The 60,948-nt window shown below is 39.1% G+C and overlaps 2 protein-coding genes and 1 pseudogene across 2 annotated transcripts; 1 reads left to right on the forward strand and 2 right to left on the reverse strand.

Moving 5' to 3' along the window:
- Positions 1–2,248, reverse strand: part of LOC123841328 (olfactory receptor 9A1-like) — a 2,640-nt pseudogene extending 392 nt beyond the window's left edge.
- A 12,946-nt stretch (positions 2,249–15,194) lies between these two features.
- TAS2R4 (taste 2 receptor member 4) lies at positions 15,195–60,746 on the reverse strand. Its single transcript, XM_064574869.1, has 4 exons — positions 60,367–60,746; positions 17,413–17,657; positions 16,480–16,616; positions 15,195–16,088 (listed from the first exon to the last, which is right to left on the reverse strand). Exons 1-4 carry the CDS (start codon positions 60,594–60,596, stop codon positions 15,939–15,941), a joined length of 762 nt encoding a protein of 253 aa, XP_064430939.1. The 5' UTR covers positions 60,597–60,746; the 3' UTR covers positions 15,195–15,938.
- PRSS37 (serine protease 37) lies at positions 44,694–53,327 on the forward strand. Its single transcript, XM_045865192.1, has 7 exons — positions 44,694–44,794; positions 48,024–48,114; positions 48,591–48,642; positions 50,329–50,470; positions 51,675–51,928; positions 52,487–52,623; positions 53,187–53,327. The coding sequence occupies exons 1-7, from the start codon at positions 44,694–44,696 to the stop codon at positions 53,325–53,327; spliced, it is 918 nt and encodes a 305-aa protein (XP_045721148.1).
- Positions 60,747–60,948: the final 202 nt, after the last annotated feature.

Genomic DNA, 60,948 nt, shown 5'->3' on the forward strand with positions numbered 1-60,948 from the left:
ATAGAGAAGGCTTTTCTCTCCCCAGAGTCTGAGGGGATCTTGAGGATGGTGGAGATGATGTAGATGTAGGAGATGATTGTAGGGATCAAAGCACCAATGATAATGAAAACAGCCATTAAAAAAAGAATAAACTGTGTGAAACGGCTGTCATCAGAGGATAATTTAAACAATTGCCCTTGGTCACATAAAAAATGGTCTAACACATTTGATTTGCAGAAGGTAAGCTGAAATGTGGCATAAACTGGCCAGATTTGAAATAGAAAACCAAACACCCATGACACAATGACCACCCAGATGCAGGTGTGGCTGTTCATAATGATGTTGTACCTCAAGGGGTAACAGACAGCCATGTAACGGTCCACAGCCAATGCTCCCATTAATATAAATTCTGATGTGCCCAAAGAAAGGTACAAATATAATTGTGCACTACATGCTGTCAGAGATACTGCCTTCATTCCAGGAAGCAGCAACGCCCAGAGCATCAAGGGGACAGCAACTGCTGTGATCAGGATCTCTGGACAGAGAGGTGGCCAAGGAAGAAATACATGGGGGACTGCAGACGTTTATCAACACAGACAATCACGATGATGAGCATGTTCCCCAGGGCTGTCACTGAGTAGAAGAGGAAGAAGGTAGCAAATAAGATATAGCATAATTCTGGGGAGCCAGGGAAGCCTAAGAGATAGAATTCAGTGGCACTAGAGTGATTCCCCAACATTTAGTTCTGAGCAGTTTTTCCTTGTGAAATCTAGAGAGTAAAAAAAAGATCAAACTGCTTCTGATCCCAGATAAAAACAGTTTCAGGTAGAGAAAATATTCCTCTCCTGTTCACAGACTCCACAACATGACTAGGAAGGGTTCAGGTTCTACTGTCCCCTCTACATGATCAGTGCTAATCTTTTTAAAGAATAATCATGATATAATGTATGGTGATTAACATAACATAATAAAATTTTTAAAAAAGAATAATCATGCTATATGAAGAAAATTAAATATAGCCAAGATGAGCCCAGCTACTAATGGAATACCATAGGCAAGACAACCAGCCCCCTGCCCAGTGTGTACCACCTGCATCTCTCAATCCACAGGTCTTCCTGCCTTCCACTGTGCTGTGAATAGCCACCCTGTTGCCTCCCTGACCAGTGTGTTCCTTTTTACCACTAACTCCCTTCCATCTTGAATGTCCTAAACTACATGGTCCACCAAATATATTCTGTCCTGTGAGTCCTGCTCCAGTATCACATCCTGTAGAAAAGTCTTCCTGCCTAATCCTACCCAGAGCTGGTATGTGTTTACTTTGCTTCTTCATGACATAGGGTCCATTTGCATTACATCCATTTGAAAGCTTTTCTTTTCCCTCTGTCATCATTGGTGTCACTGCTAGGTATGGGTATGGACAACTCTTTGAGGATTTTCTGTAAGATCTTGAGAGCAAGGACTAAGTATTTCAGGTCAGCTAACTGCCTGAGTGAATTACCACTTTCTTCTTCCCTATTCTTGGGAAGGGAAGCCTGCCCTGCTTTTCTCCCTAGTAAATGTGTCTTCTCATAAGTAGCAGACTTACCAGAACCTGGGCTTAATCAATCAGGGGCCTCGTTCTCCCAACCCTAATACCAAAAATCCACCAGACTGACACAGGAGGGACTAGAAGAGGGCACAGGTGGAACTGCCATCCTCAACCTCCACTTGTCCCACATCATCTCATGTTGGGACTGGCAGACAAGAGGCTAAAGGTCCAATTTCAACATCCCCCTTTTGTGAGAGCTCAAAACCCTCGATCAAGCAGAGAGTCAAAGCCACCAAATGTGAACTCTGGACTCAGCCCAAGCCCTACATATAAGTGGCTGTGGTCTCAATCTAACGGAAAGTAAGGAGAGTCTCCCCAGAGCCAACAAATAGGTTTTCCCTCCAAAATCATATGAAAAAGATTCAGCTGTCACTAAGATAAAATAGACCAAAGGATCTGAGCCCCTTAGGATTTCTGGGATCCATCCCTGTCTTCCTTCAGGTCTTTGCTCAAATGTTCAAGCTCAGGGACACTTTCCTCATGATCCTTTCTAAAAGAACACATTCCATTCTTTACTCTCTATCAGCTCACCAGGATCTATTTATCTTCTTTGCACTCCTCATCTAAAATTGTGTTTTTAAAGGGCGCCTGGGTGGCTCAGTCATTAAGCGTCTGCCTTTGGCTCAGGTCATGATCCCAGGGTCCTGGGACTGAGCCGCGCATCGGGCTCCCTGCTCGGCAGAGAGCCTGCTTCTCCCTCTCCCACTCCCCCTGCTTGTGTTCCCTTTCTAGCTGTCTCTCTCTCTCTGTCAAATAAATAAATAAAATCTTTAAAAAAAATAATAAAATAGGGTGCCTGGGTGGCTCAGTTGGTTAAGCAACTGCCTTCGGCTCAGGTCATGATCCTGGAGTCCCGGGATCGAGTCCCACATCAGGCTCCCTGCTCAGCGAGGAGCCTGCTTCTCCCTCTGATCCTCCCCCCTCTCATGTACTCTCTCTCATTCTCGCTCTCTCAAATAAATAAATCTTTAAAAAATAAAATAAAATAAAATAAAATAAAATAAAATAAAATAAAATAAAATTGTGTTTTTGCTTTTTGTTTATTTTCTGTCTCTTATTTTACAGCATAAGTAACCATGAAAGCAGAAACTTTGTCATGTCTACTGTTTCTGACACTCAGTTAATATTTTTAAATGAATAAATCAATTAGTCAATCAATTAAAGGATAACTCTATGAACAAAGCTTATCTAGTTCTGGCCATGGCCGATTTTTGAAGCAAATTCTGTTTCTTCTCCCTTTGGTCTTCACTGAAATGCTGCCCTGTCAATATGCAACCCTCTCTCCAGAGATGCCTTAGGAAATGACAATTGGGTAACAAGGATCAAGGACAAACTTACTAGGAGAGATATATTCTCTTGCTCTCCTATCCTCATTCTCTCACTCTTGCATCCTGATGCTCTCGCTCTCCTATCCTATCCTCATTCTCTTGCTCTCACTCTCATATTCTCATTCTCTCCCTCTCATATTCTCATTCTCTCTCTCAGTAGTCTCCTTCCATAATTTTTTAGACAGAACCAGATGCAAAGAAAGGATAGAGGAGGGTCCTGACAAGAGCAAGGGTCTGTGCCTATACCCAGCATTGAGTCAGGGAAGAGCTGAATCTGATCTCTGCTGTGCAGAGTGGATTTGAAGATGAGCCCATCCACTCTGCTGCCCCCCTCATCACTCTTCAGACTGTAGGTGTCCTTGTTCTAGAGAGCAGCCAGTCCCAGAACTTCCCATGCTGATCCCCTCTTGATTCTCTCCTTCATAGAGGGGAACCCTGGCAGACACTCACCTCCAGAGAAAGAGACTAAACTGGAATGTCCTATGGCTCTCCAGAAATCAGCCCAGGCTAATTCCTGCCTGACTAGTGCCAAGCACGCTCTGTGGCCCAGAGCAGGCTACTGCTATCCTCACTCTCAGTGCAAGAGAAAACTGTCTTCATATGAGTACTTAGGGAAAAGTCCAGTAATAATAGTGTTGTGGAAGTCCAACTGTCTCTCTCTCTGACTTTCTCTCTCCTTCTTTCCTTCTCTTCATTGTCCCCCAAGGAGAGTTTTACACTGAGGAACTAAATCTGTCCAAGTTCAGAGAAACCCTAGGGATGCAGTCAAGGGAAAGCCAGAAAAACTTTCAGCCCTTCTCCCCTGAGGCTAATCAAATTTTAGAACCCTTGAAAGTTTTCTTAATAGCCAAACTTGAAATCTCCCTTGTCAGGAGTTTCTCAGCACCTCGGCAGCCTTCCTCTCCAAGTCCTGGTTACCACAAAACAGTTCAAACCAGCCCCTGCTCTCTCCCTGTGCATCTCCCTGATTTGGCCCTACAGAGCCTAGATACCCCCAAGTGGAAGACATGACAAACAATTCCAAGATATACATCAAAAACCAACACACCAGAGATGAACAATGATGTGAGCACAATGGTGGACAGGCAGCTCCAAGCTCTTGTCCCTCCAGAGAAACAACAGAAAATATGCAGAAACTGTCAAAACTAACTTTTTCAGAATTCTGGAAAACATTCAAAGATTTATAGCAACTATGGAAACACTGTTTCAAGAAAAAGACAATTTAAAAATGTTAGGAAAGCTTTGTGGTACTTTTACTTACTCTTGCACACACTCTTTTCCACTTGGCAGAAATCTTGAAAATGGCAATCTGCATTCTCATTGTGGAACCTCAGTCCCTGGGGAAGCAGAGCAGATCTGGAGCAAAAGATTATTATTGAGACATACAATAGACCATCTAAAGTCTGAGGGAAAGTTGGGGAAAGTGTCTTTGGGAAATTAAGGGATTTAAAAGCACCTGCATATACTGAGGGATTTAGAAAACCACACACATGTACAGGGCAAGACAGGTGCTCAGAAAAGACCTGAGAAAACCTTAACCTTTTTCTTTATGTCAGATAAACTCAGGGAGATCCACGCCAAGGCACATTATAACCAGTAAAAAGACAAAAACAAAGGGACCATCCTGAAAGCAGCAAGAGAAGCACCTTGTCATATACAAGGAATCCTCAGAAGATTAACAACCAGTTTTTCGTCAAAAATTATATAGGACAGAGGGCAGTGGGGTAGCACTCTTTAAAGTGCTGAAAGAAAAATAAATGTCACCCAAACAGGGTTGCCTGAGTACAGCATGGCAGGCCCCTCCCCCAGAAGACAGGCTGGGAGAACAAGAGGCCGACAAACCTAAGGTCCCTATAAAATAGGTGCATCTTGCTTGGGTTCTGATCAATAATTTGGACTCTGTACATTCCCTCAACCACCCCTCAACAGAATGACTAGGAGGAGGAACCCCCAAAATAGGAAAGACTCGGAGACTGACTTCTGCCACAGATTTACAAATGGATATAGATATAACCAAGATGTAAGAACTGGAATTCAGCGTAGCAGTTGTGAAGACAATAGCTAGAATGGAGAAATCGATTAATGGCAACATAGAGTCTCTAAGGGCAGAAATGAAAGCTGAACTGGCAGAACTTAAAAATATTATCAATGAGATCCAATCATCTAGATAATCTAACAGCTAGGGTAAGCGAGGCAGAAGAATGAATTAGTGATCTAGAAGACCAACTGATAGAAAAGAAGGAAAAAGAGGCGGCCAAGGAGAAAAAACTCAAAATCCATGAAAACAGAAACAGAGAAATAAGTGACACCAGGAAACAATCCAATGTCAGAATTATTGGGATCCCTGAGGGTGTGGAGAGAGAGAGAAGACTAGAAGATATATTTGAGCAAATTGTAGCTGAGAACTTCCCTAATCTGGGGAAAGAAACAAACATTCATGTCCTAGAGGCAGAGAGGACCCCTCCCAAGATCAAGGAAAACAGGCCAATGCCCCAGCATGTAATAGTAAAACTCGCAAATCTTAGAACCAAGGAAACCATCTTAAGGGCAGTTAAGGGGAAGAGATTCCTTACATACAGAGGGAGGAATATCAGAACAACATCAGACCTATCCATAGAGACCTGGCAAACCAGAAAGGCCTGGCAAGACATATTCAGGGTACTAAACGAGAAGAATGAGAAGAAGAAGCAGCCAAGAATACTTTATCCAGCAAGGCTGTCATTTAGAATGGATGGAGAGATGCAGAGCTTCCAAGACTGGCAGAAACTGAAAGAATATGTGACCACTAAGCCACCCTGCAGGAAATATTAAGGGGGTTCTATAAAAGGAGAAAAATCCCAAGAGTGATATACAACAGAAATTTACAGAGACAATCTATAGAAACAAGGACTTCACAGGGAACATGATGACAAAAAATTCCTATCTTTCAATAATCACTCTCAACATTAATGGCCTAAATGCTCCAATAAAACAGCACAGGGTTGCAGATTGGATAAAAAGACAGGACCCATCCATATGCTGTCTACAAGAGATTCATCTTGAACCTAAAGATACATCCAGACTGAAAGTGAAGGGATGGAGATCCATCTTCCATGCCAACGGACCTTAAAAGAAAGCTGGGGTAGCAATTCTTATATCAGACAAATTAGATTTTAAGCTAAAGACTGTAGTTAGAGACACAAAAGGACACTATATCATTCTTAAAGGGTCTATTCAACAAGAAGATCTAACAATTGTAAATATCTATGTCCCCAACATGGGAGCAGTCATCTACATAAGCCACTGTTAACCAAAATAAAGAGTCATATTGATAACAATACATTAATTGTGGGAGACCTCAATACTCCATTCTCAGCAATAGACAGATCATCTAAGCAAAACATCAACAAAGAAACAAGAGCTTTGAATGACACACTGGACCAGATGGACCTCATAGATATATATAGAACATTCCACACTAAAACAACAGAATACTCATTCTTCTCAAGCACACATGGAACTTTCTCAAGAACTGACCACATACTGGTTCACAACTCAGGTCTCAACTGATACCAAAAGACTGAGATTATTCCCTGCATATTCTCAGACCATAATGCTTTAAAACTGGAACTCAATCACAAGAAAAAATTTGGAAGAAATTCAAACACTTGGAAGTTAAAGACCATTCTGCTCATGTTTGGGTCAACCAGGAAATCAAAGAAGAACTTAAACATTTCATGGAAACCAATGAGAATGAAAACACATCAGTCCAAAACCTATGGGATACTGCAAAGGCAGTCCTAAGGGGGAAATACATAGCCATCCATGCCTCACTCAAAAAAAAAAATAGAAAAATCCCGAATTCACCAACTAACTTTACACCTTAAAGAACTAGAGAAAAACAACAAACGATGCCTAAGCCACACATTAGATGAGGAAATAATTAAGATTAGAGCAGAGATCAATGAATTAGAAACCAGAAACACAGTAGATCAGATCAACAAAACTAGAAGCTGGTTCTTTGAAAGAATTAATAGGACCGATAAACCACTGGCCAGACTTATCCAAAAGAAAAGAGAAAGGACCCAAATTAATAAAATTATGAATGAAAGGGGAGAGATCATGACTAACACCAAGGAAATAGAAACAATTATTAGAAATTATTATCAACAACTTTATGCCAATAAATTAAGCAACCTGGAAGAAATGGATGCCTTCCTGGAAACCTATAAACTGCCAAGACTGAAACAGGAAGAAATTGACAACCTGAATAGACCAATAACCAGTAACGAGATTGAAGCAGTGATCACCCAAAAAACAAGAGTCCAGGGCCTGATGGACTCCCTGGGGAATTCTACCAAACATTCAAAGAAGAAATAATACCTATTCTACTGAAGCTGTTTCAAAAAATAGAAACAGAAGGAAAGCTTCCAGACTCATTCTATGAGGCCAGCATTACCTTAATCCCGAAACCAGGCAAAGACTATCAAAAAGGAGAATTTCAGACCAATATCCCTGATGAATATGGACTCCAAAATTCTCAACAAAATCCTAGCTAATTGGATCCAACAATACATGAAAAGGATCATCCACCATGACCAAGTGGGATTTATCCCCAGGATGCAAAGGTGGTTCAACATTTGCAAATCAATCAATGCGAGAGAACACATTAATAAGAGGAGAGAGAAGAACCATATGGTCCTCTGAATTGATGCAGAAAAAGCATTTGACAAAATACAACACCCTTTCCTGATTAAAACTCTTCAGAGTTAGGGACGGAGGGAACATTCCTCAAGTTCATAAAATCCATCTATGAAAAACCCACAGTGAACATCATCCTCAGTGGGGAATAGCTGAAAGCCTTTCCCTTAAGATCAGGAACACATCAAGGATGCCCACTCTCGCCACTATTGTTCAACATAATACTATAAGTCCTAGCAACAGTAATCAGACAACAAAAAGAAATAAAAGGTATTCAAACTGGCAAAGAAGTCAAACTCTCTCCGTAGATGACATGATACTTTATGTGGAAAATCCAAAAGACTCCACCCCCAAATTACTAGACTCATACAGCAATTCAGTAATGTGGCAGGATACAAAATCAATGCATAGAAATCAGTTGCTTTCTTATACACTAATAATGCAACTGTAGAAAGAGAAATTAGAGAAACGATTCAATTTACAATAGCACCAAAAACCATAAGATACCTCGGAATAAACCTAACCAAAGAGGCAAAGGATCTATACTCTAGGAACTACAGAACACTCATGAAAGAAATTGAAGAAGACACAAAAAGATGGAAAAATATTCCATGCTCATGGATCAGAAGAATAAACATTGTTAAAATGTCTATGTTATCCAGAGCAATCTATACCTTCAACGCCATCCCAATCAAAACATTTTTCAAAGTGCTAGAGCAAACAATCCTAAAATTTGTATGGAATCAGAAAAGACCCCGAATCACCAAGGAAATGTTGAAAAGAAAGACAAAGCTGGGGGCATCACGTTGCCCGATTTCAAGCTATATTACAAAGCAGTGATCACCAAGACAGCATGGTACTGGCACAAAAACAGACATATAGACCAATGGAACAGAACAGAGAGCCCAGATATGGACCCTCAACTCTATGGTCAAATAATCTTCGACAAAGCTGGAAAAAATATGCAATGGAAAAAAGACAGTCTCTTCAATAAATGGTGCTGGGAAAATTGGACAGCCACATGCAGAAGAATGAAACTCGACCATTCTCTAACACCATACACAAAGATAAACTCAAAATGGACGAAAGACCTCAATGTGAGACAGGAATCCATCAAAATCCTAGAGGAGAACATAGGCAGTAACCTCTTTGACATCACCCACAGCAACTTCTTTCAAGATACATCTCCAAAGGCTAGTGAAACAAAAGCAAAAATGAACTTTTGGGACTTCATCAAGATAAACAGCTTCTGCACAGCAAAGGAAACAGTCAACAAAACAAACAGGCAACCCACAGAATGGGAGAAGATATTTGCAAATGACACTACAGACAAAGCGCTGATTTCTGAGATCTATAAAGAACTTCTCAAACAGAACACCCAAAAAACAAATAATCAAGTCAAAAAATAGGCAGAGAACATGAACAGACACTTCTCCAAAGAAGACATACAAATGGCTAACAGACACATGAAAAAATGTTCATCATCATTAGCCATCAAGGAAATTCAAATCAAAACCACACTGAGATACCACCTTACACCAGTTAGAATGGCAAAAATTGACAGGGCAAGAAACAACAAATGTTGGAGAGGTTGTGGAGAAAGGGGAACCCTCTTACACTGTTGGTGGGAATGAAAGTTGGTACAGCCACTTTGGAAAACAGTGTGGAGATGCCTCAAAAAATTAAAAATAGAGCTACCCTATGACCCAACAATTGCACTCCTGGGTATTTACCCCAAAGACACAGACGTAGTGAAAAGAAGGGCCATATGCACCCCAGTGTTCATTGCAGCAATGTTTGCAGTAGCCAAACTGTGGAAAGAGCCGAGATGCCCTTCAACAGATGAATGGATAAAGAAGATGTGGTCCATATATACAATGGAATATTACTCAGCCATCAGAAAGGATGAATACCCAACTTTTACATCAACATGGATGGACTGGAGGAGATTATGCTAAGTGAAATAAGTCAAGCAGAGAAAGTCAATTATCATATGGTTTTACTTATTTGTGGAACATAAGGAATAGCATGGAGGACACTAGGAGAAGGAAGGGAAAAATTAAGGGGGGGAATCGGAGGGAGCGATGAACCATGAGCAACTATGGATTCTGAGAAACAAACTGAGGGTTTTAGAGGGGAGGAGGTGGGAGGATGGGTTAGCCTGGTGATGGGTATTAAAGAGGGCACATACTGCATGGAGCACTGGGTGTTATATGAAAACAATGAATTGTGGATCACTACATCAAAAACTAATAATGTATCGTATGGTGACTAATAAAACATAATAAAATAACATAATAAAAATTTTTTTTAAAGTTTTGCCAATTGAGAATCCAAATGTTCTTTGATACATGTATACATGTGTTGTGACCTTCAAAAAGAGGTGATGTGCGAAATCAAACTGGTGGTTGCCGGAGGGGAGGTGGGCAGGGGAGGGGTGAAACAGATAAAGGTAAAGGGGATTTAGAGGTACAAACTTACAATTATAAAATAAAAAGTCATGGAGATAAAAAGTACAGCATAGGAAATGCAGTGAATAATACTGTAATAATATCGTACAGTAATAGTTGGTGACTACACTTATCATGATGAGCACTCAGTAATATATAGAATTGTTGAATCAATATGTTGTATACCTGAAACTAATGTAACACTGTATGTTAATTATACCTCAATAAAATTAAGTTACATCAAAAGTTTTGTAAATAAAATACAGTTAAGATAGAAACTGATTTCCAAGGCAAAATTATTATAATTTGGGGTAGCAAAAAAAGAGGTGATGTGTTTCTCAGGGATCTAATATCGAGTAATGGTTTCAATTTATTGCATACCTATCATGTGTCAGATGCTTTACATTGGTTATCTCATTCAACCACTACAACCATCCTATTCCTAAAGTAGTATCTAACATTTATGGAGATCTTACTATGTACTATGCCATCTTTTAAGAACTAGATACATAACATGTAATATATAATCCACAACTCATCTATGTGGTAGTAGTAGCATTATCTCTATTTTAATATTTTAATATATAAGGAAAGTGAGATAGAGTTTATATAACATAACCAAGATTCTCATAAGTTGTAAGTAATAAAGCCAGGATGCAAATGTCAGCAGCCTAACTCCATAGTCTGAGCCCTTAGTCACTAATTATTATTATCCCCCTTCCTGGAATGACAAAACTGAGGTTTAGAGGGTTTAAATAATTTACCCCAGCACACAGTTAATTATTTTTTTCTTTTTTTTTGTTTTGTTTTTTATGTTCACTAAGTCAACATATAGTACATCATAAGCTTTTGATGTACTGTTCAGTGATCAAACCACAATGAGGTACCACCTCACACCAGTTAGAATGGCAAAAATTAACAAGGCAGGAAACAAGTGTTGGTGAGGATGTGGAGAAAACGGAAACCCTCTTACACTGTTGATGGGAATGCAAACTGGTGCAACCACTCTGAAAAACAGTATGGAGGTTCCTCAAGACATTAAAAATAGAGCTACACTATGACCCAGCAATTGTACTACTAGGTATTTACCCTAAAGATATAGATGTAGTAAAAATAAGGGGCATATGCACCCCAATGTTTATAGCAGCAATGTCCACAATAGCCAAACTGTGGAAGGAGCCGAGGTGCCCTTCAACAGATGAATGAATAAAGAAGAGGTGGTACATATATACAATGGAATATTACTCAGCCATCAGAGAGGATGAATACCCACCATTTGCATTGACATGGATAGAACTGGAGGGGATTATGCTAAGTGAAATAAGTCTAGCAGAGAAAGACAATTATCATATGGTTTCACTCATATGTGGAACATAAGGGATGGAGTGGAGGACCACAGGGGAAGGGAGGGAAAACTGAATGGGAAGAAATCAGAGAGGGAGACAAACCATGAGAGACTCTGGGCTCTGAGAAACAAACTGAGGGTTACAGAAGGGAGGGGGGGTAACTGGGTGATGGGAATTAAGGAGGGCACATGTTGGGATGAGCACTGGGTGTTATATGCAACTAATGAATCGTTGAACACTACAACAAAAACTTATGATGTACTATATGCTCGCTAACTGAACATAATAAAAAAAAACTTAAAATAATTCGATCTCTAAAGAAAGAAAGCCATGAAGTATAAATTACTTAATACATAAATAGATAAATTATAAGTCCCTTTGACATCTTCCCAACCACTCACGTCCACAAGCACTGAGTGCGTGTTGTAGGAAGAAGATATGGGGTAGAGATGGCAAAAAGAACTCAAGACTCCAAGGCTTTTGTAGTGCTAGTATTACCAGGACAGTGATAGTCCATGGACCAGTAACAAACTCATCCCTGAACTTCGGTTGCCTTATTAGAATAAAGATGGTCCTTTTGAGGCAGAGGCAAGGATTAAAGACCTGCCATGATTTGAAAGTTACGAAATCAGGGCAGAAAGGGTGAGGAGTAAGTGGAAGTGAGGCAAGGAGAGACATGAAGCAAAGCTGCAGGGAGAGAGGAGAGACAAACCCATACCTCAGAGCAACCCATGGAAGGGCGAGAACAGTTTTGTCTGGCTCCCCCTTCTTATTTCTTATTCGTCAAGGTTCATACCCCAGGTTATAACTACTCAGATTTCATGATGATACCATCTTCCCCTTAACAGTCACTCAGAAAACCCAAACTAAGGCCTGAAAGTGTGCCTTTGTATACAAGCTTTAAAGTAGTGTGGTAACTTGGCATGGATAGGTTCAGCTTATGGGCATGAGAGCTATCCATGCTGAGAGCTTCAACTCAGCCTCCAGCCAGTTTACAGAGCCCCAAAAAGGTGGTAGCAGTATGATCAAGGAGACAGGCAAAGCCTTTGAAAACAAAGAGGCAGTTGAGAAGATCTGAGGAGATGCAGAATGTTTGTGTCTAATAAAAATTACTCCACATGTATTCCATGAAAATTAATAAGAATGAATATATAAAACACTTAGCACACATTGGTCTAGATTGATGACAGAGACAGAAGGAACTTTGGAAACTGTATCTTGAGATATTTTTCATTATAGCAATGGAAAGCCCAATTCAAGTTGTCTTAAACACTGAGAGGAATTTCATAGTGGATTATATAACTAAAAAATATCCAGAGAGAAGACTTAAATTCTGGAATGGTTTTATCAGGACTTCAGCTACATTTCTGGGCAATTCTCTTGTTTTGACCTCCTCTGTGGATGCACTTCATCCTCAGGCAGCTTCCCTGCTGGTTGCCGAGTGACAGCAGCAACTCTGCTCTGTCTCATTCACCTGCCACAATGCCCAAAACAAGGTCTCAACAATAGCTCATTACAATGTTATCTCAGCACTGAATGTAGAGGGAATGATGTTTAATAAGCCAAAGTGCATCATGCATCCATCCCCAAACAAACTCAGGGAGTTCACTGATAAGTTTGTCAATGCAGGCCACACCCTAGAGCATGACTGTAACCTAACAGAGGAGGGGTGGAGTGGACGCTGGGAGGGCAGTCAGTGTCCACCACCAAGATCACCAGGTCTAACTCTTGTTTATAGATAAAGCAAATCTAAAAACCAAAGCTCATTGATTTTCCAAATTTACAGTTTGTTAATTCTAGGCTAAGAACTGAATCACAGTCTACTGAAACTGAGTATTAATCCCCTACATATTTCCAAAGAAGGACATGGACTGAGGAAGAAAAGTTGTGATGTCAGAAGCATGTAAATGGTAGGCAAGTATGTGTAATAAATATGGTGAGCTTACAAGAGTTAATGCAGGGAACCAATAGAAATGAAGACCTATAATCACACTGAGGGGTAAATAAAAGCCAAATATGTAACATATACACATGAGTTTAGAAGGGATCTTTGAAGTACTATATAAATAAAATTATGTACCCAAGAGGTGATCCCCATCCTCCTGATCTGAAGGTCAGACATGACTGAATCATAAGGTTGGAGACAGGATAGGGAACCAGAGTGCAGAGAAAAGCCATCCTTGGACCAAACAGGGCAAGCATTCCTGTGTTCTCCAATTATGGTACTGAAATCTGTAGCTTGGTATCAGGGATCCATTTAAATGAAAAGTATTTAAAGTACAGAGAAGGTCATGCAACATTAGCCCTAGCCCATGTAAAGAGAAAAAGGAACCAGAAAGAAAATGAGCAGTTGTTGGTCAGCATGTCAGGAGAGGAAGGTGGATGTGATACCTGAAATTCTTAGTAGACTAACTTAAAATGGAGAATAGTGAAAGGAAAAGAAAAAGAAAGAAAGAAAGAGAGAGAGGAAGGAAGGAAGAAGGAAGGAAGGAAGAAAGAAAGGAGGAAGGAAAAAAGAAAAAGAAAGAAACAAAAGAAAAAAGTCAAAAGTCTTTGGAATCAGTCATATACAGGATTGGAGTTTAGGTGAAATTGATAGGATAATTAGAAAAGTATTCACACACTCCAAAAATTAGTGTGATAAACAGTCCTGGCTCAGTTAGATACACAGATGGTGATGAGATGATGATTAGATGATAGATAGATAGATAGATAGATAGATAGATAGATAGATAGATAGATAGATAGATAGATAGATGATAGATGATAGATAGATAGATAGATAATAGATGAAGATAGATAATAGATGGTAGATATATAGATAGATAGATAGATAGATAGATAGATAGATAGATGATAGATGATAGACAGATGATGATGATGATAGATGATAGAAAGATAGATGATAGATAGATGATGATAGATGATAGATAGATAAACAGATAGATAGATGATAGTAGATAAGACAGACAGCTGGATAGATAGACTTACCTTTTCCATTTCAAATTGAGGAATGAGATGAGAAAGATAGAAGGTAACTCATACATAAAAAACCCAAGTCCAGAAGATATTAAGAAGTAAAAAGACCCCAAAATTGAAGAATTTATGACCCAATCAATAAGAAAAGGCTTGTAATTAAAACACCTGACTCAGGCTGGAACAATGACAGTGGAATGGAGAAAGTAAGATCTGTAAGCATGAGGCCAGAAAAGAGAGAACAGGACTCAGGGTAGGTTGTTAGGAAGATCACCCCAGTAAAAAGTTTGCTTGCAACTAGTTCAGTTGGCTGATGACAATACACAACTTGGCATATGGCAAGGATGAAAAGGATTGTTAGCAACCAGGAGTAGCAGGAATTAACTAGGCAACAAAAGGGTGAAAGAGGTGGAAACTGTCAAAATTAGTAACCACTGCTAATTCCTACATTGTTTCTCTGCATACAATGCACTTCCCACATTATCTCTGATCCCCATGAGAGTCTTAAAAAGTAAAATGTTTTGGTTTTGTGAATCTGTAAAAATAGGTGATTTAATCAACTGGATAGCAATTTGAATTTTAAGAAATCCCAATAATTCACAGGAAGGGACAAAACAAAAATGTATTTCACATTTCAGAGACAAATTTCTTGAATGTTCAATATTTTATATGAAAATGGATAGGCTTTAGTTTAAAATCGGTTTAATCTCTCATGGATTAATGAAAAATAGTATGTGGAAAACACATTTTTGGAATAACAAGCGTCTTCTGAGTGTGTTTGTGGATGAAAGTGTGTGCTCATGAGTGCATGCACCATATAGAAGGTGTATTCAGAGGCATGTATAAAAGCTCCAAGGCAAAATCCTCATGAACTCCACCAGTTTGTGCCCCTTTAAGCAAGTATGTGTGATTTTAAATAAAAAGCAGTAAACCAGAAGGAAAATGTATTGGGAAAAATCCCATCCTATCATTTATGAATATGCATTACAGCTTTTGTTCAAAATACAGAAATCATTATTTATTCCAAATATTACAATGACCTTTGGGCGGTCTCAGTAAACCTAAGCAAATCTGAATTCTATAGATCTTTTAAGTAACTAACGGGAACTAACTACAACCACCCATGCACACACACACACACACACAATTTACACAGAAGATACTTGGTCATTAGAAAAATTACTAATCATCTGACCAACTTTTGGCAAATTACTGCTCAGCTATATGGTTACACTTTGCCCAAATAGACTCCTGGTAGTTATTATCCCTCATTTCCACTTGTTTTCTGCATTAAGATAAAGCAGAGAGTATTTTAACAGAAATACCTGAGTTGGTAGAATCCAAAAAGATTCCTGGGTGAATTCCACTTCCTGACCAGCACTCATGTTTTCAATGTTATAAAAAGTCATGAGTTAGGAATAAGCAAAGAAGCAGTTAAAGAGACTAGAGTCATGCCAACACCCAGGAGTCAACGATCTCTTTTGGAACTCCAATCAAGCCTAGATCCTAGGAAAGACTGGAACTGAGATACATAATGTGGTTGCTGTGGATCAGCTCGGAGGTAAAGGTGTCAATGGAGCTCTATATCAGCTTATTTTGTAGACATAATGTTCTTGATCCATGGAATGTAGCTGTGTAGGTCAGTGAAGACAACAGTGTATCCTGTTAGAATACATCCAGTTTCCCAAGACAAAATTCCTCGTAATTCACCGCCACATATGGCTGGTGCAGCTGTGACCACCTGCCAGATAGAGTAGAGGGATCAGAAATTCCTTCCCACCTGAGATTTCCTCAACACCTGAACAAAAATGAAAGCTACTACATTTGCCATGCAAAGGGGTCCAAGATATAAGAATACAGTATGAAAGCTTCTTTCCATTGCACTAATGACCCCTACACCTCCCAGTCATCCCTACACAGATATTTCCAAGCAGTAGCTGGAAGATAGCTTTCCATCCCAAAATCTATTTCTTTCATCTCTATCACAGGGTGGAGAAGAAAGAGTCATCACTCTTCAGCCACCTTACTCTCTGAACTCATAGCCTGACTGAAAAATCCAGTCCCTCGAAGAACGATGAGAGACCCAAAGAGTAGAGACTGAGCTTAGAGGCAAATGAGGTAAGAAGACTTACCTTGCAGGGCTCTTGGCTTCCTAGCATGGGTCCTATACAGAACATGTCTTCAAGGAGTTTTTCACCCAGTAATTTTTTGCAGTTTATATTAGAGCTCAATTGAATCTTGACTCTTTGCAGCTTATGGTTTGAATTTCCTAAGCACAAGAAATAAGGAGACTTTGATTCCTGTTTGCCTTTCCATAAGGCACCCTGCCTCCTCCTCCTTCAGGGCTTCCTCTCAGTAAGAATGAACGACCATGGATCAAACACATCCTCCTGCTCAATTTATCATCTCTGACAGATGATCAGGATCAAGGGGTGGTTGCTGAAAAGACACTCCACATATCAAACAAGATCTGAATCCAAGCTCTGCCATTGCCAAGTTCATGATCTTGAATAACTAATTTCCCTGAGTCTTAGTTTCCTGTCTTATAAGATATAAATTCCAAGGAAACTTATCTACATGATATGTGATGATGACTATATAATATGTATAGGATGCTTCATGCCTGGTACATAAGTAGTGATCGACAAATGGTAGTTACTATCGTTCTTGTAATTGATAACAATATCACTCCTATTAAGTAAAGGGAAAATATGATTCTTATCAATTTGCAAATTAAGATTCAAGAAGTGAAAGAATTTGTTCATAAACCTATAATGAATGTTAGAATCAATACTCAAACATAGACCTCAGATTCTACCCCCTGTGGTGTGTGCCAATGTGATACATTCACGCAACACCTTGATTTAGGATTTGATTCCCAAAGCCCTAATTAAGATCACTTCTACTCTAGAAAGCCAATACTGTTGTTCCATTTCTAGCTTTACACATGTGCTTAGAAATCTGGCACTAGCCCTATAAGTTCCAATTCCTTCCCCTAATTCCTTAGAGATCCTAAAGATGTGAATATATCCAAGAACTAACTCTTCTTTTTGATAGTCACTCACCAATAAAGTCTTTGTTGTCTAACCAAGTGTGAATCAAGCAATCTTTAACTGCATTCTTGAGAGTAGGCAACTGAAAAATTTTGGTGGAGAAGGTAAAAGGTAGAGGCAGCTTTATCAGCATGAGGTCATCTTTAGGAGAGGTAACAGTGAAGTTTGGGTGAATAATGATCCTCTCATAAGGTACAATCTCCCCAGTAAAGCCTCGAAGATTTGTGGAACTGCCATAAAAGATGATCTGAAGATCTCTGAAAAATGAAAAAGAGAAAAAAGATTAATACTCCCAGATCCCAAGGCTAAACACACACACACACACACAATTTCCTTCTATGGTAACCCATTTAGCCTTTTCCTCTCATTTTTATGCACTTAATCCTTTATGTGTAGCTGCCACATGTGGTCATGTGAATGGTGCCTTCAGGAATTAAGCAATGCAATGGCTTAGACTCTACTCTTAGAATAATTCTAGAGAGAAGCTCCAATTCAAGACCTAGAAACAGTAGAAAGAAGGGTGTAAATGGATAGTCAAGGCTTTTATGAGACTAGTAGGTTTTGTTAGGGAGGCTCCTTTGGGAGTTGAGGGGAATAGGAAATGTGAAATTGTACAGAGGAAGTGAGTAACAGCTTTGAGAGTTTAAATATTCTAAAGCTAAGGAGAATCATCTGAATATACTATGCTCTACTCATGTCTATCAAAACTGCTGGATTAACAGGGCTTTCTGGTGGTCCTTTGGGAAAACAATAGTCAAAAATCCTAGATGTTCCATTGAGATCCAGTTGAGATCCACTCACTAACATGGCTCAAGACTCTAAATTCAGAACAGGGCACTCCAGTGAGGCCCCTGAGTCTCCCACTCAGGTATTTCTCCAACCACAAGAGTGAGATAAGTACCACATTGGTACTGAGCACCGATTGTTTTGTTGAGCTCCCAAATGCTAAGATTATATTGTCTCCTAACAACGGTACCATATGCCTCTCAGTCTGTCTTTGTCACCTTGTAGAGAGTTATAAAGTCTAAAGAGATAAAACAGGGTGGCCGCCTTGGGTGGGTCAGTCAGTTAAGCATCTGACTCTTGATTTTGGCTGAGGTCATGATCTCAGGGTTGTGGGATCAAGCCCCGTGTGGGACTCAGTGCAGTCTGCTTGTCCTTTCCCCTTCCCCACCCCCACTCGCACTCATGCTCTCCTTCTCCAAAATAAATAAATACTTAAAAAATTAAAATAAAGGGGCGCCTGGGTGGCTCAGATGGTTAAGCGTCTGCCTTCGGCTCAGGTCATGATCCCGGGGTCCTGGGATCGAGCCCCGCATCGGGCTCCCTGCTCGGCGGGAAGCCTGCTTCTCCCTCTGCCTCTCTCTCTCTCTCTCTGACTCTCATGAATAAATAAATAAAACATTTTTTAAAAATTAAAATAAAAATAAAGAGATAGGACAGGAATGCAGATTGTGCATTGTACAAGCCAATGGGCTGCCATTCACATAGACTATAATGTGAATGGTGCCTTCAGGAATTATCTGGGGTGGTGAAGGGGAAGGGACAAGCAGACTCTGCACTGAGTCCCACACGGGGCTTGATCCCACAACCCTAAGATCATGACCTCAGCCAAAATCAAGAGTCATTTGCTTAACTGACTGACCCACCCAAGGCGGCCACCCTGTCTGATAATTCCTGATAAATTCATCCTTGAGCCAAGCCCAAGGACTGACAAGTTTAAAAGTTCTCATTAGAGCAACATCCTTTAGACAAATTTTGCTTTGGGTCACTTTTACAAGACATTAGACTTTATAAGGACTTTCCTTAGTTTTGCTGTGTTCCTGAGAACTGTCATACTTTGTTACATCTGCTTGCAGTGAAGGATTTTGCTGGGCCCCCAGGTGGGAATGACTGGTCTTTGGCCAAGTTGTTTTTACTGACTGTTGCACTTCTCATTAGATCATCTCAGTCTATTTGGTTCTCTATACCAAACACATGCTCCCTTTGTGTTTAAATTCATATGATATCTCTCCAATTGGCATAATTCCTCCAGAACAATATGAAATTTCAGTGGCCACAGGGAGGAACTTTTGACAAGAGCAAAATTGTTCATTTGACAGATACATTAGAACAGAAAGGGAAGAAACCTTCATGTTAAGATTCTTTCTCTCTTGTCTTTCTAAATTAGAGATCACTTAATGACCCCTATCACTCCATTTCCATACCTTGGGAATTAATGAGAACTGGTGTTTTAATTATACAACTTGATGGAATTGTTAGGCCCCAACTTATTGTTTAAATCAGTTGTAGTAACTCTCTTGTGCATCTGTGTTTGTCAAATTGGCTTTTTCTGTTGCTAAGATTATTCTCCTTTCTTGCTAAAGGGAAGTCATTGGTGCTTACAGTGTTAATTTAATATCTAAAACTGTGCCCTCTAATATTTTCTTTTATCCTTCCTCTATTTCTCTTTTTTCCTTCCCTTAAGAAATTTTGTGATTCAACTTATCATAAAATATGTTTATAAGTAAATACAGAGGTTTATATTGAAAAAAGAGTTCATGATAAATAGATGATTCAGGCAAATTAGAGTGAGTGAACTTCAGCTTAAGGCAACTCTACAGCATGCAAAACTAAACTGTGGTGGAAAAACAAGAGAATAGTGGTTCCCTCTGAGGGATATGGATGGACTATAACTAAGAAGGCCTACGAGAACCTAACCTTACACCTAAAAGAGCTAGAAAAGGAACAGCAAATAAAGCCTAAAGCCAGCAGAAGAAGGGAAATAATAAAGACTAGAGCAGGAAATAAACAACATAGAAACAAGACAGTAGAACAGATCAACAAAACTAGGAGCTGGTTTCAAAGAATTAATAAAATTGATAAACCCCTACCAAACTTATCAAAAAGAAAAGAGAAAGGACCCACATAAATAAAATCATGAATGAGAGGAGAGATCACAACCAACACCACAGAAATACAAGCAATTCTAAGAGAATACTATGAAAAAGTATATGCCAACAAACTGGGCAATCTGGAAGAAATGGGTAAGTTCCTAGAAACATACAAACTACCAAAACTGAAACAGGAAGAAATAGAAAATTTGAACAGACTTATAACCAGCAAAGAAATTGAATCAGTAACCAAAACAGATGGCTTCCCAGGGGAATTCTACCAGACATTTAAAGAAGAGTTAATACCAGGGCGCCTGGGTGGCTCTGTCAGTTAAGCAACTGACTCTTGATTTTGGCTCAGGTTATGATCACAGGGTCTTGAGACTGAGCCCTACATCAGGCTCTGTGTTCAATGCAGAGTCTGCTTGAGAGTCTCTCTCTCCTTCTGCCCCCCCCCTCCACTCACATGCTCTTTCTTTCTAAAATAAATAAAAATAGGGCACCTGGGTGGCTCAGTTGGTTAAGCGACTGCCTTCAGCTCAGGTCATGATCCTGGAGTCCCTGGATCGAGTCCCGCATCGGGCTCCCTACTCGGCAGGGAGTCTGCTTCTCCCTCTGACCCTCTTCCCTCTCGTGCTCTCTGTCTCTCATTCTCTCTCTCAAATAAATAAATAAAAATCTTTAAAATAAAATAAAATAAATAAAAATAAAGATAATAAAGAAGAATATCTATTTTCTAAACTGTTCTAAAAAATAGAAATGGAAGGAAAACTTCCAAACTCATTCTACAAAGCCAGCATTACCTTGATTCCAAAACAAGACAAAGACCCCACTAAAAAGGAGAATTACAGGCCAATATCCCTGATGAACATGGATGCAAAAATTCTCAACAAGATACTAGCAAATCCAATCCAACAGTACATTAAAAGAATTACTCACCACAATCAAGTAGGATTTATTCCTGGGCTGCAAGGGTGGTTTAAGATTCCCAAATCAATCAATGTGATACACAATATTAATAAAAGAATGGATAAGAACATTTTGATCCTCTCAAGAGATGCAGAAAAAGCATTTGACAAAATACAGATCCATTCTTGATAAAAACCCTCAAGAAAGTAGGTATAGAAGGAACATTCTTCAACATCATAAAGGCCATATGTGAAAGAACCACAGCTAATACCATGCTCAATGGGGAAAAAACTGAGAGCTTTTCCTCTACAGTCAGAAACAAGACAGGAATGTCCACTCTCATCACTGTTATTTAACATAGTACTGGAAGTCCCAACCACAGCAATCAGACAATAAAAAGAAATAAAAGGCATCCAAATTGGCAAGGAAGAAGTCAAACTTTCACTATTTGCAGATGACATGATGCTCTATATAGAAAACCTGAAAGACTCCACCAGAAAATTACTAGAACTGATACACGAATTCAGCAAAGTCACAGGCTATAAAATCACCATACAGAAATCTGTTGCATTTCTATACACCAATAATGAAGCAGCAGAAAGAGAAATCAAGGAATCAATCCCATTTACAATTGCACCAAAAACCATAGGATACCTAAGAATAAATTTAACCAAAGAGGTAAAAGATCTGTATCTGAAAACTTGAGAATGCTTATGAAAGAAATTGAAGAGGAAACAAAAAAATGGAAAGACATTCCATGCTCAAGGATTGGAAGAACAAATATTGGTAAAATATCTATATTACCCAAAGCAATCTACACATCTAATGTAATCCCTATCAAAATATCACCAGCATTTTTCACAGAGCTAAAACAAACAATCCTAAAATTTATATAGAACCACAAAAGACCCTGAATAGCCAAAGCAGTCCTGAAAAAGGAAAGAAAAGCTGGAGGTATCACAATTCTGGACTTCAGGCTGTATTACAAAGCTGTAGTCATCAAGACAGTATAGTAATGGCACAAAAACAGACACATAAATCAATGGAACAGAATAGAGAGCCCAGAAATGGACCCACAACTATAAGGTCAACTAACCTTTGACAAAACAGGAAATATCCAATGGAAAAAAGACAGTCTCTTCAATAAATGGTATTAGGAAAACTGGACAGCCACATGCAGAAGAATGAAACTGGACCCCTTTCTTACACCATGCACAAGAATAAATTCAAAACAGATGAAAGACCTAAATGTGAGTCAGGAAACCACCAAAATCCTAGAGGAGAACACAGGCAACAATATCTTTGAGCTCGGCCACAGCAACTTCTTGCTAGACACACCACCAGAGGCAAAGAAAACAAAAGCAAAAATGAACTATTGCGACTTCATCAAGATAAAAAGCATCAGCACAGCAAAGGAAACAATCAATAAAACTAAAAGGCAACCTACAGAATGGGAGAAGATATTTGCAAATGACATATCTGATAAAGGGCTAGTATCCAAAATCTATGAAGAACTTATCAAACTCAACACCCAAAAAATAAAGTTAAGAATTGGGCAGAAGACATGAACAGACATTTTTCCAAAGAAGACATCCAGATGGCCAACAGATGCATGAAAAGATGCTCAACATCAGTCAGCATCAGAGAAATGCAAGTCAAGACCGTGATGAGATATCATCTCACACCTGTCAGAATGGCTAAAATTAACAACACAGGAAACAACAGATGTTGGTAAGGAGGCAGAGAAAGGGGAACCCTCATACACTGTTGGGAATGCAAACTGGTGCAGCCACTCTGAAAACAGTATGGATGTTCCTCAAAAAATTAAAAATAGAACTAACCTATGATCCAGCAATTGTACTACTAGGGATTTGCCCAAAAGAAACAAATATACCAATTCAAAGGGCTACATATACCCCAATGTTTATAGCAGCATTATCTGTAATAGCCAAACTATGGAAGCAGCCCAAGTATCCATTGACTGATGAATGGATAAAGCAGAGGTGGTGTATATATATGCAATGGAATATTACTCAGCCAACAAAAACAATGAAATCTTGCCATTTGCAATAACATACATGGAGCTAGACAGCATTATGCTAAGTGAAACAAGTCAGTCAGAGAAAGACAAATACCATATGATTTCACTCATGTGGAATTTAAGAAACAAAACAGATGAATATAGGGAAGGGGGAAAAAAGAGAGAGGGAAGCAAACCAGAAGAGACTCTTAACTATAGAGAACAAAGTGAGGGCTGATGGAGGGAGGTGGGCAGGGGATGGGCTAAATAAATGGGTGATGCGTATAAAGGAGGGCACTTGTGATGAGCACTGACTGCTATATTTAAGTGATGAATCACTAAATTCTACACCTGAAACCAATTTTACCATATATGTTAACTAACTAAAAATTAAATAAAAACTTGAAATAAAAAAGGGCATTCAAATATTGTTTAACTTTAGACTCTGTTACATTAAATCTCCATATTAAAATTTATAAAGCAATGGCTAAAAGAATAGAAATTGTGTATATTTGGGCACCTGGGTGGCTCAGTTGGTTAAGCGACTGCCTTTGGCTTAGGTCATGATCCTGGAGTCCCGGGATCGAGTCCCGCATCGGGCTCCCTGCTCGGCAGGGAGTCTGCTTCTCCCTCTGACCCTCCCCCCTCTCATGTGCTCTCTCTCTCTCATTCACTCTCTCAAATAAATAAATAAAATCTTTAAAAAAAAAAGAAATTGTGTATATTCCACAAAAATGAAAGAATTAAAAGGTATCTAAAATATTAATCAAATAATAGAGCAAAAGCATTTTTAGACAAATATAAAAGAGTAGAAATTCAAAATAGGTAGAAACAAGTCTGAGTATAGCAATAATCAATATAAACACAATGGCCTAAACTCTCCAGTTAAAAGACAGAAATTGTAAATTGCATTTTTTAAATCCTACTATATGTAAATTAATAGACATATTTAAATGAAAAAGATACAGAAAGGTAGAAAAGATGTAAAATGATATACCAGGACAATGCCAACCAACCAAAAAAAAAAAAAAAACACAGGATTGGCATATTAATATCTGAAAAATAGGCTTTAAGACAAAAAATAGTACCTATATGAGAGAAAGTAATGACAATCACAATTTTGATTTATCGGGAATGCACAAAGCACCTACATTTATAAATGTACATGAACTTATATATACTTAATAAAATGGCCTAAAAATATTTTTAAAAAACAAAAAGTAATAAAATATATAGGACTATTTTGATCAATCCAAATACAGAAGAATATTTCAATGCAAATTTCTAAATTATTGATATTAAGCAAAAAAAAAGAATAGTAAGGATACCAAAGACTTGAACTACACAATTCAAGTTTGATATATAGAGAAACTTCTATCCTAAAATTAGAGAGTGTACATTCTTTCAAACACACAAGGAGTTATAAAAATTGACTTTATACTGGTCCAAAAAGCAAGTCTCAATTCTTTTAGAAGAATCAATAACACTCTCTGCCCACAAAACAATTAAACTAGAACTCAAAGATTTTCTTTTAATTTGGAAAGTTAGCCCCCAAAACTTACCGCTCCAAATTCTAAACTTAGGAATGAAAGATTTAATCATATGGAAATTCTTAAAAATTATTTAGAATTAAAATAATAATGAAAATGGCCCTTTTCAGGGGCATCTGGGTGGCTCAGTCATTAAGCGTCTGCCTTCAGCTCAGGTTGTGATCCAAGGGTCCTGGGATCGAGCCCCACACTGGGCTCCCCGCTCAGCTGGAAGCTCCCACTCCCCCTACTTGTGTTCCTGCTCTCGCTCTCTCTCTCTGTGTGTCAAATAAATAAAAAAACTTTTAAAAACAAAACAAAAAAAAAGTGGCCCTTTTCAAAGATGGTTAATAGAAAATCCACAGGAACATATACATAAATTACTAGAAATAGTAAGAGAATATAACAAAACAACATGCCATTAGATATATTTATGAATACAACTGCATTTCCATCATTGCTAATAGACTGAAAATATAATTTTCTGAAAGTACATCAATTAAAAATATAATAGAAAAATATAAAGCGCTTTAAGAATAAATTTAATAAGATATGTACAAGACATGTATGCATATAATATAAAACTTGAAATCCATCAAAGGGAGAACGAAATAAGTAGAGAGATATGCCAGATCCATGGCTAGGAATAATCATTATCAGAAAAATATTAATTCTTCCCAATGGATACAAGAGTCAAAGCAATTCCAAATAAATCCCAACAGAGTTTTTTATAGAACTTGACAAGTTGATTTTAAAATTTATTTTAAAAAATACCTAAGTGTTCCTGATAGAGAAAAACATGGCTGGCCTACCCTATCAGACATCACAAATTATAATAAAGTCATAATTATTTTTTTAAATTTTATTTTATTATGCTATGCTAATCACCATACATTACATCATTAGTTTTTGATATAGTGTTCCATGATTCATTGTTTGCATATAACACCCAGTGTTCCATTCAGTACATGCCCTCTTTAATACCCATCACCATCCCCCTCCCCCCTCCCCCCTCCCCTCTAGAACCCTCAGTTTGTTTCTCAGAGTCCATAGTCTCCCATGGTTCATCTCCCCCTCCGATTTCTCCCCCTTCACTTTTCCCTTCCTACTATCTTCTTTTTTTAAAAACATATAATGTATTGTTTCAGAGGTACAAGTCTGTGATTCATCAGTCTTACAAAATTCACAGCGCTCACCGTAGCACATCCCTTCCCCGATGTCTATCACCCAGCCACCCCATCCCTCCCACCCTCCACCACTCCAGCAACCCTGTTTGTTTCCTGAGATTAAGAATTCCTCGTATCAGTGAGATCATATGATACATGTCTTTCTCTGGTTGACTTATTTCACTTAGCATAATACCCTCTAGTTCCATCCACGTCGTTGCAAATGGCAAGATTTTGGGGTTTTTGATGGCTGCATAATATTCCTGTGTGTGTGTGTGTGTATACACACATACCACATCTTCTTTATCCATTCATCTGTTAATGGACATCTTGGCTTTTTCCATAGTTTGGCTATTGTGGACATTGCTGCTATAAACATTGGGGTGCGCATACCACTTCAGATCACTAACTTGTATCTTTGGGGCAAATACCCAGTAGTACAATTTTGGGCCATATGGTAGCTCTATTTTCAACTTTTTGAGGAACCTCCATACTGTTTTCCAGAGTGGCTGCACCAGCTTGCATTCCCACCAACAGTGTAGGAGGGTTCCCCTTTCTCCGCATCCCCGCCAACATCTGTCGTTTCCTGACTTGTTAATTTTAGGCAGTCTGACTGGTCTGAGGTGATATCTGAGGTTTTGACTTGGATTTCCCTGATGCCAAGTGATGTTGAGCACTTTTTCATGTGCCCGTTGACAATTTGGATGTCTTCTTTACAGAAATGTCTGTTCATGTCTTCTGCCCATTTCTTGATTGGATTCTTTGTTCTTTGGGTGTTGAGTTTGATGAGTTCTTTATAGATTTGGGGTACTGGCCCTTTATCTGATATGTCATTTGCAAATATCTTCTCCCATTCTGTCGGTTGTCTTTTGGTTTTGTTGACTGTTTCCTTTGCTTTGCAAAAGCTTTTTATCTTGATGAAGTCTCAATAGTTCATTTTTGCCTTTGTTTCCCTTGCCTTTGACGATGTTTCTAGGAAGAAGTTGCTGCAGCCAAGGTCAAAGAGGTTGCTGCCTGCGTTCACCTTTAGGATTTTGAGGGACTCCTGTCTCACATTGAGGTCTTTCAACCATTTTGAGTCTATTTACCAGAAATAAAGATTGATAATTTAAGTGTTAAGTTGAATTATACTCAAGTTAAGAGCTTTTATCAAAATACACTGTAAAGAGAAGATCAAGCCACAAACTGGAAAAAGATATTTTCAACATATGTAATTGACAAAAGAGTAATAACTAGAACATTTATAGAAATCCTACAAAGCAATTTTTTAAAAATTCACAAAATGTTCAAAAACATGAAAGAGAATTTCCCAGAAGAAACATTATTAGCAGAAGGAGGAGGGTGGAGAAGGAGAAAAAATTATTCCAATCATCACTACTAATAAAGATAACAAAATTAAGAGCATAGCAAGAAATTTGACACATCAGCAAAATAGTAAAAATGTTTGACAATACCCAATGTGGGAAAATGCTTATAAATTGCTGGAAGATGTGCAAAAGTGAACATTTGCATCCTCTATTATCCAGCAATTCCACTCCTAATTATATACTCTAGAGTTATATACCAAGAGATATGGTTGCAGGTACACATCAATATGTATATAAACCAACACATGTATTTAGGGAGTCTTGGAGCCTTGGAACAGAGTGGACAGATCCCCATCACTTACGGTAAGAAGCAGTGTGCTGCAGTCAAGACCCACTGAGGGGCAATCAAAGTCCCCACACAGGACTGATAACTGGAATTCAGGTAAAATAAGTAGAAAAGATTATTTAACCCTTCCATGTCTTCACTAACATATGAAACAACACCTGGAACAAAGAGAGAAGAGAATCAAGGGATATAACCTAGCTGACTAAAGAGAACTCAGGTTGCTTATGGAGATTTCAGGATGCCAATATCAGATAACATCAATATTTACCACTCATTAATCACTTAGCCCCTAACTCCATGGTACTAGAGAACCATACTGTACAAACACTGTACTAAACACTTGATGTGCTTTTTAAAATTTTTTATTCTTAAAAGAAAAAAAAACTATGGTGTGGAAAAATTTTATATTTTACAGATTAAGAATTTATTGGAGAGGGGCGCCTAGGTGGCTCAGTTATTAAACGTCTGCCTTCGGCTCAGGTCATGGTCCCAGGGCCCTGGGATCAAGCCCCGCATTGGGCTCCCTGCTCCGTGGGAAGGCTGCTTCTCCCTCTCCCACTCCCTCTGCTTGTGTTCCCTCTCTCCCTATATCTCTCTCTGTCAAATAAGTAAAAAAAAAAAAAAAAATCTTTTTTTAAAAAAAAGAATTTATTGGAGAGACTGTCTTTTCCACATTGTATATTCTAGTCTCCCTTGTCATAGATGAATTGACCATATAATTGTGGGTTTATTTGTGGGTTCTCTATTCTGTTCCATCGATCTGTGTGTTTGTTTTTGTGCCAGTACCGTACTGTTTTGATGACTACAGCTTTGTAGTGTATCTTGAAACCCAGAATTGTGATGCCTCCAGCTTTGTTTTTCTTTCTCGAGATAGACAATACAATGGAATATTATGCAGCCATAATAAAGGATTTGATAGTGCCATTTGCAACAATATGGATGGACCTAGAGGATATTATACTAAGTGAAATAAGTCAGACTGAGAAAGACAAATACCATATGATTTCAATCATATGTAAAATCTAAAAAAAAAAAATGAATAAACAAACAAAAAGCAAAAACAGACCAAAAATAGAACAACCTGATGGTTACCAGAAGGCAAGGGGATTAGGGAATGGAAAAAATGGATGAAGGGGAGTGGGAGATATAGGCTTCCAGTCATGGAAGTCAGTAATATTCTAATAGCACTGTATGGTGACAGATGGTAGCTACACTTATAGCAAACATAGTATAATACATAAACTTAGCGAATCTCTACATTGTACACCTGATATTAATGTAACACTGTGTGTCAACTGTACTCAAATTTTTTTTTAAATTTTAAATAATTTAACATTAGGACACTTGAGGCCATACAACTAGTGAATGATGATTGGTTCAAGGATTCAGGGTCCTGGGATTGAGCCCCACATTGGGCTCCCTGCTCAGCGGGAAGCCTGCTTCTCCCTCTCCCACTCCCCCTGCTTGTGTTCCTGCTCTCACTATCTCTCTCTCTCTCTGTCAAATAAATAAATAAAATATTTTTTTAAAAAAAGGATTCAGACTTCAGTCCATCTGATTCCAAATCCCATTTTTGCACTTCTCTTCTACAGGACTCCCTGCTTCTCCTCACCCTTTTTGCTGCTTTCCAGAGTGGCTTAGCTCATTTCTAATCTTCCAAAGACCTAAGGATTCTTGGCTCTATCCACAGTCAAGCAATGCAGTCTTTCCTACCACTCCCTGACTTTTCCTACTAGTCAAATGCAGGTATGTTCTGAAACTAGTCATCACGACTCCAGCAGAAAAAAAGTTAATTACTTAAAATTGAAACTTTAATTCTGGCCTAAGAATATAGGGAAAGATACTTTGTACAGATACTTAAATATAGTACACTACTTATCCTCTGGAAAAAGGTGTCTCAATTTGAATTCTGGCTGTATCCTTATTAGCAGTATGAACTTGAACAAATTATATAAATCTCTATATCTTAATTTCCTTACTTGTACACTGAGATCATAACAACTTCTTTCCTAGGGTTGTTGTGAGAATTACATGTGTTAATATATGTAAATTGCTTGGAAGAATGTTTGGTCTGTAATGGGTGTTCAGTAAATGCTATTTCTTACTAATGCAGTTTGAAGTACATTTTTATTTTGAGAAAGTGCAAAACAATGCTCAGAAAGAGACACAGAAAAGCCTTTTCATGACCCCCAAAAGGATCAACATCAGTTATTAACTAATATCTCCTTTCTTTACATTATTGCTATTTCTTTACCTGTGACATCTCTATTTTAATCCTCCACCTCCTAAATAAAACTTTTGAGATACCCTGTTCTGAACTGATCCCATTTCTCTAACTCCATCTTCAGAATTATCCAGCACAAGCTCAAACCCTGTAAGACACCCTTCCCAACTCCCCCTTACTGGGGCACTTCCAAGGTTCTCTGGAGTATGTTCTCCCCACTGCATAAAGCAAAAAACCCTCACTGTTTTCATTATTGCTATGTTCTTGGTGGCATTTGGATGGTGGGTTCAAAAAAGCAGATTAAATCCTGCTTTCTGGGGTGCCTGTGTGGCTCAGTCAGTTAAGCATCTGCCTTTGGCTCAGGTCATGATTCCAGGGTCCTAGGATCCAACTCCACATCAGGCTCACTGCTCAGCAGGGAGTCTGCTTCTCCCTCTCCACTGCCCCTCCCCCCCCCCGCTCTCACTCTCCCTTTCTCTGTCTCTCTCAAATAAATAAATAAGATCTTTTAAAAAATACAAATAGCAAAAATGAACTTTTGGGACTTCATCAAGATAAAAAGTTTCTGCACAGCAAAGGAGATAGTCAACAAAACTAAGAGGCAACCCATGGAATGGGAGAAGATATTTTCAAATGACATTACAGATAAAGGGCTGGCATCCGAGATCTATAAAGAACTTCTCAAACTCAACACCCAAAACACAAATAATCCAGTCAAGAAATGGGCAGAAGACATGAACAGACACTTCTCCAAAGAAGACATACAAATGGCTAACAGACACATGAGAAAATGTTCATCATCATTAGCCATCAGGGAAATTCAAATCAAAACCACAATGAGATACCAGTTAGAATGGCAAAAATTAAAAAGGTAGGAAACAACAAATGTTGGCAAGGATATGGAGAAAGGGGAACCCTCTTACACTGTTGGTGGGAATGCAAGCTGGTACAGCCACTCTGGAAAACAGTATGGAGTTTCCTCAAAAAGTTAAAAATAAAGCTACCCTATGACCCAGCAATTGCACTACTAGGTATTTACCCCAAAGATAGAGATGTAGTGAAAAGAAGGGGCACATGCACCCCAAAATGTTCACAGCAGCAATGTCCACAATAGCCAAACTGTGGAAGGAACTGAGATGCCCTTCAACAGATGAATGGATAAAGAAGATGTGGTACATATATACAATGGAATATTACTCAGCCATCAGAAAGGATGAATACCCACCATTTGCATCGACATGGATAGAACTGGAGGGAATTATGCTAAGTGAAATAAGTCAAGCAGAGAAAGACAATTATCATATGGTTTCATCATATGTGGAATATAAGGAATAGCACGGAGGACACCAAAGGGGAAGGGAGGGAAAACTGAAGGGGAAGAAATCAGAGGAGACAAACCATGAGAGACTCTGGACTCCGAGAAACAAACTGAGGGTTGCAGAAGGGAAGAGGGTGGGGGATGTGGTGACTGGGGGATGGGTATTAAGGAGGGCACATGTTGTGATGAGCACTGGGTGTTTTACACAACTAATGAATCACTGAACACTACATCAAAAACTAATGATGTACTATGTGGTGGCTAACTAAACATAATAAAAAAGAAAAGAAAATCTTAAAAAAAAAATAAAAAGACAAAAATAAATAAAAATTAGGATTCACAAAAAATAAAATAAAATAAAAAATAAAACTGCAACCTACATATATATAAATGTATATATTTATGTATGTGTATATATTATGTATTTATATATAAATGATATATATATATATCCTACTTTCTCCAATTTAGGAAAGGAGGCAGGAAAATATTTTTTTTAAGTTTTTATTTTAATTCCAGTTAGTTAACATACACTGTTCTATTAGTTTCAGGTGTACAATATAGTGATTCAACACTTCCATACATCACCTAGTGCTCATCACAAGAGCTCTCCTTAATCCCCATCACCTACTTCACCCATTCCCCCACCCATCTTCCCTCTGGTAACCATCAGTTTGTTCTCTTTAGTTAGGAGTCTGTTTCTTGGTTTTCCACTCTCTCTCTCTTTTTTTCCCTTTGCTTATTTGTTTTGTTTCTTAAATTCCACATATGAGTGAAATATGGTCTTTGTCTTTCTCTGACTGACCTATTTCATTTGGCATAATACTGTCTAGCTCCATCCAAGTCATTGCAAATGGCAAGATTTCATTCTTTTTGATGGCTGAGTCATATTCCATTGTGTATAAATACACCACCTCTTCTTTATCCATTCATCAGTCAATGGACACTTGGGCTGCTTCCATAGTTTGGCTATTACAGATAATGCTGCTATAAATATTAGGGTGCATGTATCCCTTTGAATTAGTATATTTGTATTCTTTGGGTAAATACCTAGTAGTACAATTGCTGGATCATAGGGTAGTTCTGTTTTTAACTTCTTGAGGAACTTCCGTGATGTTTTCCACAGTGGCTGCACCAGTTTGCATTTCCACAAAAAGTGCAAGAGGGCTGCTTTTTCTCCACATCCTCACCAACACCCACATCCTCACCAACACTTGTTGTTTCTTATGTTTTTGATTTTGGCTATTCTGACAGGTATGAGGTGATGTTATATTGTAATTTTGATATGCATTTCCCTGATAAGTGATGTTGAGCATGTTCTCATGTGTCTATTGGCCATCTGTATGTCTTCTTTGGAAAAATGTTCATGTCTTCTACCCACTTTTAATTGGATTATTCATTTTTGGGGTGTTGAGTTTTATAAGTTCTTTATATATTTTGGATACTAACCCATTATCAGATATATCATCTGCAAATATCTTCTCCCATTCCATAGGTTGCCTTTTAGTTTTGTTGATTGTTTCCTTTGCTGTGCAGAAGCCTTTTATTTTGATGTACTCCCAATAGTTTTTGTTTCCTTTTTGTTTCCCTTGCCTCAGGAGACATATCTAGAAAGAAGTTGCTACGGCCGATGTCAAAGAGGTTACTGCCTGTGTTCTCCTCTAGGATTTTTATGGTTTCAGGTCTCACATATAGGTCTTTAATCCATTTTGAATTTATTCTTGTGCATGGTGTAAGAAAGTGGTCCAGTTTCATTCTTCTGCATGTGGCTGTCCAATTTTCCCAAACCATTTGTTAAAGAGACTTGTCTTTTTCCCATTAGACATTCTTTCCTGCTTTGTCAAAAATTAATTCACCATATAGGTGTGAGTTCATTTCTGGGTTGCTATTCTGTTCCATTGATCTATGTCTATTCTTGCACCAGTACCATACTGTTTTGAATACTATAGCTTTGTAATACTACTCAAAGTCTGGAATTGTGATGCCTTCAGCTTTGTTTTTTTGTGTTTGTTTGTTTTTCTTTTCCTTTTCTTTTCTTTTTTTCCCCCCAAGGCTGCTTTGGCTATTTGGATTCTTTGATCTACTTTTGTGAAAAATGCTGTTGGTATTTTGATAGGGATTGCATTAAAAGTGTAGATTGCCTTGGGTAGTACAGACATTTTAACAATATTTGTTCTTCCAAACCTTGAGCATGGAATATCTTTCCATTTCTTTGTGTCCTCTTCAATTTCTTTCATAAGTGTCCTATAGTTTTCAGAGTACAGGTCTTTCATCTCTTTGGTTAGTTTTATCCTAGGTATCTTATGGTTTTTGGTGCAATTGTAAATGGGATTGATTCCTTGATTTCTCTTTCTGCTGCTTCATTATTGGTGTATAGAAATGCAACAGATTTCTGTATGGTGATTTTATAGCCTGTGACTTTGCTGAATTCGTGTATCAGTTCTAGTAATTTTCTGGTGGAGTCTTTCAGGTTTTCTATATAGAGCATCATGTCATCTGCAAATAGTGAAAGTTTGACTTCTTCCTTGCCAGTTTGGATGCCTTTTATTTCTTTTTATTGTCTGATTGCTGTGGTTGGGACTTCCAGTACTATGTTAAATAACAGTGATGAGAGTGGACATCGCTGTCTTGCTCCTGACTATAGAGGCAAAGCTCTCAGTTTTTACTCATTGAGGATGATATTAGCTGTGGGTTTTTCATATATGGCCTTTATGATGTTGAGGAATGTTCCCTCCAACCGTACTTTGTTGAGAGTTTTTATCACAAATGGATGTTGTACTTTGTCAAATGCTTTTTCTGCATCTATTGAAAGTATCATATGATTTGCAGATATCGAGCCACCCTTGCAGCTCAGAAATAAATCTCACTTGATTGTTGTGAATGATTCTTTTAATAGATTCAATTTGCAAGTATTTTATTGAGAACTTTTGCATCCATGTTCATCAGGGATATTGGCCTATAGTTCTCTTTTTTAGTGGTGTCTTTATCTAGTTTTGATATCAGGGTAATGCTGGCTTCATATAATGAGTTTGGAAGTTTTCCTTCTATTTTTCGTTTTTGGAATAGTTTGAGAAGAACAGGTATTGACTCTTCTTTAAATGTTTGGTAGAATTGTCCCTGGACTTCTGTTTGTTGGGAGTTTTTTGATTACTGATTCAATTTCTTTGGTGGTTATCAGTATGTTCAAGTTTTCTATCTTTTTCTGTTTCAGTTTTGATAGTTTATATGTTTCTAGGAATTTATCCATTTCTTCTAGGTTATCCAATTTGTTCACATACAGTTTTTCATAATATTCTCTTATAATTATTTGTATTTCTGTGGTATTAGCTGTTATTTCTCCTCTCTCATTAGTGGTTTTATTAATTTGGGTCCTTTCTCTTTTCTTTTTGATAAGTCTGGCTAGAGGTTAATCAATTTTACTAATTTTTTCAAAGAACCAGCTCCTGGTTTCATTGATCTGTTCTACTGTATTTTTTTTTTAGTTTCTATATAATTTATTTCTGTTCTAATCTTTATTATTTTCTTCCTTCTGTTGGCTTTAGGCTTCATTTGTTCTTCTTTTGTAGTTCCTTTAGGTGTAAGGTTAGAGTGTTTGAGATTTTTTCTTACTGCTTGAGGTAGGCCTGTATTGCTATATACTTCCCTCTTTGGACTGCTTTTGCTGCATCCCATAGGTTTTGAACTGTTTTGTTTTCATTTTCATTTGTTTCCATGTATTTTTTTATTTCTTCTTTGATTTCCTGGTTGACCCATTTATTTTTAATAGCATGTTGTTTAACCTCTATGTATTTGTGGTCTTTCTAAATTTTTTCTTGTGGATAACTTCTAGTCTCATAGCATTGTGATCAGAAAAGGTGCATGGTATGATTTCAATCTTTTTGTATTTGTTGAAGCCTGTTTTGTGACCTAAAATGCAACCTATTCTGGAGAATGTTCCATGTGCACTTGAAAAGGATGTGTATTCTGCTGTTCTAGGATGGAATGTTCTGCATTTATCTGTTAAGTCCATCTGGTCCAGTGTGTCATTCAAAGCCATTGTTTCCATGTTTATTTTCTGTTTAGATGATCTGTTCATTAATGTAAGTGGGATATTAAAGTCCCCTACTATTATTGTGTTATTATCAATTAGTTCCTTTATGTTTAATAATTGTTTTATATATCTGGGTGCTCCCATGTTGGGTATATAAATATTTACAATTGTTATATCTTCTTGTTGGAGTGTCCCCTTTATTATTATATAATGCCCTTCTTCATCTCTTGCTATAATCTGGGATAAAATCTAGTTTGTTTAAGTATTGCTACTCTGGCTTTCTTTTGACATCCATTTGTGTGATAAATGTTTCTCCACCTCCTCACTTTCAATCTGTAGGTGTCTTTAGATCTAAAATGAGTCTCTTGTAGGCATATAGATGTGTCCTGTTTTTTTAATCCATTCTGCCACCCTGTGTCTTTTGACTGGAGCATTTAGTCCATTCACTTTCAAAGTAGTTATTGATATGTATTTATTGCCATTTTATTATTTGTTTTGTTGTTGTTTCTGGAGATTTTTGATCCTTTCTTTTTGTTGTCACTTTTTTTCCAATTTGGGCTTCTCTTGCTTTGTCAATTTATGTTTCTGGGTCCATGGGGTTTTACCTGTAGACGATAAGTAATGAAGGAACAATAACTTACACAATATCCCCCACTAACTATGACAGTGTCTGGCAGGAACTCAATATGTATGTATTATACAAATGAATTAGTGGGTTGGAATAAAATTTACTTTGTGTGCAGGGGTCCACTGGGAGGCTCTGAAATTAATAAAATGGTTTTCTGAATCCATATGTGAAGCAAGTATCATCAGAAGACTAAGAGTTAATGTTATGTATATGTGTGTGTACTTTTTTTCCAAATTCATATATGCATACATTTATTTTAAAAAGTATTTCCTGAATACTTGCTATGTGCCAGGCAACATACTGGATGTTAAATATAAAAAGGTATCCAAGATAGAAGTAGATTTTGCCTCCATGAAATGAGGGAGATAGACAACAAGCAAATAAGTACATAAATGGATAGTTATAAATTGTGATGAGAAAGTAACAGTGTTCCATGAGAAAGCACAATAAGAAAGAGTAAATGAAGAATCTAATTTAGTTTGGGTGTGCAAAGAAGTACTTGCTACGTAAATGACAGGTAATCTGAGACAGAAAGATGAGAAAAACCAGCCATGGGAAGAGCAGAAGAAAGAGATCTTCAGGAGAGGAACTGCACATACAAAGGCTCAAAGAGGAGTTAGGACTAGGAATGCTCAGGAATCTGAAGAGAGCCAAGGAGACTGAAGCATAGAGGCTGAGGAAAAGACTGGCCCACAATGAGCCTTGACAGGAGGCAGGGAGCTTATCAAGCAGGGCTTGAAAGCCATGCTCAGGAGTTTAGATTTTATTCTGAGTGTAATAAAAATCTATTAAAGAATTTGAATATACAAATGTTATGTGATCCAATTATTTTTTTAAAAAATCACTGGATTTTGATTAGAAATGGACTGGAGGGGCATCTGGGTGGCTCAGTCTGCCTTCGGTTCAGATCATGATCTCAGGGTCCTGGGATCCAGCCCTGCGTTGGGCTCCCTGCTCGGCAGGGAGTCTGCTTCTCCATTTCCCTCTGCCCCTCCCCCTGCTCATGCTTGCTCTCACGTGCGCTCTCTCTCTCTCATAAATAAATAATCTTAAGAAAAAAAAGAAATGGATTGGAAAAGGGCAAGAGAAGAGACAGGCTTACTATAGTAGTGATGTGACTTGCACTAGAGTGGCAGCGGTGGAGATGAAGAGCACGTAAGTGGGTGGATGGACACAAGATCTACTTCAAAGGTAAAGCTGACAGGAAATCCAGTTAAACAGTATTTTAATAAGATACATATTGCTTTAACAAAGATAGTGAATTCACCTTTTTGTCATTACATAAGTATTCGATCAATAATTATCATTCAAAGAGTCAAAATATTTTAAGACTAAAAGAGGTTCTCATGCTCAAAAAGTTTGGAGAATGCAGATAATCTTCACATTCCTTCTTACTCTAAAATAATCCAGTGCATAAATTAAGTCTTATTTAACCCACGATCTATTCCTGACCCCAGACCATCTCTCATTAGCTTTAAGAAGTCTGCACTACTACTAGCTCCATCTTACCTGCAGCAACAAGACAGAGTTCCTTCAAGCCACTGGGACTTCCAAGGAAAGCTGAGGAACAGGTTTCTCCTAATCAAAGCTGAGTTATATGCCAGGCTGAGGCCCCAACTAAATATTGGTCATTTACTCTAAAAATGCTCAGATTTCTTTCCATCAAAGCCCTGATGCCCTAACTCACTTTTGACCAAGCTTTACAGTCACTGATTCTAAGAACTCATTAGAAACTTACACATTGCGTCCTTACCCCTGCGTTCCAGTCAGTACCTGCCTGTTTTACCTTCTCTCTCTACCTGAGTTAGATTCCTTTATTCATCATTTTAATTATGTTCTTATTACTCCTCAGAGATCCCTTGTCCTAATGTCCTTGAGTTATATTTTAACTGGGCAAATTTTAACTCCATATTAATGCAACTACCTGCCTTCACTGTGTCTGCAGTTTTAACTTCCTTAATTTGTCACAGGCAAAGAACACATTAACAACTTCCTCCTCCTAGAAACAGACTCCTCTGACTGGTATAAATTACATTTTTAATTTCTCCTGCCTCATAAGGTACATTACCAGGCTCTCATCTTCTAGCAGTCCCTAAAGCATTAGAGCTCAATTTTACATTTGATCCAGGAAGGAGTAGCCACATTCCCCACCCCCAGCTCTTCACTTTTATAACTAAAAACCCCACACAACAAACACAACAAGCACAGGAAGACTCTGAATAATGGAAAGAAGAAAGTGGACTGCCTAAGGAACCTGGGGACTTAAAGAACAACATAATACTAACTTCCCTGGGTATTCTCCTTACATCTCATAGATCCAAGATAGGGCACTGGAGCAGAGTAGCCTATAATCCAGAACCACCAAAAAGCAAAGACAAAAAACAAAAAACAAACAAACAAAAAATTTTAAACTCCAAGAAAAACCTGCTCCCCTTAGCCAAAAGAAAGGGGAACGAGTAGTCTAACACAAAGGAACTCTTTTGGACAACACCCACCCTACTCTAACCAAACAACAGTGGAAAAATGCCCACCTGCCATGGTTTCACCAAGGCTGAGTAGGGGGCTAATATTCCACCCTCACTCTCAGTGGAAGCAGGCAATACTCCAGTTCCTCAACCAGGGTAATATGAAGGGGGCCCTGGGGAAAGCTGAGCCTCTGCACAGTGACCAGGAGGCTAATGGAGGCAGTCTGAGGCAAACATAACAGTACTCTGCTTCCTTCCCTCCACCACACATGGCCCTATGTCCCCAGGACTCAGCAGGTTGCCAAGCTTTCACCATCATTTGACAACTAGATTGAACAAGACTATGTAAGGCAGAGCTACTCAGAACCTTGTTTCCTCCATCCCCTGGTAAATGGAGCACAGTAGGGAGGTGAGTTTCAATTCCCACCCTTCAACATGGAAATGTGCTGGTAAATACAAAACTTCAATTCACTTCACCCCTTCTTGGTGTGAGCAGAGCCCAACAGGGAGCTAAGCTTCCACCCCTATTTAGTGGCAACAAGTGATATGTGATAGAGCTCCACTTCCACCCAAAAGATGTCAAGTAGTTGAGGGGGAAGGCTAACTTCCAGCCCACTCATATTCAATGAGGTAATGAGGCAGCACTCCACTTCTGCTGGCATGGTGTAAGCAGCTTCAGAAAGAGGCTAAACACTGACCTTCACCAAGACCTGCACACTACAACTGAATGGAGGTAACTGCCTGCTAAAAAAAAAGATTAAATAGGACCCGGAGTTTCATAGTGTAATATCCAAACTAGGAAAATTGAGGATCATCCATCATACCAAGAACCAAGAAAATCACAACTTGAATGAGAAAAATCTCATGACTAAGTTGTATGACTTGTATGACTAAGATGACAGAATTGCTGACAATGATTTCAAAGCACCAATCATAAGTATAGTTCAAAAACAAAACAAAACAAAAAAACCTAATGCATCTGTTAGCCATTTGTATGTGTTCTTTGGAGAAATGTCTGTTCATGTCTTCTGCCCATTTCTTGACTGGATTTTTTGGTTTTTTGGGTGTTGAGTTTGGTAAGTTCTTTATAGATTTTGGATACTAACCCTTTATCAGACAAGTCATTTACAAATATCTTCTCCCATTCCATAGATTGCTTTTAGTATTGTTGACTATTTCCTTTGCTGTGCAAAATCTTTTTATCCTGATGAAGTCCCAATAGTTCCTTTTTGCTTTTGTCTCCCTTGCCTTGGGAGATGTGTCTAGCAAGAAGTTTCTGCAGCCAAGGTCAAAGAGGTTGCTGCCTGTGTTCTCCTCTAGGATTGTGATGGATCCCTGTCTCACATTTAGGTCTTTCATCCATTTTGAGTTTATTTTTGTTTATGGTGTAAGAAAGTAGTCCAGTTTCATTCTTCTGCATATGGCTGTCCATAGAATGAAGAATGCCTTTGATGGGCTTACTAGTAGATTGGACATGGCTGACAAAAGAATCTTTGAGCTTACAAATATATCAATAGAAACCTCCAAAACTAAAAAGAAAGGAAAGAGAGAAAGAGAGAGGGAGTGAGAACAAAGACTTAAAAAGACAGAATAGGATATCCAAGGACTGTGAACAACTTAAAAAAAAAAATGTGTAACATATGCATAAAGGAAATGCCAGAAGGAGAAGAAAGAGAGAAAGAAATGGAAAAATATTTGAAACAGTAGGACTGAAAATTTCCTCCAAATAAATGACATATATCAAAACACAGATCCAGGAAGCTCAGAGAGCACTAAGTAGGATAAATGCAAAAAACAAAACAAAACAAAACAAACAAACAAACAAAAAAACACCACCAACAACAACAAGCAAAAAATTGGACCAAGGCATATCACTTAAGATAGAAAATCAAAGATAAAGAAAAAAGTCCTAAAAGAAACCCAAGAAAAAAACACCTTACCTGTGGAGGAACAAAGATAAGAATTACATCCAACTTCTCCTCAGAAACCATGCAAACAAGAAGAAAGTGCAGAAAAATACTTGAAGTATTGAGAGACAAAAAGCACCAACCTAGAATTCTGTACCCTGTGAAATTATCCTTCAAAAGTGAAGGAAAAATAAAAACTTTCTCAGATAAACAAAAATTGAGGGAATCTGTTGCCGGTACACCTGCTTTTTAAGAAATATTAAATAAGACCTTTAAGAGAAGGAAAATAATATAAGTCACAAATTCGGTTTTTCATAAGGAAGGGAAGAGCTTCAAAGAGAATAAGTGAAAGTAAAAAACTTATTTTTTATTCTTAATTGATATAATAAACAACAGTTTGCTCAAAATAGTAATAGCAGCAATGTATTCAATGATGTATGCTTACATGTACACATGCTCATATACAAGTGAAATGAATGACAGCAATGATGTAAGGGAAAGGAGAGAGAAATCAGAATTATTTTGTTATCATACGTTACTCATACTATCCATGCACTGGCATAGTGTTTTTGAAAGTGGACGAGGATTAACTGTAAATTTATATTACAAACTCTAGGGCAACCATATAAAAAATTTTTTTCTGTTTTTTCTTTTTTTTTATTATGTTAATCACCATACATTACATCATTAGTTTTTGATGTAGCGTTCCATGATTCATTGTTTGCGTATAACACCCAGTGCTCCATGCAGAACGTGCCCTCTTTAATACCCATAAAAAAGAAGTATAATGGATATGCTAAGAAAGGAGAGAGAATAAAATAATATAAAATACTCCATTAAAATCACAAGTGGCAGACCAAAAAAAAGTGAAAGACAAAAATAGGAACATAAAACAATAGCAAATATGGTGGATATTAATCCAACTATATCAATAATCACTATGAATGTCAGTAGTTTAAATACATCAATTAAAACACAGAGATTGTCAGAATGAATCAAAATATAAGATCTAACTGTACGTTGTCTACAATAAACCCACTTTAAATTTTTTTTAAGTTTTATTTATTTAAGTAATCTCTACACCCAACATGGGGCTTCCCTAAGATCAAGTCGCATGCTCCTCTGACTGAGCCAGCCAGGCACCCCTAAACCCACTTTAAATATAAAGACATATAGACCAAAAGTAAATGGATGGAGAAAGATATACCCTACTAACACTAATCAAAAGAAAGCAGGAGTAGCTATATTAATTTCAAACAGAACAGACTTCAAGGAAAGTTATCAGAGATAGACAGGCATTACTACATTATAATAAAGGGATCAATGATCCAAGAAGACATAACAATCCTTAGTATGCAGGTGCATAATCACAGAGAATCAAATTATGTGAGGTAAAAGCTGATAGAACTACAGAGAAGAATAGATAAATCTATCCTCCTGCTTGGAGACTTCAATACCCCTCTATCAGGAATGGACAGTTCCAGAAGGCAGAAGGCAGAAGTCAGGATATCATTTAAGTCCACAGCACCTTCAACCAACTGGATGTAATTGACAATTATAGACTGCCTTTGTAAAAACAACAGAATACACATTCTTCTCAGGCTCACATGGAACATTCACCAAGATAGACCACATTCTGGACCACACAACACACCTTAACAAACTTAAAAGAATAGGGAATCACACAATTTCTGATCTTAAGCCACAATGGAATTAAACTAGAAATGAATAACAGAAAGATCACTGGAAAATTCCAAAGTACATGGAGTTTAAACATACTTCTGAATAACCTATGGCTCAAATGATAAAGTGGACCTCATCAAAATTAAAAACAATTGCTTTATAAAAGACCCTCTGAATAGAGTTTAAAGACAAGTTATAGACTGGGAAAAGTATGTGCAAACCTCCTAGCTGACAAAGGACTTATATCTAGACTGGATACATACTCTCAGACTCAACAGTTAATAAAACAAATAATCTAATTAGAAAATAGGCAAAAGGCAAGAACAAACACTTCACTAAAAAGAATATCCATATGGTAAACAGGCACATGAAAAGATATTTGACATCATTAGTCACTAGGAAAATGAACATTAAAGTATAAATAAGGTATTACTATATACCTAACAGAACGGCTAATATGAAAAATAGTGAACTTTGGTGACAACACTAAAGGCTGACAGAAATAGAGAAAATAGTTCACTCACACATTGTTGGTGGGAATCTAAAATGGTACAGCCAATCTGGAAAACAATTTGGCAGTATGGTATAAAACTAAACATACAATTATCATACCACCAGAAATTGCATTCTTGGACATGTATCCCAGACAAACAAAAACTTACTATCACACAAAAACGTAGCAGCTTTATTTGTAAAAGCCAAAACCTGAAAACCACCCAAATGTGCTTCAGGGGGTGAATGGTTAAACAAACCAGCGTGCATCCACATCCCAGAGTAACAGCATAAAAAGAATAAACTGTTGATATACACACAACTTGGACAAATCCCAAGGGAATTATGCTGAGTGAAAAGAGCCAATCCTAAAATATAACATACTGTATATTCCATTTCTGTAACATTCTTGCAACAACAACATTACAGGAATGGAGAACACATTAGTAGTTGCCATGGCTTAGGGAAGGGGCAAGGTGTGGAGGAGGGAGAATGTAATGGTGTGTCCATAGAAGGGCAACAGGAGGGACTTTGCAGTGATGGACTGTTCTGTGTCTTCAAAGTAGTGATGGATGCATAGACCTACACGTGTGAAACTGCATAGATTTAAATACACACACATGTAAAAATGAGGAAAGCCAAATAAACCGGATCGTAACAATGTCAGTTTCATGGTTTGCTATCTTTTCGTGCCATAGTTATGCAAGATGTTACCACAGTGGAAACCAGATGAAGCGTACATGGTACTCTACACATTTCTTGCAACTTCCTATATATGTATAATTATTTCAAAATAAGAATTTTAAACAAAAAAAGGCAGTTAGAATTCTTCATAGTTCTGTCTTTTACACATTTCCATAAACTCTTTTCAAATAATCTTTTCTACCATGAATTCAAATCCTGTCAAAATTCCCAAAGTCCAAAATCTGCATCCCAGCTCAGACTCGGGTCATGAGTTCCTGACCTTTACATTCACATGGACATCTACATTTGATGTCTCAAAAGTACTTCCAACTCAGTAAGTCAAAAAAGTAACCTGTCTCCTTCCCCAAATACCTCCTTGTCCAGTGTCCCTGATTTCCATAAATTGTACTACCATTCACCCAACCAGAAATCTGGATAACAGCCTTTACTTTTTCCTACCCCTCATTCCTCACATTCAACTGATCTCACTATTACCTCTGGTATCCTTTTCCTTTATTTCAGATTCATCCTAGTCCACTCTGTTGCCTGGAGAGTTGCAACAGTCTCTTAAATTTCTCTCCAGATCTTTCCCACCCATAACCCATATCTCTACCCAAAATCAGTCTCCCTACTAAAGTCATGTGAAGCTTTCTAAATCCTAAGTGTGGTAATATAACTCGGATATTTAAAACTCTTTAAAGGATTCCTATTACATCCAGGATCATTTCTAAAATTAAGGCTATTAGACCCTCTACTATGTGACTCTTAATCGACTTCCTTCCTCTGTGCTCCAGCCACACAGATGGTCTTTTAGTTAACATGTCACACCTCATGACCTTCACACTTACTGAAACGACCTGCACCTCTGTCTGAAACGACCTACCCACCCCCACCCCCCACCCCACTTAACTTGGTTAACTCCACTCAGTCTAATATAGGTTTAGGAAGCACTGATGTCCTTAAAAGACAGACATTTTTCTCATGTTGCACATATGGAAACTGAGGCTCAGAGAGGTTAGGGTATTTGTCCCAGGCCATATAACTGGGTAGAAGAGCATAATTGCCTAATTACAGAGCCATACCAACTTCATTAGGGCAAGTTACTTAATTACTCTGTCTTAGTTTCCTCACCAGAAAAAATGAGGACAATAATAATACTTATCTCACAAAGTTGTTAGAAGAATCAAATGAGTTAATATGAAGAGAGCAGTGTGTGTTATAAAAGCACTATATAGTTACGTGCTTTCATGGTGGCAGTGGTGATGGTGATTATTCTTATTATTGCACATTACATTTTAAAGCCCAAGAGCAAAATAAACCCTTTCCTTTTGACCCTTACAGCAGAACACCTGCTTTTTTGTTTTCTATGTCTTTAATACATTCCTATGCCCCCTTCCAGGCTCCTATCTCCATCCTCCCTTCTGGCACACCTCCACGTTTAAGTCCAAGAACTTTATAAGACATTGGGAGGAGGTTTGAGCCCACAACAGAAAGTTTTAGTTAGGGCCTACCAATGACTGAGCCTGTACAGAAAATGAGTAATGTATCACCCATTTCCCTAACTTTGACATCCTTCATCCACAGGCTCTCTCTCCCCAACACAGAGCCACAGCCTCACCCCCCCAACAGAGTCCTAATAAACTTGACAAAGAGTTACCTTCAGTCACTCACCAGTCACCATCAGCAAGGTTAATAGAATACAATTCATGTTGATGCCTGAATCCTGTGCTGAGGATAAGGATGTAGTGGAAATTAACAGGCACAGAGAAAGCACAGAATTTGTATCCTGCTTGGGGTTTCTGGACAGCAGAAGGTACAGGTGGAAGAACTGAGGATAAGGATTCTACAAAAGTCTGTCATCTAGCGGTATCTCCTTCCACTCTCTATCCTCGGTGTGAAAGCGGTTCACCAGTCACAGCCGCCCACCTGTCAGTAGGCACGGAGATCTTCTCAGTCTAACTGAAGCCTGCCCTATGGGAAGATGAGGTCCATGGGTCTGAACTTTATCTACCTCCTCTTAGGGAAAAGAATTCCAAAGCAGGAGTCAAGTAAACCTTCTGTGGAGTTAAAAGTCATCCCAAGTTCCTCCCCTAGCCTCTCAGTTCTTTTCACCAGTTCCTTCCCCACAATGTGTGACTAGCACCCCTCCCTCTACATGTCCTATTGACCCCCTTCCTTTCTGGGCTACTCTGATGAAGCAGAGCTGTGTCCCACCCTCCTGTGTGACACTGCCCCCTCCCTTTTATGCAGGGAGTGCCTAGCCCACCCATCCTCAGAACTGCTTCATGTACAGGGCCTGTCTCACAACTACAAATACCATTTGAACAAAAGTTCCCAACCAATACCAACATGAGTGGCTCTTGTCAGAGCTCCAAATCAGTTCTTACTACACTGCCCTCCTGTATGCAGTTCTCTCTCTCTCTCTCTCATTCTATCCTTTCTCTGTAGCTGCTTTTTTCAAATTGATTTTTGGTGGAAGAATATAACAAGAATATTACCTAAATAGAAAAGCAGTTAGATGACAGAATGAACCAATAATAGAATTAGAGTCTCTATAAACCTGATGGTTTGTGGAATGAAGCTAGAAGCAGATGTGTCTCCGTGTGTACAAGGAATCTGAAATAATACTAATAAAGAACTTAATAACGAAAAAATTACAAACATGAGGAAATGTTGAGGATCAAAAACACACACACACACACTCACACACATCCATCCATAGAATTCTAAAGCTGTTTTTTCAAACAGAAAAGAACAGCTTTAAGAATGATGTCCATATCAGATATCAGTATCCTAAAAGGGAACAACTGGAGCACCTGGATGGCTCAGTTGTTGAGTGGCCAACTCTTGATTTCGGCTCAGGTCATGATCTCAGGGTCGTAGGATGGAGCCCTGAGATGGGCTCCGTGCTCAGCAGGAGAGTCTGCTTAAGGATTCTCTCTCTCCCTCTGCCCCTCCCCCTGCTCTCTCTCTCTTTCTCTCAAATAAATCTCTTTTTTAAAAAAAAAGATTTTATTTATTTATTTGAAAGAGAGAGAGCACAGAAGGAGAGGGAGAGAGAGCACAGAGGGAGAGGGAGAAGCAGACTGCCTGCTGAGCAGGGAGCCCGACATGGGGCTCAATCCCAGGAGCCTGAGATCATGACCTGAGCTGAAGGCAGCTGCTTAACTGACTGAGCCACCCAGGCACCCTTCAAATAAATAAATCTTTAAGAAAAAAAGGAAAAAATAAATGGGATTGGCAAACTACAGGAATCACTCAAAAGCTAAGGTAATATAAAAAGGTATTAGTATTAAAACAAGAAACCCCACACTTGAAAGTAGTTTGCTAGGCCTGAAAAAAAGTGTGTGGGGCAGGGTGGGGGGGGGGGGAAGAAGTTGAGGAGAGAGGGTTATGAGGACAAGATGGGATGAGGATCAACGGAGGCCCCTAAAGCATGCTAGGGGTTTACTCTACAGGCAATTGGGAACTACTGAAGAGTTTTTAAAAGGACACTGAAATGATTTCATAAGCATTTTAGAAGGAAAAATAACAATTCTAAATAAAAAGGAGAATGTCAAGTTGAGCAACACCAGATGGGCACATATATGAGTTCAAGCATGACAAGATTATGGCCTGGATTAGGATGACAGCAGTGAGAATGGAAAGATAAGGATGGATTTAAGACAGTTCTGGAAGTAGGATGGTTTGAGGTTGAGTGGTGAGAAAAAGAGAGAAATCAAACAAGTGGTAGGTAGAGTTATCTCCTAAAATAAGAAAAACAGGCAAAAGAATGCATTTGAAAAGCTGGAGGAAGAAAGAGTAAAATTCTGACATGCTAAATTTCAGGAACCTAAAGCAGATGCAAAAAAATGGTTTCTAGGAGGGGGTGCCCGGGTGGCTCAGGATCAAGCATCTGCCTTCCACTCAGGCCTGGGATCGAGCCCCGCATCGGGTTCCCTTCTCAGTGGGAAGCTTCTCCCTGTCCCACTCCCCCTGCCTGTGTTCTCGCTCTCTGTCAAATAAATAAATAAAATCTTTATTTAAAAAATGGTGTCTAGGAGGCAGTTGTATATGTGGGACAGGAGGTCTGGGCTGGAGATACTAATTTGAAACCCATAGACAGGTAGTAGTCCCCAGTACCAGCCTCCTCCAGAAAATCTGTTGTCTTTGGAAAGGCCTCAAACTCCCCTCCTGGTCCATAAGCTTTTCAAAGAAATCTAGGCCCAACAACCTCAGAGTAAAGAATATCTCTCTCTCAAGTTTCACCTCTGTTAACTAATCCTACCCTCACCACAGAAAACCTTCCACAGCTCCATCCTGTCTTTGAACCTCAAACACACTTTGTAAGCCAGCCCTACTCCCCAGTGGACCTCTGTGTTGACTGCGAGGGACAGGAAAGTATGCACCATGTCTCTTTTTCTTTTCACACTTCAGGGAATTTGTGTGAGGAAATGTATTTTTGCAAGATCTAGGAATGCCAGTTGATCAGCTGAAGCCTGGAGCACATGGTTGAAAAGCTATGTGTCTCCAATAATAAGACCTAGATTCTATTTCTAGTCTCCCCAATCATGTGTGTTTTTGAAACACTGATGTAAATTCTGTTTCAGTTCTATTATCTACAGATCAATGAAAAAATGATACCAGCCTTGTCTCCTCTTTGTAGGCTTGTTGTTCCATTGGAATGAGATTATGGGCTTAAGAGACTTTGAAGGGCAAGAGTGATACAAAGTATAATTAATTTTACATTTCAACTGATCCGATATAAAATCACCACTGGCAGCATCTATAAAGAATTTAGCTCAGTGCCTGGGATTTGGTTAAGTGCTATTAGTGAAAGTGTTCTTGTTAGAGTATGCTCTGAATTATCCAAGGATGACCCTAGCAGTTTATTATTGGCTGAGAAATCTTTTCATTAGGTAAAAAGCCCTGACAGGTCCTGCCTTCTAAATTGTCACCAATACACAGTAGGTCCTAAATTTAATATAACCTAGAATATAGACCATTCTCCAACTGTCAAAATAACTGTTCTATGAGTGCTTTTCATTTCCATGTGTCCTTAGCTCAAAGCTGGTGATCAGGACAACAGAACAAGTTGGTGATGATGGCTCAATGATGAAACAAACAGTGATCACAGGGAAAGATGAAGGAAGTGTAATAAAGATGGGAGGGGCTAAGGAAAAGGATAAGTATGAGGGGGTTCAGAGCAAACCCGGGGACCCCACTTGAGCTAAGGTGGCGAGTCTTATTCCCCACAGCCCTGGCCTCAGAAACCCTATATGGAAGATAAGTCCTGAGCCTAGAGCTCCCTTTCCCACAGATAGCTGATTGAGGCAGATGGGCTTTTAGGGACAGCAGGTAGAGGGACCTGGACCTGGAAGTCTAAGAAACTAGGCTTTTTTTCCTTCCCTGAAAGACCCAAGAGAGGCACAATCTATCTTCCCTGGAGCAGAAGGGCCTTCATCTGTCTTCCTGGAGCCCTCTTCCTCCCCCCTGTTTTTGCCCAGAGCTGTTTTCCAATCCCATTTCATGTCCCCATACCTAACCATATCCACTGATTCTACCAGGCGTTCCCGAGGAGAACACTGTCCTGAGAGTTTCATACTCTGCTGATCTTCTGCATCTCGCAGGGAAAAATCTGGACTGCTATGAAATTTATCTTCTATTTGGGTATCCTTGCTGGTATGTATCCATGACCTTCTACTCTGTCCTATAAGGCACAGGTTAATGTAGGCTGGAGTAAGGCAGACTGGGGTGTGCAGAGGGTACAAAAGAAGAGCCTAAGAAAACCAGTCATGGACAGAACTAGGTATCTCCCCTCCTAGACCCCACACAAAGGCTCTCAGGAGGCTGAGCCCACTCTTCCAGTGCTAAGCTACTGAGCAGGTGATGGTGCTCACTTGCCTTGGAGAATGCTCGACAATGAGTGTTCCCTGTGGTGATTCCAAAATGTGGGCCTCACCCACAGAGCAGGTCCCAGTGGAGTCACAGGGACAGAGAACTCATTTTGAAGTCTGATATCCCCCCTGTTTCAAAAGTTAAGAGACTCTGAATGCAGGGAATGAGGAAGGTAGAAATAAGATCAAACACAAGGACCTCCCTCCCTCACTCCCTGACTTCCAGGAAGTCCTTCTGATGGCAGAATGTGCTGGTGAGGCATTTCCCACCACTTCCTGACTGCCTGTGTTGCATCACTATTAGCTGTGTGGGCTTGGACAAATTAATTAAGCCATCTGTGCCTCAGTTTCTTTTGTCAAAATGGGGATATTACTCCCTATATTATAGAGATGTTGTGAAAATGTTAAATAAACCCATGGAAAGCACTTAGAACAAGAGCTCAGTGCCTCTTGTCCTTACTAATAGGCCACTTTTTTCCCCTTGGGATTGCTGTGTGATCATAAAAGGGTGTGGGGAGGTATAGGCCAGGGCTCGGGAAGGACTAATGGAAGAACCAAAGACAGCCGAGGCAAGAACAGTACTTTATTTCTGACACTACAAGCAGCCTTCCTCCCTATCTTCTCACGTGTTTTTTTTTAATAATTCACTACATGTTCATATTAAAAATTCGGAAATATTAAAAAGTAGGAAAAAAGAAACATTGTTCATAATCCCACCTCTCAGTCAACACATGCTAACACTTTAAATTTACTCCCAGGCTTTATTTTATTCACTTTTGCATTTAAATGGTTTATTTTTTCCTTTGCTTGTTTTTAGACAATTGGATTACTGGATTAATGTATATATTTATTATTATTATTAACTTAATGAATGTTTATCAGTATTTCCTTTGTTGTTTAATATTCTTTATAAATATAATTTTAATATATGTGATGTTCCCTATGTTGATGTACTTTTTCATTTCAGTGCCCTACATTACTATACTGGACATTTATATTTTTAATGTTTAGCTATTATAAATAGTGCTAAAATGAGCACACATTCATAATTTTTGTCTACATTTAAATATTTCTTTAGAATGGATTCTTGGGGTTGGAATTATTAGGTCATAGGTGATGCACTATTTACACTCTTGATGCCTATTTCTAAATGTTTTTCAAACAGACAGAATTAATTCATGTCCCTACATGCAGTGAAAGAGAGTCTCTTCCATTGTACTTTCTTAGATTTTAATAGTATCAACATTAAACCAAAAAGTATTATTATAAATATTAGATAAAATGCTATGTCATTCTTATTAGAAAAAGAGGGTCAAACATTTTCACATTTCCTGGCCAGTCGATTACTTCTTTAAAATTGCTCATATTCCTTTTCAACTAGGAAACTGCTGATTGTCTTATTTGTCTTAAGACATGTCTTACCTACTATTAAGAATGTTCTATATATTAAGAATACTGATTATTTTCCCAGGGACACTTTTCTCTGCTCACTCGTCTGTGCAGAAAGAAGACCATGCTCCCTATCTGGTATACCTCAAGTCTCACTTCAACCCCTGCGTGGGTGTCCTCATCAAAAACAACTGGGTGCTAGCCCCAGCTCACTGCTACTTACCGTGAGTGCTGGGAACCCTCCCCCCCACCCCCGGAAGCAGCTGTGATTCATTCTACATCAGTGGTTCTCAAATGGAGGCAACTTTCCCTTTCAGGGTACATGTGGCTAAGTCTGAAGATAGTTTCAGTTTGTCACAATGCACTGAGGGGGTGCTGTGCTCTTGGCATCTATCTAACAAATAGAGGCCACAGCGAGAAGGCCACTGAACATCCTACAGTGCGCAGGCCAGCCCCCACAACAATCACCCAGCTCCAAATGTCAGTAGGGAGGAAACCCGCTCCACAGAGCATGCCTCCTCAGTTCTTTCAAGTTTTTTACTGACAGTATGAATGTGTCTTATCACTTAAGGGACCAGCAGGTAACTGAGGGTGCATTCGAATTGGACAAACCGAGAATAGTTCAGTGCCCCCAGGATTAGTATTGGAAAGGTACAGTTACTACCCCTAGGCCTAAGGGGGCAAGAGGAGAGAATGGTTACAAGAAGGGGAGTGTGGAAGGGTGGGGAGGAGAGAGAGAGAGGAAGGGAGGAAGCACTGTGTGGAGGGATGGCCTGATAGGAAGCCTGGTGTGGCAACCCTGTGGGAAGGTAACTGGGAGGATAAATACTCCAACCTCATTCTCCCTCCTATTACTGCCTGGTGCTTGCTATCAACAAAACCTAATCAGAGAACAGAGGACAGGAGAATCCATTGATTTAATCTACATATATCACCTCCCAAAGGTAGAGAGCAGGATGAAGTAGGGTTGTGAGTGGATCTGATGAAGTAAACAGAGCTCCAACACTCCGGTCATCCCATTCTTTTACATCCACCAGAATGCAAATGCCCAGTTGGATAGGCTGGAGCTGGAGCGGAGGGAAAGTAATATTTCTATGCCACGCACAATTGTCCTCTCTACTACATTAAGGATACTACATGAAAACACAGTGGTTAAAAGCTCCCCCTTTACCGTGTGACTGTGGGTGAATTACTACTATGTGCCTCCATTACTTCACCTGTAAAATGGATTAAAAATAGAATCTACTTCATAGTTTTGTGGTGAGTAGTGAATGAGGTAATCCAGACTCCAGATAAAGCAACTGGCACAGTACCTGACACATTGTAACATTCAATATCATCTTTGACGACACAATGATAATGATGACAATGATCATGATGATGATGGTGATGGTGACAGTGATTACTTCCAACCCCTTCTCCCTCCAGAAACCTGAAAGTGATGCTGGGAAATTTCAGGATCAGAGTCAGAGATGGCACAGAGCAGGCAATTAACCCCATCAAGATTATCCGCTACTGGAACTTTAGCCATAGCAACCCCCAGGATGACCTCATGCTCATTAAGCTGGAGAAACCTGCCAGACTCAATAACAAAGTCCAGCCCCTTCCCCTCGCCACCAGCAACGTCCGGCCAGGCACCGTCTGTCTACTCTCAGGTTTGGACTGGAGCCAAGACAACAACGGTGAGTGTACCCCCCACAGCAAATCAGTGGAGGAGCACCATGTCCACATAGCTGAGAAGAGAGGAGAGGAGAATGGGCAGAGACCACGAGTGGTCTAGCAAGAAGAGACCCACCCACAAGTCCAAAGCTCCTCCCTTCCCAGGAAGTTGACACACCACTACCTCCTTGAGGCTTCAGCTGCAGGAGTCACCAGGCCATCTGACTCTGAACAGAGGCCACACTGTTCCTGTCAGAGGCAGGATTCCCATTGAAGAGGCTGTGCTCCTCCCTTGCATATGGCTCATTTTGCATGTAGAAGAACCTCAGAGAACCTGAGTCAGGTCACCTCTTATTCCTCCAAGACTGGACACAGAGTAGAAAGGAAACTCTGTTTCTTAAAGAGACATAAAGGCTATTTTTAAATCCTCTAGATTAACTCTCATAGCGATGCACAAGATCATTCCCTTTTCTCATTCCTTTTCTCTTCAGACATACACCAGTGGAAATAGAGGGTAGTGGTTGGAGGGGCTACTTAACAATGGCGAACAGGAAGGCTTCTTCTATCCTGTCTTCCCTCAGGCAGACACCCTGATTTAAGGCAGAACCTGGAGGCCCCTGTGATGTCTGATAAAGAGTGTCAGAAAACCCAACAAGGAAAAAGCCACCGGAACTCCTTATGTGTTAAATTTGTGAAAGTCTTCAGCCGAATTTTTGGGGTAATCTTTTTCTCTATATTCAGTTTTCATTTGCTTGTATGTGTCTAGTTAACCAATCATGACAGTAAAAAAAAAAAAAATTAGAACACCCTCATCCTCTCACAATTTTTTTGAGTATTTGATAAGTCTGCAGCAAAGCCCCCATTGTCCTTCAGTAATGGGCCCTCCTTACAGATGTCCTTATTCATTAAAGCGTGTCATGCAGCACCTCCACTTTGCTAGATTTATTATTTATTCTTATAGCTGCAGGTCAAAATGGGCTTAAAAAAATTCAAACTTCACAATGGAAACTGGCTTCACCAGTCCAGATAAAAATGGGGTTTGACTCATTTTACATGTGAGTTCTAGAGAGGTTTTTCTCTGACTTTCTCAAGATGAAACAAGGCTAGAACTCATCTAGATCCAAAGCTAGCCAGCTTCCTGTCTCCTGATCCAGTGCTCTTTTCATGACCCAGCATGCTACCCCTGGGCAGAGCTCATCCATGTTGGGGACAAGAGGGCTCCTGTGACAAGATCTGATCATCTCTCTCTCTGTCTCCCTCTCTCTGCATGATCTCTGGTAGGAGGTGGCCGTCGCTACCGTGATCTGCAAAAACAAGCTCCAGGGGATCGAGGTTGGACACTTCATGGGAGGAGATGTCGGAATCTACACCAATGTTCACAAATATATACCCTGGATTGAAAGCATCACTAAAGAAAAATGACACCTTACTACTCCCTCTGCATCCCACTGGCTTTGTCATTGACTCTACAAGCCACTACTTTCTCCAAACTCAAAATAAAATTTCCAAATGGAAATGCATTACACCAGTAGCCTATGTTTTCTTGGTTGTGTCTCTGCCCATATCCCACCATGATGTGAAGAACCAAGAACAAAACATGAAATGAGCACTTATCACACTGTACTAGGATTACATCCATTATCTCATTTAATGCTCATAACAAATCCTTGAGGTTATCTTTCATTCCCACCTTACAAATGAGAAAGTTGACAATAAAAAGAGTACTTAACATTATCTAAAGCTGATAGACATCACAGCCTGGAATGGAACCCCCAAATTCAGATTCTCAATCCCATGCTCTTAGCCTCAAAATTATAGGGGGGTCCATGGCATCAAGACAGCTAGTAAATGGGTAAGAAGTAAGAGAACTTTAGGACAGGGTCAACTGACATAAATCAAAGGAAGCCTGGCAGCTCCAGAACAAGGTGAAAAACTCATCTAGATCCAAAGAGAGTATAACCTCAGGGCAGTAGAAGATTCCAGAGGCAGATATGGCTGAGAGGAGGTGAAGGAAGGGCAAAAATTGGGCTTAGCCACAGACCATGGGATTAACAAAGTCAAGAAAGTGGGCACCAGTCCTCCGGTTGAGAACTTGGTATAGAACTTGAGAACTGAGAACTCCAGGTGTCTCAAATCTGGAAATGATAGAGAAATTCTGTATATCCAAGACATTGGGGAATACAGGACAAGGATGGGTAAAGTAATCTCCTAGCAGACATAGACTGAGGAAAGAACCACACACTATCGTTGGACAATATTTTCTATTTCCTAAGTTTAAAATACAATCTATACTTTAGAGACTTTTGTGTTAGGGAGAATAATGGCTCCCTAAAAATGTCCACACCCTAGTCCCCAGAACCCATTAATATGTTATTTTACATGAAAAAGGCAGCTTTGCAGTTGTGACTATGTTTATGCATCTTGGGATGGGAAAATTATCCTGGATTATGTGGGTGGGACCAATGTAATCACCTGGGCCCTTAAAAGTAGAAGAGGAAGACAATATTTGGCCAGAGAGACGTGACAACAGAAGAGGTAGTAGAGATTCAAAGAATGAGAAGGACCTGACCAGCTACTGCAGGTTTTGAAGATGGAAGAAGGGGATTACAGGGCAAGAAATATGAGTAGTCTCTAGAAACTGAGAATGAAACTCAGCTTCCGACTAGCAAAGAACTGGGAACTTTAGTGCTATAATTGCAAGGAACTGAATTCCGACAACAACCAAAATGGGCAAGGAAACGGATTTTCCCCAATAAGAAACACAACCTGGACAACACCTTGATTTTAGCCCATTGAAATTTGTCAAACTTCTGACCTATGGTACTGTTAACATAATAAATTTGCATCAGTTTAAGGCATTTGTGGTAATTTATTACAGCAGCCATAGAAAACTAACACAACTTTCAAAACACATTCCCTAAAAGAACTGCTTTCCATAATGTTTGTCAATTGACCTGAAAATAAACTCTAAACTCATCAAAATGGCATCCAAACCTCCTAGAGACCTCTCACCCTGAAAGTGATGCACCTCCCATCCCTGAAAGGGATGGGGTGGCTGGGTGATGGACATTGGGGAGGGTAGGTGCTATGGTGAGCGCTGTGAATTGTGTAAGACTGATGAATCACAGACCTGTACCTCTGAAACAAATAATACATTATATGTTTTTAAAAAAAGAAGATAGTAGGAAGGGTAAAATGAAGGGGGGGAAATTGGAGGGGGAGACAAACCATGAGAGACTATGGACTCTGAGAAACAAACTGGGGTTTTAGAGGGGAGGGAGGTGGGGGGATGGGTTAGCCCATTGATGGGTATTAAGGAGGGCACGTATTGCATGGAGCACTGGGTGTTATACGCGAACAATGAGTCATGGAACACTACATCAAAAACTAATGATGTAATGTATGGTGACTAACATAACATAATAAAATAAAAAAAAACTTAAAAAAAAACTCAACACCCAAAAAACAAATAATCCAATTAAAAAATGGGCAGAAGACATGAACAGACATTTCTCCGAAGACATCCAGATGGCCAACAGATACATGAAAAGATGCTCAACATCACTCATCATCAGGGATATGCAAATCAAAATTACCATGAGATATCACCTCACACCTGACAGAATGGCTAAAATCAAAAACACAAGAAACAAAAAGTGTTGGCGAGGATGTAGAGAAAAAGGAACCCTCATGCACTGTTGGTGGGAATGCAAACTGGTGCAGCCACTATGGAAAACAGTATGGAGGTTCCTCAAAAAACTAAAGATTGAATTACCATATGACCCAGTAATTCCACTACTAGGTATTAACCCCCCAAAAATACAAAAACACTAATTCAAGGGTACACATGCACCCCCATGTTTATTGCAGCATTATTTACAAGAGCCAAACTATGGAAGCAGCCTGAGTGTCCATCAATATATGAATGGATAAAGAAGATGTAGTATATATATACAACGGAATATTATTCAGCCATAAAAAATGAAATCTTGCCATTTGCAACAACATAGCTGGATCTACAGAGTATAATGCTAAGTGAAATAAATCAGAGAAAGACAAATACCATACGATTTCATTCATATGTGGAATTTAAGAAACAAAACAGATGAGCAAAGGGAAAAAGAGAGAGAGAGACAAACCAAGACAAACCAATAGACTCTTATCTATAGAGAACAAACTGATGGTTACCAGAGGGGAAGTGGGGGGGGGGGGGATGGGTGAAATAGGTGATGGCGATTAAAGAGAACACTTACCATGATGAAAACATAAAATAATAAAAATTTAAAATTGATACACACACACACACACACACATATATATACACACACATCTCACCTAAATTTCAGGGTTAAAAGCCCACTATCTATCTACATGATATAATGACATTTATTTCACCTAAGGAAACTAAGCACCTATAAGATTTTTATACCTCCACCCATAAAATACTATTATATTATACAACATTAATATTATTATATTATAAAATATTAATTATATATACATATACATAGGCACATGTACACACACACACACGCGTGTGTGTGTCTATATATGTATATATTAGCAGCCTGGGGTGGGTTTTTCAGGCCGGACATACAGTGCTTCGGACACCCTTTTGAATATTTTCTTCTTTTTTTTTAAAAGATTTTATTTATTTATTTGAGAGAGAGAGAGCATGAGCACGGGAGTGTGTGAGGGAGAAGGAGAAGCAGACTTCCTGCTGAGCACGGAGCCAATGCAGGGCTTGATCCCAGGACCCAGAGGTCATGACCTGAGCCAAAGGCAGACGCTTAACTGACTGAGCCACCCAGGTGCCCCTTGAATATTTTCTTCTTGTCTTAGAAGATAAAGCTTTATAATTGGGCATGATCCTACACTGTCCCAGTCTTTCCACCCACCTTGTGATACAGTTAAAAAAAAAAACTGGATTTTAGAATCAGAAGACAAATTAGAGCCTTGGATCCACCTTTTCCTAGTTTATGAGTCTTTTATATCTGTTTGTACCTCAATTTTTTCATCTGTATGATGGGTAATACCAACATTTTCTATGAAGTTGTGAGGAACCAATAAAACTGCATGTGAAAATGTAGCTCAGACAATATTGGGCTTTAGCAGGAAGGGAAAAATGAAGGGGGGGAATCGGAGGGGGAGAGGAACCAGGAGAGACTATGGACTCCGAGAAACAAACTGACAGTTTTAGAGGGGAGGGGGAGGGGGGATGGGTTAGCCCAGTGATGGGTATTAAGGAGGGCACATATTGCATGGAGCACTGGGTGCTATACGCAAACAATGAATCATGGATCACTACATCAAAAACTAACGATGTAATGGATGGTAACATAACATAATAAAATAAAATAAAATATTTAAAAATTTTTAAAAATTAAAAAATAAAGTTAAATGGCAATGTGCTCGAGCTATAGCTACCACACTGTTTCATACACAGACATTGCCCTGGCACCCACCCTTCATTTCAGAGAGTTCCTCTTCTTAACAAAGAGTTTTAAACATCCCTCCCTTTCCTGGATAGGCAGAGAATACAGGGAGGTGCAGGATAGTGCTTATTAGAGAGCCTATAAGTAATCATATCTTGAAGAAATAAACTCTAAAAGTTTAAATTCTTGGTTAATAAGTATTTAGTGGCAGAGCATATTGGAAGCAGCAAAACTCCAAACCCACAACATTGCTAAAAACTCTGCCCAAAGAGGACTATGGGCAAGTGCCCAAACAAAGGAATATGGTATAGCGTAAGTTTGTTGAGTAAGGCAATAGAGACACAAAACTACAGTGTCTGAAAGAATGGAGATGTTTATTTCCCATGAACAGTCCTGCAGTTAAGGTGTAAACAGTTCAGAGCTGGTGTGGCAGCACCACGGTGTCAGGAACTGTGAAGCCAACTAGGATGGATGATTTCTCCACTATCCCCAGGCAGGCACTTCATCTGCTAGTCCAAGATGGCCAATCATTCATCACACCCGGCATTCCAGAGCACAGGAAGAAGAGGGAAAAGGGGAAGGGAGGGCACACCTGTTCTAGGGGCACTACCTAGAAATTGTACACATCACTTCTCATACTCCATTGGCAGAACTTGATCACGTGGGACACCTACTTATAAGAGAAAGCTGTAAAATGTAATTCACTGCCAAAATTCTAGGTAGCTAAAAATTCTATTACTATGGAAGAGAAAGGAAAGAGAACAGATCCAGAGGGACCATGAGGCTTTCTGCTACTTGTTTAGAGTTCTTATGTCATGGTGCACATTTAACCGTCCTCACTAATCCTTCTTTCTCATAATCTTAAGATCCTAACATGATAAAAACCTTTTTTTTTTAGCATAAAATATTGACTTGGGTAATCCTTACTGAATAATGAATGCAGTCAAGATTCTGGTGTCCAGAATGGGAAAAATCAGGTAATTTGTAAAACTTGGAGATTTCTCATTTTTTTCTATTTTAATAAAGAGATTGTTATTTTAATAAGATTATTTACTTTGAGATGTGTAAATGTTACATAAGTATTTTATAAATACAAAAACTGTATAAATATAAATTATTATCTCCAATTCCCATTCAAAAACTAATCAATATTCCATCTTCAGATTTCTGTTCCTGCTGTCTCACCTCCCCTTCCCTCAAAAAAAAGTGTTCACCTGAAGAACTGTGCAGTGCCCATACAACTTAGTACATAAATTCATAAGCAGATGACATATATTCACCAAAAGTCTGATGCTCCCACTTCCAAGCTACTGGACTGGTAAACTCTTGGCTTTCCCCTGAATTCCATATCACATGACAGGGTACAATCTTTTGTAAGGTTGTGTTCAGATTGTGTTAATTTCACTATTTGGCACTTGCCTTTTTTTTTTTTTTAAGACTTTATTTATTTGAGAGAGAGCAAGACAGAGAGCATGCACAGAGGGAAAGCAAGAGGGAGTAGCACTCTTCTGAACACAGAGCCTGATGTGGGGCTCAATCCCAGGACCCTGAGATCATGTCCTGAGCTAAAGGCAGATGCTTAACCAACTGAGCTACCCAGGTGCCCCACACACTTGCTTTTGACCTCAGGCTAGCTCCCTGGATTTTGAGATCCTTGGAACTCTCCTGGATTGGGCTTCTGTTAAACTAATCACTTCCTTCTACCCATTAACCTGGCCCTTCCCTTCTTTCCAGAACAAACCTAGAAATTTAGTCCTAGAGTTTCTTGATAATAATAGCTCAGTGACTGTGACCCAGCAAGGTGAGGGTTCTTTTTCTGTACATCTGCCACAATATATACCTGTTCCCTTTCATTCTTTCTCTTTCTTCCCTTTTCTAAAACTTTTTCTTTTCTTCCATTGCTCTTTGCATCCTCTTACTATGTTTTAAGCCAGTCAACTGCCTGCTGATGACGATTCACCCATTGCTAAGCCCTTACCCAGGGCTCCTCAGCTAAACCTCAAAAATTTAACTAATGATGTGAACTATAATGTATTGCTTAATTTGGGGGAACTCCCCCTTATACTTCAGTAGCCCACGGAACAACGTGGTGACTTCCACTAGCCAGGGATGCAACACCCATGCAAACTACATGATAAGTAATGTCTTAAACAAGTTCTTTAGGGAAAAAAATGCCTAATATTTTAAATTTTTTTAATTGCAGAATAAACTGAAATATAGACACTCAAAGGCCGAGGAGGTCAGATCAGCAATTACAAAAATGAATTCCATAGACCGCTAGGAAAACTGCTAACAGAGAAAACCCTGCTCCCAAACCATGAGGTGACTCCAGCCACTATTTACTATTGAAATTCTACTACTTGTTGAAACAAAGAATCTCCTTTGCTTTTGTTTTCAGTTTAGGATGTATGAGAATAATGAGAACAGAATGTCCTGGAGGGTAAATGGTGGAAATAACCATGCAGATGGATCTGGCTCCCAAATCCATCCCAACAAAAGGGAAATAATGTAGCAGAGTAGCAACTGAATAGGAATATACAGGATGAGGAAATAGATCAGGAGCTTCATAGCACCCACATGAGCTTCAGTCTGGGGATTCCAAAAAATAGTGGCATTTTTCTGCATCTTCTGTATATGTGTCCTCAAGGAATGTATTAACAAGGAAGCAGAAGTCACATTAATGAAGAACTGGAGAAATGAGCACAAGACCAAAGAGATCACCAAAGACAAGACGCTCTTATTGATGTCACATCCTGTACCATTTCTCCCAGGCACAAATTCAGGAAAGCATGATGTCTGTCTGAGCACAACATACGGGAGAGTGGTGAAGGCAGAAATCAGCCCACAGGCTAGCAGCAGCCTGGGGATCTTTGGGGAAAGATTTCATTTCAGCAGGAGAAATACTGCGTGTTGGAAGTCCATAATCTTGATGCAGTACAAGGCATTGAGCAAGGTGACAAGCCAGAGACTAATTTAGGTCCAAAAACATCCAACACAACAGGAAAAAAGTAGATAAGTGCACTGACCTTTCCACATTTGGAGAGATAAAGAAGTAGATGATGTTGAGTAGAAACAGTCCCAGCATAAGAAACCTGGTGATGCCCAAGCTGAAGAGGATCCTATTAGAAGAGGAGATTCTGGGGCTTTTGAGCCAAGTCTGATAATTGGCCACTGCGATAAACAGATTCACAATGAGTCCTGCAAAATTCAAAACTGCTGAGACAATAATGGCAGAGAAAAAGAATATCTGAAGCATCTTTCCTCACTAAGAACTTCTTTTTTTTTTTTTTTTTAAGATTTTATTTATTCATTTGACAGAGAAAGACACAGCGAGAGAGGGAACACAAACGGGGAGTGGGAAAGGGAGAAGCAGACTCCCTGTCGAGCAGGGAGCCCGATGCGGGACTCGATCCAGGGACTCCAGGATCATGACCTGAGCCGAAGGCAGTCGCTTAACCAACTGAGCCACCCAGGCGCCCCCTCACTAAGAACTTTGCAGCCATGGTTCGGACACTGGTAACAGGAGAAATACTGAGATGCGCAAGTAGGTGCCAGGACCCAGCCAGGAAGGACATTCCTTTTCTAATTGTCTCCAGTGTGGCAAATGA

Source organism: Mirounga angustirostris, unplaced genomic scaffold (genome assembly GCF_029215605.1).
Source record: "Mirounga angustirostris isolate CCGP_5_RB_7025 unplaced genomic scaffold, mMirAng1.0.hap1 SCAF_12, whole genome shotgun sequence".
In the NCBI taxonomy this organism is placed as follows: domain Eukaryota; kingdom Metazoa; phylum Chordata; class Mammalia; order Carnivora; family Phocidae; genus Mirounga; species Mirounga angustirostris.

What these genes read in the sequence shown, in the direction of transcription:
- PRSS37 (XM_045865192.1), top strand. Translation starts at nt 44,694, where the DNA reads ATGCCTGAATCCTGTGCTGAGGATAAGGATGTAGTGGAAATTAACAGG. An exon ending in CCAGCTCACTGCTACTTACC is followed by an intron (nt 50,471 to 51,674) that starts GTGAGTGCTGGG and finishes TTCTCCCTCCAG; the next exon opens with AAACCTGAAAGTGATGCTGG. An exon ending in CTGGAGCCAAGACAACAACG is followed by an intron (nt 51,929 to 52,486) that starts GTGAGTGTACCC and finishes GTCTTCCCTCAG; the next exon opens with GCAGACACCCTGATTTAAGG.
- TAS2R4 (XM_064574869.1), bottom strand. Translation starts at nt 60,596, where the DNA reads ATGCTTCAGATATTCTTTTTCTCTGCCATTATTGTCTCAGCAGTTTTG. An exon ending in AGACAACAAAGACTTTATTG is followed by an intron (nt 16,617 to 17,412) that starts GTGAGTGACTAT and finishes TCTTGTGCTTAG; the next exon opens with GAAATTCAAACCATAAGCTG. An exon ending in GAAGCCAAGAGCCCTGCAAG is followed by an intron (nt 16,089 to 16,479) that starts GTAAGTCTTCTT and finishes TCTATCTGGCAG; the next exon opens with GTGGTCACAGCTGCACCAGC.